The 71606-nt window shown below is 46.9% G+C and overlaps 1 protein-coding gene across 2 annotated transcripts; it reads left to right on the top strand.

The window, feature by feature from the left end:
- Positions 1–20776: 20776 nt before the first annotated feature.
- On the top strand, positions 20777–25863 carry SIX3 (SIX homeobox 3). 2 transcript variants are annotated; one of them, XM_042789920.1, is made up of 3 exons: positions 20777–21878; positions 24314–24473; positions 24918–25863. In XM_042789920.1, the coding sequence occupies exons 1-3, from the start codon at positions 21118–21120 to the stop codon at positions 25017–25019; spliced, it is 1023 nt and encodes a 340-aa protein (XP_042645854.1). In that variant the 5' UTR covers positions 20777–21117; the 3' UTR covers positions 25020–25863. The 2 variants fall into 2 exon arrangements, with proteins under 2 accessions (XP_042645854.1, XP_042645855.1); XM_042789921.1 differs by lacking the exon at positions 24918–25863 and having other exon boundaries at positions 20781–21878; positions 24314–24695.
- Positions 25864–71606: the final 45743 nt, after the last annotated feature.

Consider the following 71606-nt stretch of genomic DNA (forward strand, 5'->3'; position numbering starts at 1 on the left):
TTTGGTACATGATCTAAAAGAGGGTAGTAACGCTATTTCCTCTCACCCATGCATTTTCAGTTAGTGTTCATTTTACTCACAGACGATATCAGAGACTCTTTCTTAATGTGTATTATTACGACTTTGGCCAGCATGGAGGGTTTCCCTTGGCACCTCCAGATGTAGGAGTAGTATAAATGTATTCAGTGCTACAGTGATAAGCAAAGTCTTTAAAATAACGTAGCTCTCAGGATGCATGCATATTCATACGTAAACAGTAAGGCACATCCAGCATTAGCCTAAACAGAGGAAATCAGGTAACACAGAAAGCAAGTATAAAAGTCTTGATCAAACAGTTTCTACTTCATTTATTTTTGTCCTACTCTGACTGGTGTAACTTATAATTAGTCTATGCCTGCAGTGGTGTGGTTCCAAAGAATGGTGGATTAAGGAGAAACTCTAGAATTTTTCTGTAGCTTGACAAGTTATAACCTGAAAAGCTACACTTAGTCCATTAAAGATTTTTCACAGTGACATTTTATTGCAGCTAGGGAAATACGCCACTTTGCCATTTATCATTTTCAGGGCATGGACAGTGAAAAGGAGGTTGCTATGAAGAACAAAATAAAATAGATTACACGTATAGAAGCGAGGTGAAGAATACTGATAAATATACACTACTGAATGTCAGCAAATGTCACTTGAGAAGCCATTTGCAGCTACCAGAACAGCCTTGCAAACCAACAAAAGTAGCAAAACCAGGCAAAACAAGTTGGGTGTACTCACTTCCACATGAATAAGCAATAAACCTCTCTGAAGTTAGACCAGAAAGTTGTTAAACTTGATAGATGAATCTTTTCCAAATTGCTCTGTCACATACTGTATATGCCTACAAAGGACTATGGATGGTTTAAAGTGAAAAAGAGAAAGCATTGTTGAGAATGCAACAATTTAAGCATTTTTGTTCAAACACTTGTATTCTGCTTTGTATTAAAGGGACAGTTTGAACAAAGGAGTAATTCACCATACCGCTTTTTCTTCCACAGGGCTGCTCTTTTTTATCTGAACTTCGTTGTCAGAGCTATAGCATTATTACCATTTCTCCTTTAAATATATTTGCCGCTCTTGCAACAGGGCTTAGAGTTAAATCAATTTGGGTTTGGTAGGCAGAAACGTTGCAAATGAAAGCTTTTCTGCTGGAAACCTTCTAATGGTAGCTATCTAGCATGCCATCTAAGTGTAAGTGGAAGACCTGCAAGATGTCTCCTATTTTTCCAACAGCATCTGATTTGTAGATCTATGGATCAGCTCCATTTTAGTTTATAGACACGGTGACCTGGAAAAAGCTCTCCTTGTGAAAGTTACAGTACTTGAGAGACAACATCAAGATTCCTTCAGGCTTATTTTAATCTGGGCTGTCTATTTGCAGCCTCTTGAACTACTCTTCAATGATAATAAACAGAAGTGAAGATCTTTGACTCAGAAAATATCTCCAAGGAAAAGTAGGAGTTCTTAAAATTTCAGAAACTCTGACTGCTTTTATAGTTAATTTTCCATGAGATTCTTCCTCCCAAATTCTAATTTATCTTAGCAAAATCAGAGACAGCCTGCATCATTTTGATTTCATGAGACTGTTATCCCCAGACACCACTCTCATGCAAATTTCAGATTAGTTTTGTTTTCATTAGTGAAAAGCAGCAACATGGATCACATAAATGGGGTCATACAGGAACTCCTTTATTCAAAATATTTCATACATGTTAAGATACGCTGACTGTAGAACCATTTCAGTCAAACTTCTCACCGTATGTTCATGTAAAAGCCATAAACAACTATCCCTACAGTGGCATCCTAAAGTCGGGGAGTTTAAAAGTTTGAAGAGAACAAATCTCTTCTACTTACAGATCCTGCAGATGGAGTAAGGGAGAACCTTCCTTTCTTGGGCAGGATGTTTATACAGTGAATTTTCTTTGTACGAGTCTTCACTCTGTTCTTGCAGAATCAAAATCAAATGTGATCCTCATTAGTCAAACTGAACCCTTTATTAAATTAAATCTAAAGCCTGTTTTAGAGATGAACAATGAAAATCAGAAAACAAAGATTAAACCAATGGGTTGAACTTTCCTGAACTGCTCCCCGCCCCCCTCCCCCCGATTCTTTGAAAACTGAAGCAATCTTTGAGGCAGAACAGGCATTTGACAGCATCCGTCATACAGAAGCTCTGTAGCAGTTGTGCTGCTTCTTTGGTCTTGTTTTGAATTTCTCTGTCAATTTGAATAGACACAACAGAGTCTCAAGGAGGGATGCTCACAAGCTGAGAAGGCAAGGACCGTGTCGGATGCAACAAAGGGGATAAGATCTATCAGTTTGTTACCTCACAAATATCAGCATCATCAAAAGCTTGTCTTTTTACGTAAAAGTGTGCAGTTCAGTGAAAAACACAAGAAGGCTTATTTACCTTTTATATGTGACATTTGATATGTTACATAATAATATGCTTAACGTTTTTAGAAACTCTGAAATGTGTTACATATGCACACACTTGTCTTTGAAAGAGACAAAAATACAGTTTCTTAAAGGGTATTTGAAAAGTAGAAATGCTTGGCCAAGGGGTTTTGAAGGAGTTCTTGAACAAGCAGGCATCATATTAATAAATATGTTGATTTTGCTACAAGCACTGAAAAGAAACTTCTGGTGAGCAGCCTGCCTAGCCTAATGAATGGTTTAGTCCTTCCTTCCTCCATCCTAAGCATGAAAGTCACTATCCACACCCCAGACTCGATCTGAACTACTGAATGCAACAGGGAAGCGCCTACTGAGGTTGGCTCAGGCCCGGCAGGCTCCAGGCGTGACTCCACAGGCCTGCACCAGCCCGACGCCAACCTACGCTTCCCACCAGCCAAAGTCCCCCCAATGCAGCTGGTAAGGTATGTGGGAAAATATCTGAAGCTCTTAATCGGACAGATCTCGTCCTTTGGAAAAAGCAGAAATTTTGCCTGAAAAAAAAAAAGCAGTACAGGGCTTGGTTAGGTACAGCCAGTAATAAAGAAGAATCATAGTTTCTGTTATCTGGGGGGTTTGATACATTTGTCTTTCTCAGTAAAAATAACATATAGTTCTAAGTGGGGCAGGGGTCATTTTTTTGTCCTTTTTTATTTTAATGGCTAAACATTGTAATGCTAGCTAAATAGAAATTCTTGTCTGTTAATAGGTTCCTTTAGTTTGTAATAAATAGGAATGCTAATGACTAAAATTTGGTATTTGGTATGCATTAGCTTTTGTAAGTCTTTTCTTTACAGGCTTCATTGACATTCAATATGGCAACCTTCCTTTGAAACATATTTATAAAATAACTACAGTATAATTAAACCAACAAAGCCATCTTTTAAGTAAGCTTAATAGCTCAGTTTTTCACTCAGTAAATTTTTTATTTTAAGGAGGAAAAAGAGTTATGCTTCAATTTTACTGTATATTTCATTTTGCATCTAATATTTTCTTTCCATTTGCAATCTGTGCATATCTAATTCTTGACAGCTGTGATTATTAATAAGTGTGCATGAAAAACATGCTTCGTAGAATCTTCCACAAGAATATTTTTGTTAATGAGAACTGAAAAGTATCTTGTCAAATACAATATATGTAATATATATATGTGTGTATATATGCATAATAGCTAATGGTGGTGTAGTTAATACATGAAAATGGATTAATAGATATGGCAGGTAATAATGGAAGGGGATGCTGTTTAATAAATGTAACTAAAAATATTTTAATGATATAAAAGCAATCGGTAAATAAAAGCAATTACATTTAATTTTGCTTTCAGCCTATGAACGTTTTCTGTGAGCTTTAATAAAGGGGAGAGCTTGTGCACAAGGCTAATGGTAGAGTCAATGTTAGCGTTATTCATTAGGGTTTCTAAGTAGTACTTATTCCGAGGTATTTCTCTGGAAGACTAAAATGTTCTTGGTAAGGGTACTTGGATCCTGATAACCCTAATTCATAATAATATCCCCCTCATTCAGAAAATTAAAGTTTACAGAGTCCTCCGCAGTTTGAAAATCTTTATACTATTTAGTACCGTGATCATGTTTACTAAGGACAAGTTAAAAAGTGATAGCTCGCATTATAATAAGTATAGCGGAGCCTCCTAACTGTTTCTTAAACTCTGTCCTCTACAGGCATAATAATATTGAGACCCCATTTACGGTATGGTGAATAAAAACAGTTGACATCATTGTTATAATCTTTATTTAAAACTGTTACCAAGGTTACAAATTACCATCACTGTGTGCAACAGGTCCCTCTGAAGCAGTATCATTACAGATTAGCTGTAATGTGTAGGATTATAATAAAAGGCATAAGGGATTATGCACAAGCAAAAATGCTAGAAATAACACAAATGCATCGACATTATACGGTGCATCGCGTTGCAAACCCTCTGCTTTCAACGCTGAAATACACATGTGGCTTTTTGTTTCATTCGGGCATTTAGAGAGATGTTAACTGTATCCTGAAGTGGCTTTACAAATGTCAGGGAGTGGAGGGGGTCGGGTTTTTTCTCGACCTACAAAACCGCTGCCGCTGGCAGCGTTCTCACCCCGTCTCCGCTCTTAGAGGGGCACCTCGCCGGCAGGAGTGCTCGCCTCCCTTGCGCGGAGCGGGGCGGTGGGCCGAGGGGAGGGAGCGGGGGACCGCGGACCCTCCGCAGCGCGGCCGCGGCCGCCCCCGCCGTCCAGGCGCGCCCGAGCGGGCGGCAGAGCCCGGCCCGGCCCCGCCGCGCAGCCACGGCCACGGGGGCGGAGACTTCGGCCTCCCCCGCACCCACGGGGGGGAGAAGGGTCTCGCCCGCAACGACAGGGTGGCTGAGGGGAGACCGGAGCGGCAGGTGACCCTCCGCTGGCCCAGGCGGCTGCCCACCCCCCCCCCGCCCCAAATCTTCCCCCTCCCCGGGCAGCACCTCCCTCCCCCGCTAAGTCACTCTACCCCGCCCTCAATTTAGTGACACAAATCCGGGCTCTTAAAGTCTTTGCGACTGATCGTACGCGCTCATTTATAAATAATGATCTCCGTATAGATGCGTAACAACAACATACCAGGAGTGTTTCGGGAGAAATCCGATTAAAGCCTATAGCCTTTCCCCCCCCTCTCTCTCCCGGAGCAGAAGTCTCGCCGCAGGTCAGCGGCCGCGGCTGGCCCAGGCTGCGGGGTTAAAGGGAAGAAAAGGCTCCGGGGGAGCGGCTCCCCCCGGGCGGGGGGGATGAGGGGGGGCTGCCGCCCAGCAGCTCGCCCGCCGAGGTGCGCCCGGACGGCCTGAGGGGTGCGGCGGGAATTTGGGGGGGGGAGGGAGGCGCTGCGCTGCTCGGAGCCTGAACTCGGCGGCCGGGACCCCCGGGCCGGGGCGTGGGGCCACCCCGCTCCGCCGCGACCGGCCCGGCCCGGGGTGGCAGTGACGCAGAAACGCGCTTTCCTGTCCTCTTTCGGGCGATTTAGGGGAACTAGAAAAATAAACATCGGGCTGTTTCATGGAACCGGTGGAGAAAGCTCCGAAGGGGAAGAGAGCGGGGCACATCCTTTTAGAGGAAGGACAAGGGTTCTCTGAGGAGGGAGAACAAAAGATGACAGTGGTGGCTGTAACCCCACCATGAACCAGGGACCTCCTGGCCACGCTCGGAGAGCTAACCTCCCCGGACTTCCCATTACCTCTCCATGACACTTCACTAATGCTCACACAATGGCCAACTGAGCAGTTTAAGTAAAGATATTTTAACCTGAACTAAACATTGTCTCCAGACAATAGGATGCAAAGCAACATCTGGTACCACACATAAACAACGCTGCACAACGGCATATGCTCGACGTCTGGAAGTTTATGTCAACACTGAGCAGTCGAGGAGGCTGTCGCTGCTCGGCATGAAATCTTAATAAACGGCTGCTTGCTGCGCTTCCGAGGTGAGAGCATCCAGGATCCTTCCTCCCGCGGCATCCTCTTCAGCCTGAGATCCTCCGGCAAGGCAGCTTCGGACCTCACCCCCGCCTCCTCCCTCCCGCCCTCGCAGCAAACCACCAGTGAGAAACGCCACGGAGAGAACCCGTGGTTCGGCCTAGGGACGGCACCGCGTTACCCCTCCGCCGCGGCGGCTCCGGCGGGCACGGCTCGGCCGCCGGCGCCGGTGGAAGCGACCGGCGCTGAACGGGCAACTTGAGGAAAGCGCTTCTTAAGAAAGCGGGCTCTAGGCTGGTGAAACAACGGGAGGTGACCGTTGCAAACAGCTGTTCCTCATACATATTTCATTATACCGTCAGATAATGCGTCTTACCACTTTCTCAATTATTCACAGATAAACATTTTCAAGACGTTTTGACATCTGTCGTAGGGCCTGCTATTAATTTAGTAATCACCGTGGTTAAAAATGTGTGGGGACCGCACCTCACAAAAACTTCGATTTCACTTACGAGGACACCTTCCGTAACAGCTCACCCTAAGCAGCACATCAGGCCAAAGCAGAGCCCCAAGATGAGGACACACACACACACTATCTTCACCCTGCAGCCCTCGGACTGCCGCCCCAGGGGGGCTGTGCAGCGCCGGGCACCTCCCGGAGCTCCCGGCCGGGGTGGGGAGCGGCACCTGCCCTCCCTGGCGAGCCAGAAAAGCGCCCAGAAACTGGCGTCCGTCCCCTCGGTCGGGCTCCTGGCGCAAGCGCTCCCGCTCCTCTCCGCAGGCAAAGGGCGCTCACCGTCGCCTCGGGCCGCCCCGGAGGGAGGCCAGCCCCCTAGCCGGAGCTGCTGGACGCCTGCTCCCCCCGCACCCACTCGTGCTTCGCCAGCCCTCCACGCAGTGTCCCGGCCGGCCGCCCAGCGAGGGGTGGCGGGGGCCGCCCGGCCGGGGCCAGCGGGGAGCCGGTGGCGGCTGCTGCGGCGTCGATCCGCGCCGGAGCAAAATCCGCGGGTCCCCGGCCGGACCCGCTCGTCCCTCCTGAGCGTCAGGAAACTTCTGACAGAAAGTTTGTTTCGCTGCTGCTGAGGCTGGCTGTAAAACTGCGAGGCTTTGGGGAGTCGCAGCGTCTTACAGCTGCCTCTTTTGTGTCTCTGCCTTGGCAATAATCCCCTCTCTTAAAATAAGGAGCATACCACCCCCCGAAACACACACGCACAACTACCAGATGTTACGCATGAACATTAAAAAGTGAGTTCAACGAGCAAAGGGGAGAAACAAATCGCGACAACCCTTTCAGACACTTTATTGATTAAACTAATCAACTCAGCGCCCCTCTCCTCCCTCCCCTTCCCCAGGCTACCTCTTTTAACCACAAAATTCACAAGCAAGCAATAACCGGCCCTCTCCACGACCCTCCCCAGCCCATGCCCAGGTAAGTGGATGGAAACTCGTGCGTGTTTTCCTGTCCTGCTAGAAAAGATCTTGATGACGACTAGTTTCTAGAGCTGCCGTCTCGCCACTGACACGGGGCTTCTGCTTTGCAGAAGGCGCAGGACCCACGTGTAAGACAGCAAAACGAGGGAGAAGTGGTGCTTTCAACCTGGCCCCGCTCCTCTCCTCTTGCCACGGGGGCTTGGCCGCCCCCACGCCGCCCCTGCGCGGGGACCGCCGCTGCCCGCGGAGGTCCCACACAGCGGGGGAATGGCGGGGGACAGGTACCCCAGCTACCAGAAGGCTGGCCGGCTCCTCTCGGCGCATCCCGGCGGGTCCCCGGCGTGCCGGTGTGTTTGCTCCAAAGCCTCAACCGGAGTCCCGGTCCTGAATTTTATTTTAATCGCACCGCCAAGAAAAGTGCCGGCGCCCAGGACGGCTGGGGAGTGTGAAAGCCTTCCTGCCTCTCAGGTGGCAGAAGGCAGAGGAGGATTTGGGGTCGGACGGAAAAGAGGATGGTCTGTGAAATGGAAACAAGAATTTCTAGGGCTCCCTCAAAGTATTACCCACAGCTGAAGACCTTGCCCTCCCTTGAATGCTCTGTAAACAAGAGGTCGGGTCTACCCGGAATCCAGGATTTTTAAAGTCAGAAATAAGGGAAATCGGGCTGTGAGCTTGTGGAGGGGAGACCTTTCCACCTCCGCAGCGTTCACCGCGTTTTAAAGTGAAGTCTCGGAAGCCCTAGAATAAACCCAGCGCTGGAAGCTTTCTGCCAGCCGCCCTTGAATGAGTCCTCCACTCAGTCAGAGCTGGTCTGTGCCTACCTGGCTCTTCACTTCAGCTCTCTGAAATCCTTGTACAGTTTCCACACTGTACTTGCAACTGTGTTCCTGCAGAGCCGTCCCGTCACCGTCCCCACCCCAGCCTCAAGACGCCCTTCGCCCTATTGATTTGTGCTATAGCCGAACAGGGAGAAAAGACGAGAATTGTATTCGACAGATGCTGCTCACTCGTGAATAACAGGTTCAGCGCATACGGTATCTCTCGCCATTATCCTGTAAGTTAATATTGAGTAGCAATAGCTGTCTAAATATCAAAATCTATTTATAGGGGATGCAGAGCCATGACCTCTCCATCTGACCTTCAAGAACTGCAGGCTGGAAAACAGGGCAAATGGAGAAGAAAAAAAAAAAAAAAGAAAAAAAAAAAAAAAAAGAGGAAAAGCCCGGGATTACAATGGACATTTGTGCCTGGTGGAGCTGGGCTGGTTGCTTTTGTTCCCAAATCCTGAGGGGGACTTGAACCTTTAGGATGGCACCGGCCCTGCGGCCCCGGGAAGGAGCGGCTCTGTCCGACTTCTCTGTGTCCCCGTCGCGATCGCGGTGTTGCCTCGCCCACTTCTGCCCATCTGCAAAAGTTCGGGGTTTTTTTCACATTACCAAAAAAAAAAAAAAAAAAAAAAAAGAGGAAAAAGACAAAACAGCGCCATTGACTAGACAGCAGGTCTCTGCGAGTTGGGGGAGCAGAGAGCTCAGCAGAGCACAGACCCACAGCTTGGGAAATCATTTTGCAAGGGGGGGAGATGGGGGGGTATTTTCTTATTTTGCTGCTCGCATCCTTCCCAGCACAAACGAGGTGTGAGCGGAGGGAAGAGGGGCTTGGGCAATCTTCCCACCCCCCGCCTCGGCAAGCGGCAGGTTGGGGGAAGCCGGGCGGCCTCAGGCGCTGCCCGGGGGGTGTCTGGACCCCCCGGCAAGGCGAGTGTCGGGGCCCTGGGCCGGGACCCCGTGGCATCCCGCGCTCTCGGGGATCGCCCCCCGCCCACCCCCTTCCCCACCCGACGGGGAGGGGGAGGATGCTCCGTAGAGTCCCAGAGCAGGGATCAATATTACAAAGAGCATCCCCTCAGGGGGAGTGGAAATGAGGCGGGGGGGGGGGGGGGGGGGGAAAGGGCGGACGGAGGGAGAGAGAAAGAATCCCCAAGAACTTTTTTGTTTTTACGGAGCCGTCGAGAGGTCGTCCAGTCTGAATTAACAACTGAGTAAAACTAGACCAACTGCAAAACCGCCCTCCCCCCGCCCCAGCCCCAAGCTCCCTGCATTAATATGGCGCCTGCGAGCGGGAGAAACACTTTTCTCGATGTTTAGCAGCTGAAATGTGCTCCCTGAAGGTCACACCAAGCGACGTGCCCGTTGGCTGCCGCGCAGGGCGAGGGCGCGAGCCGGGCCGGAGGCAGCGCCCGGAGCCCCCCGAGCCCCCTAAATCCCCGGAGCCCCCGGCAGCGCCGCGCCCGCCCCGGCCGCCATCCCGCCGCCGGGGACAACAGAGCGGCCGGGAGAGCGAGGCGGTCTCCCACAGCCAGATGTGGCCCGGCTCAGCTTTTTCCCCCCCTTTATTTTTCTGTGTGTATAAGGGAATTGTACCCAGCTTCCCTTACTCTCTTATTAGGAAAATAAAACTAAACTAAATTAAATTAAATTAAAAAAAAAAAATACTAAACAGCAAACAACCCGGGGCTCCGAGGGAGTCATTCCCTGTGTCTGGAAATTAAAAGGCTCAAATGTCCTACGTGACCCTGTTAAGACGCGGGAGCACTGTTCGCAGCTACTTTAAAGCGCCAGTCTCAGTTGGTTTGGAGGTCGGAGCTACTGTTCCTCAGAAAGAGAAGTGTCGTTCAGGAGGCAAACTCTGTCCCGAGGGTTGTGTGCAGTCTCCCTTTCCGCCGGCTAAGTGCACCTACCAAGGGAAGAGAGAGTGGCAGGGCTGCTAACCGCGCTGCTTAAATGTTCTCTGCTTTCTCCTACCGGGGGCTAAGCAAGGAACAAGCTTTTCTAGCTGCCCGAATAAAATGAGAAAGGTGATTTTTTTTTTTTTTTTTTTTTTTTTTTTTTTTTTTTTTTTTTTACCTATTCTTGGCATTTGCGTCCCACTTGAGGAAAGTGTCTGGAAAAAAATCCCCCCAAACCCGACCCAACACACTTGACAATAATCTCCCTCTAAATCTTGGGTCTTGCTACTACATTAGGCTCCGTGATATTGCATTCCAAAGAAAATAGACTGGGTATTAGAAGAGGAATCTCTTCTTCCTAATGAATATTTACCCTGAGGTCATTACATCCGTAATGGTCCTCGCTTAACTTACCTTGCTCCCCTCTTTCTCTGCCAGAGACTGGGATTTCAATCACAATGCCCTCGATTTTAAAGTGCCGTGTACCATTTAATGGCGGGGTGCAGGCAAGGTTAGAATATTATTGACTTCATGCAATATATAAGATGGATACATTTAAGACTTTTAACTTTTTGTTGCAATGACACGCTGTATTTTTATGAGATACCTATTATGCAGACAGAACCATTGTGCTGTAGCTGCCTCACAGTTGCTGGATCGTTTCTATCAGATGAAAGATTTTGAATAGTTTTCTTTCAACAATGCATCCTTTTGGTCTAGATACAAAGAATGTGGGCATGGTATACACTTAAACAGCTCTGTCACAGAGCAAGATTAAATAGAGTATGTATCGAATCCTGTCTGCAGTGTAATACGCGCAGGGAGCAGAATGGAGCTCCCTCCGCCGCTGAAGGAGCCCATTAAGGTCTGATGTCCTGGGAGCATCTTCCAGATTTCCCTTATCTGTGATATTCGCTAAGCTGTTAAAAATCTTTACAGTCGGGTTTTGAAACCGGCTGCTTCTCACGGAAAGACGGAGCTCGATGGCGGGGTCTTCCAACAAACTCTACTGCTGGCTCTCGGGCGAGGGGGCGAGCGGGGCTCCGCCTCGGCGGCCGCCTGGCCGCGGGCGCGCCGGGGCAGCCCCTCGGGAGCCGGGCGGCTTTTCCCCGCGCTCCCGGGGCGGCAAGAGGGGCCCCCGGTTAGCGCGGCCCCCGGTTCCCCCCCCCTCCCCGCCGGCGGCGGCAGCCCCGGGCCGGGCGGGGCCGGGGGCGCAGCCGCGGGGAGGCTCCGCGCCGCTCCGCGCCGCTCCGCTCCCGCCGCTCCCCCTCCAGTGCTCACTCAAGCGACTTGACCAAAGTGCACGTGCTGAGCCCAACTTTCCTCTCCCCCTTTCCCCAGCTTTGTGCTCTCCGCTGATTGAGTCCCCATATTAAGCTCGAGATCCTTTCTAAGCAACTGCTAAGAAGTCAAGAGCATCCTTGCTTGCTTTCTCTCCGTGGCCTTTCATGCCCTCAATTTGTTATTCTACTGACACTTTTCTTAAAGTTAGCGCCCAGCATTGAAACATTAGGGACAAAAGCCCTGGAAAATCTCTCCCTCCTCACCGCCAAATCCTCTAATGGGGTAGTGCGTGTCGAATTTTTATTTGATTTCCAATAATCTCCAGCACTTCCATATTAAACCTCTCTCAGCCCAGCGCCTCACCTATGGGATATTTTTCAGCTTCACTTCGGAAAGTAGAGACGCTCAGATTTCCTTCCACGTGCACCCACTAATTTATAAATGAGTGTATACAGCTGTCTTCGTGTATATCTATGTCTCTATATCTGCCGTAACGCTTTCATTTTGTGTCAAAATAACATATCCTGTCACTCCACGCCAAAAGTATATTTATCGAATGAAATAGCACCGCAAGCTGCATCTTCTTTATCAAACCTTCATTTCTGTTTTACCCGATTGTTAAATATCTTTTCATTTCTTTTCCTATTTTAAAATACGTATTACGGTAATTGTTACTTGGAGGTCTTTTGTGTATCTATAGCTCCTTTGATTCATATCTTTTCCTTTCTTTTAACCTTGTTATGCGAAATTATATACATATTTCTCGGGAAATCCAAGGAGTATAACTTTATTAAATAAAAACGTCCTATTACTGGAGTTTTGCAGCAAATACCAGGGTTTTTTAAGTACACGTTCCTAACCCATGTTTTTTGAATGAAGATCCCTAAGTCCTCTTCACTTTATTACGCGGATTTTGTGAAATGATTCTTCGCCTCGCGGATTTAAATAAGTTTTAGTGTGAACCAAGAATGAACATTATCCTCTAACCTGAGGTCAAGTGAAGGCTGATTTCCATGACAAAGAATAATGCCCATTTTGTCCAATATGAAACAACTTCACTTTCGGCATCATTAAGAAGAATTTAGCACTTTCAGGGCTTTGGGGGCTGGGTTTTTTTGGTAAATAGTTGGCTATGTATAGCGCAATTTCCCTTTTAGAAATCACAATACAAAGGCCAACTTCTTGTGCTCTTGAATTTCGGCATTATTTTTATAGCCTTAAGTAGAGTGAATTTGCACCTGCTGGTATTTAAACTTTAACATATTAGCTGGGGAGGACTTATCAGCCCCGCGCACTGCCTCGAAGCAAATTAACAATCTTCATTAAAGTAAAGGGAGGGAGGGCGGGCGGGGAAGTGACCGTTTAAGTTGCTGTCCCGGATCTCCCCGATCTATGCAGGTTCCGAGTGGATTATTTGGGGTCCTTCTGGCAGCAGAGTTACCGCTTTACTCCCCCTCCCCCCAACACGCACACTCGCTTCCAAATTTCTGCTTCTCTCCGGGCGCTTTAACCCTCTCGATACCTCCCTCCCGCTCTGCCCGGAGCGGTGACCCCGGGGGAAGGCTGCGCAGAGCCAGGGGCGCCTCCGCTGCGCTCCTGGGGCTCAGCCCCGAGGCCGCTCCCACAGCACCCCCCTTTTAGAGAGCTTCCCAAAAAATCAGGTCGTGCTCTCGGGAGTTTCTTCTCTCTCTTTGATGGCCATTTTCGGCTGAGCTCGCTCCCTCCCTCCCCCTCCTCCTCTCTGTCTCTCTCTCTCTCACACACACACACACACACACTACAAGAGCCAGTGAGGAAGTGATGTTAATCCAAATATCAAACTTACCGTCCGGAGGATCCTGCCTTGACAAAGTTCATCTCTGCTGGGTCTCAGAGTTACAGAAACGACCGTCATCTCTCACTAAGAGCTCGGGGCTGGGGAGAGGGGCTGCAGCCGGAGGGCCACCGGCGGGGAGCTCAGCCCCTCGGCTCTGCCCTCCCCGCTTTACTGGCTCTGCGCCCCGAGGGGAGCGGGGCACAGAGACCCCCCCCTTCCCTGCAGCCGGCTCCGGCGCTCCCGGGACGGGGGCGCACAGGGCACCGGCCCTACGATTTCCCCTGCGGACCGGGCGTGCGCACCCAGACGTGCCTCCGCGGGGGGATCCGCGGGCTCCCCTCGGCGGGAGGGGGCCCCGGGGCAGCCCCCCGGCTCTGCTGGGCCGCCTGCTTCTTGGGGAGGGAGAGGGGGTGAATGGGGAGGAAGGTGGGGGAGTGGGAGTCGTGTGCTTGTTCACAGCTACACCGGGAAAGTGGAAGCATTTCGTGTTTACAACCGGCTCCGGCTTGTAATGGTGAGATGTAGTTCAAGCAGCGCTCCTGTGTGTCGCGGGCTCTTAACTGGAGCTTTGCTCAGTCGTTGAGAGCAATAGAAAGTATATGGAAATCAATATATAGACAGTGTGGAGGGCAGATAATGGATTCGAGTCAGTGAGTGTTATAATCTGCATTATGGGCTTCCTATTGTTTAGACTGAGCACAAATTTCCAAAGGGTGAAGTGTTGTTGTTGTGGTTTTTTTTTTTTGTTTTGTTTTTGTTTTGTTTTTTTCCTTCCCCCCCCCCCCCCCCCCCCGTCTCTTTCCTCTCTCTCTCTCGTTCTCTCTTCTTTTTGGAGGGCTTTGTGTGTATAGGGAGAGGGGGTGTGTGTTAAATCCTCCTGCCACAATTATCAGAGTACCCCCCTCTTCCCGCCCGCCCCATCTGATTTTAAAGGTAGTGCTTTCACGGCGAAGCTAATGACTTTCATTTAATTGAACATGCCCTGATGTAGCGGATTGTTCTCGCAGCCCTGCGCCTTTGTTGCTTTTGGGGGGAAATAAAGCTAATCAAACCTTTTGTCACGGCCAAATTCTCCCTCAGGGTCTCCCAAACATTTGTTTGAATAATTCACCTCAAGAATTGAAAATACTAATTGATTTTAAAATGCTAGCCCGGAGGGACAGGGAGGTGGGGGGTTGGGGCGGGGGGGAGCCTGGAAATTAGAGGCGAAGAGCAAACGTCTACCTGCCAGCGGCGAAGCCTCCGCAGACGCTGCCCTCGCCGGGAGCGGGAGCCGGGTCCGGGCTGTCCTCCCCCCCCGCCTCACCGTCCGTCCCCTCCCTCGGCCCGTTCTCCCCCCTCAACACCCCCCCCCCCACTCCCCAGCGGCCAAACTGCGCCCGGTCACCTCGGTCTCGGACGCTCCGCTAAAGTGCCGGCGGTGGCAGGGGTGGGCTCCGCCGGGCGGGGAGGGGAGCCCGGTCCGGGCGCCTCGGCCCCATTCAGGGAAGAATTTTGATGCGATTCATTAGAAGTAACGAGTTGACATAAGGTAAATCTACATCGAGGGGGCCTTTCTTTGAGTGCATGGGGAAGCTTCATTAACCATCGCTAACAAGGCGTGCAAATGCTCTGATTGGGCAGCTTTCTTGTAACGCCAGGGCCTTAGCAGGATGCCCACCTAATGAGGGTCACTACAAGAGACTGATAAAATATTCAAATTTTCCGTCGCACCAGGAACTTTGTACTAAAGGAGAAAGTTGAGGCAACTGTGTGCTTGTTTACCTTGGGAAGGCACACTCGGGGGAGAAGGCATCTAGCTCTGACATCTCCATCTCCCAGAGAAGCCCCGAGCTGGATGGTCACTGCTTTTTGGACGTTTATTTGTTAAATTCGCCGACAGATTTCCCCCCGCCTTCCCTCGTTTTCCCTCGGTCTAATTATGTTTCTCCCGAGTTTAATGCACTGATAAATAAATAACTTGTCTGTGAGGTTCCACGCTTTCTTTATTTTCTTTCTTTTTTTTTTTTCTTTTTCCCCTTCCCTTGAAGAAGAATTATTAAAATCAGCCTGATGGCTTTAATGATACGTCAATCATTTCAAAGTTGCTGCTTGTTGCTAATATGTCAGCCTCTGTACACATCACTGCTACTTTCCTCGCTGCCGCGTTTAAAGGCTGTCCCCTCCCCCCCCCCCCCCCCCGCAATTTGTTCCTTCAAGTTTTCATTGCTAGGTTACGATTTCTAATTAGAGCTAAGTATTTCACTTAATATTTAATTTAGACGCCCAGCACATATATCATACCTAGATCAGTCAATCAAGTGTCCCTTGTTGATAATGCTACATCATTAAGAGTTGTGTTTAATTCAGGAGCAGGCGGCTGCAGGGCTGCTGCTGCTGCTGGTGCTGCAGAGCAGGTAACTTGCTGCTGGCGGGAGCTGCAGGCAGCTCCGGGGGATGGGGGGAGGCGGCTGCGGCTCCGTCCACTCCTCGGGAAAGTTTACAGCTTCCCAAGCCGGCACCTCGCCGCGGAGGCGAGCTGCACTCCTTTTCGCCCTCCTTGCAAAAAAAAAAAAAAAAAAAAAAAAAAAAAAAGAAAGAAAGGAAAAAAAAGGTATCTCACGTTTTCCTCCTTCAGTCTCTGTGTTTACACAAAATTAAGTGTGTGGGGGGCACTCCCCAAAAGTTTAACTTGGAAGCTGGAGTACTGTTTTGGACCAGTAATAAAATAACCCCTTCGCCTTCTTAAACCAATCCACACCGTTAAAAAAAAAAAAAAAAAAAAACACAAACAAACAAACAAACACACTTGCCCACTTGTTTCTTAGCACGGCCGGTACATCACACATCGCCTCAACAGGGGCTGTATTACGGGAGCCGGATGGGCCACATCTTACACACCCATCAAATGCGCATTCATTTATCTCGGGAGTCGGGACTAAAAAGAGAGGGAGAGGAAGAGAGAGAAAGGAAGAAGAAGGAGGATAGACGTGTTTGCAAAGACAACATCGGTGAAAAATCGTCAGCGCTTGCCACTGAAGACTGACAAGAAAAATCACTTAAATCGTAATAATAATAACAAAAAGCCTAACAAGACCAACGCGATGGGTTCTCCTTCACCTGCCCCGGGCTGTCCCTCTCTCCCCCCATCGCCTTCCCTCTCGCCGCAGCCGCGGTGCTGCATTTTCCTCTCGCCGGTGCCGTGACCGCTACACCCCAGCCCCGTCTGAACCCCTGCCTCCCCCGATAAAAAAAAAATAATCAGCCCTTGCAAGCCTCGACTGAGTCACTCCCGAGTCAGGATTAAGGGGCACTAACTAAGCAGCAGAAAATCGCAGCCTCCTGGGAGAGACCATCAAAACAAGCAGTGAAATAAAGGAGCTTCCCTCTCCGATTCCCTTCCTCTCCCTGTAAAAGTCCTCCAGGTTGGCAGCCCGACACACAGACACACACACACCCGCACACACTCACACACATACACACACACACACCACCCCTCAACTTCGCAGGGCTCCCTCCAGAAGAGAGCACAGGCTTCTCCTGGTTTATTTAGGGGGAGTTTTTTTGGGGGGGAGGGGGGAGACCTGCTCCCCTGCACTGCAGAGCCACATGTCATTCTAGCAGCTAAAACAATGAATCATATGGGATCAAGTAAGATTGACTGGAAACGGGCGGCAGGTTCCCCAGCCCGGAGAAGATGGCCATCGGTGGCGGGGGGGGGGGACCTCGCCTGCCACCGCCCCGGACCCCCGAACCCCAGCGCGGGAGAGTAGAAGGGCTGGGGGGGGGCGGGGGGGAGGAGAGGAGGGGGACACCCGAGGCAGCGCACCCCCGGGGGGCTCCCCGGCGGGACCTCCGCCCGTCCGTAACAAACTTACAGGATCCGGAAAGGATTTTCCCAGCCGAGAGGGCAGCCGCTGCCCAGCCCCGTCCGCCGCCGTGCTCCCGCTCCCGCTGCCGCCGGCTCCGCGCCCCGCTGTGCGCGCCGCTCCGCGGCACTGCGCGGGGGCCGGCGGCTGCGCCCGGCGGGTCCGGGCTCGGCATTAGCCGATCCCATTGACAGTTTGCAGCCAGCAGCTGCAGTCATTAAAAGCCATTTACACCCTGGCCTCCTCACACAAAGCTAGCGCGCCAACAATTACCCGCTTGCACATTTCAGGACAGGATAGTGTGTCCCTAACAGGCTTAGGGGAGCGCTGTAGCCGCGGCCGGGCTGCGCAAGCACCGGATCCGCTCCCCGAGCTCTGGCTTACGACCACCGCGCCGCGGTGACCCGCGTCGGCGAGCCGCGGGAACAGGCGCAAACATTTTAGGATGCTGACGCCGTCCTTGCAAGAGCTTCTGGCTGGCAGAGCTCCTGTGCTGGGCGTCCGCGGGCGCGGAGAGGAGAGCGGGCTTCAGTAAGACCTTGCTATTATCTGGCAGGCACATCAGGGTGGTGGGTTTGCTCGGCTTTAAACACACAGATACACACGCGCACACAGAGTAGGCATGCATGGAAATGCCCTGCAGGATAATTTGGAAGGTTTTCACCAGAAATAGAGTTGCTATATGTTTCATATGTCTGGGAAAGGGAAAAAAAAAAAAAAAAAAAAAAGAAAAGAAAGAGCGAGAGAGTGAAAGAAGGGACAAAGAGAAAGAGAGAGGAGGCAAGAAGAAAGAAAGAAAGAAAGAAAGAAAGAAAGAAAGAAAGAAAGAAAGAAAGAAAGAAAGAAAGAAAGAAAGAAAGAAAGAAAGAAAGAAAGAAAGAAAGAAAGAAAGAAAGAAAGAAAGAAAGAAAGAAAGAAAGAAAGAAAGAAAGAAAGAAAGAAAGAAAGAAAGAAAGAAAGAAAGAAAGAAAGAAAGAAAGAAAGAAAGAAAAGAAAAGAAAAGAAAAGAAAAGAAAAGAAAAGAAAAGAAAAGAAAAGAAAAGAAAAGAAAAGAAAAGAAAAGAAAAGAAAAGAAAAGAAAAGAAAAGAAAAGAAAAGAAAAGAAAAGAAAAGAAAAGAAAAGAAAAGAAAAGAAAAGAAAAGAAAAGAAAAGAAAAGAAAAGAAAAGAAAAAGGATATGTATATTGAAGCTTTGAAAGGTTCATCAGGCATCCTAATAGAGGGATGTAACCTATAGGCAAACAACTAGTATGTGATTGTCTGGGAGATTAAAAAAAAAAAAAAAAGCCAGTTTGGATTTTATTCTGGAAATGTTAAGGTAGTTTAATTTGCAGCTTGAAGAAAAATGGAATCAAATATTAAGAAACTCCTGCAGGAATTCCCCCCACCCTCCCCTCTGTAATCCTTTACATAAAAGGAAAGGATTACAAAGAAAAAGATTTTGTGTATGTGTGTATTAAAATCTTTGGCTAAACATATTGTTGTTCAATTAATACCTCCAAGTCGTTTTGTAGAGGGGCTGAGAAGTCTTTTTCCCTCCTTAGTTGTACCACTGGAAGCGGGAGCCAGGGCGGTAGGGAGGGGTGGAAAAAGTTTTCCCCCGGTCTGTTAATAGAGGTGTTTAAGCAGATCACTAAAAATTAAGAGGCGAGTTATTTCCATTAGGACTATGAAGCCATGTAGCTCACCGATGACAGTTTAGTGGAAATCAGATGAATGTGTAATACAGCGAGCTTCTTCCAGTCCAGCAGCTCTTCCAACTGGACCTATTCATCTGCCACTTGGAATTATTTCACGAGGAGTGCGCTGTGAAAGGATCACAACCAGTTTGGAGCCCAGCTAAAGAACTTCTACCACCCATAGCAGTATTATTATTATCCTTCGGATAGGGCAAGTCACGCTATGTTTTCACATTTTAATTGTAATATCTCTCTTCCCCCCCCTCCTTCCCTCCATTGATGTCTGAAAGTAGTTTGGGCTCCAAGCCTCACCCCTCGATCTCCATCGGAATGCAGAAAAGATCTTTAAAAAAGTTTTGAATTCCTCAATGATTTTTCTTCTAGAAAGGCGGCTTAGGATAATTATTTCAGCTTTATTGAGGGCAGATTAGTTGAAGTCTGGATGCTGCGTTTCAATACTCGTTGTACATGCCTTTACAATGTCGGTATTGTTTGCTACTGTGTGTGAACCTATTCAAAATATACACTTTTTAACACCAAGCAAAGTCCTGTCTAAATATACACAGTAAGTCTGGAAAGATGTCCATGACCCGTACAAATCTCTGTAAATCACACTTCCATAGCTACAGAAACTAAACAAAAGAGTTACCAGCTCAAGATGCTGATTAAATCTTCTTAAAAGCAACATACCTAATAATAAATATAGTTGCATGGTAGCAAGGTCTGGCGACCCAGATAGGTCTTACTGAGGGATGGACTCAAACCACCACACAGATCTTCATTGCTCTCGATTTAAAAAAAAAAAAAAAAAAAAAAAGGGAAAGGGAGAAAGAAAATAAATCTGGGTTCAAACCCGCTTTTGCTCGCCTCCCTTTCCTTCTCCCCGCACAGAAGCCCTTCAAGTTCGAGGCAGAAAGAAACCGCGGGGAAAAGGAGAGTGTGGTGTAAAGCCCCAGCGAGTTTGGGGGTGAGGACCAGCCTCGCAAGGTCGCCGGGCTCCGGAGAAAGGAAAGGGGCGAGAGGAGGTGAGGCGAGTGGGAGGGGGAAAGCCGGAATGAAATAAAAACAAAGTGGAGAGAGGGAAGAGAAAGGACAGGGAAAGGGAAGGCGAGAAGGAGCGGGAGGGCGGGCGAAGCCAGGCGTGGGACGGGGGAGGCAGCGAGCGGGGCGCCGCCGGAGCCGGGGCGCGGAGCCGGGCGCGGAGCCGGGCGCGGAGCCGGGCGCGGAGCCGGGGCGCGGAGCCGGGGCGCGGAGCCGGGCGCGGAGCCGGGGAGCGGAGCCGGGCGCGGAGCCGGGGAGCGGAGCCGGGGAGTGGAGCCTGGGCGAGCGCAGAGGGTTCGGGCTGGGCGCCTTGCGCGGCTCTCGGCGGAACTCCGCGGGCAGCGGATCCCTCCTTCCGCGGAGAGGGGCCGGGAGCGGGAGAGGGGAGGAGAGGAGAGAGACTCCTCGGGGAAGCAGGGCTAAACCCTGCCTGTACTGTATGTGCCTGCTTCTGGGAGGGTCACCGGCGTGAGGATGGGTCTAATGATCTCATCTTTCTTTTCTTCCCCGGCACTATTAGTGCTCAGATAGGCAGAATGAAGTGAAACTACGTGCAAATCATGTGTAAATTGTCTCAGTTAGGAGCCCTTTATCCGAACGTGTATCCCAGCCTGGCCCATTTACTTTCCCCCCATATCTCCTTTAGCTTTAACGAGGCTCGTTAAGATCACAATAATATTCCACCCTCTAATTGCTCATCCCATTCAACAAATATGTGCACACTGCTTTTCGCATTATTTGATCCCTTATTTAGGAGGGGTGTGGAGAGGGAGGGGGGAGAGACGGGGAGAAGGGGAAGTGCCGAGATTAGGAGTTGCAAAGATTAAGAAAAAAAAAAAAGAAAAAAAAAAAAAACCAACAAAAAACAACCAGGCTTTTCCACCAACCGCCCTGCTTCCCTCCCCCCCCGTGCATTTGGGCGAAGTGGTAAAAACCTTCCTTACGTACTCCGTAATGATTGGCAGGGCTGACAGTGATTGGCAGGGGCTGCCATGGCAACGCCACAACGACACTCAGAAGACCAATAGAAAAGCGAAACAAAATGTTTCAGCGCTGCACTCACTGTGGATTTAGGGGAGATATTATGAGGCTGTTGTCATTAGGGCGATTGCTGTTGAATCACTGAATCCTGACTCGGCGGCGGCGCGGGGCCGGGTGTGTGTGAGTGCGTGTGCCCGTGTGCGTGTGCGTGAGCGCGTGTGCGTGTGTCCGCGTGTGCGTGTGAGTGTGTGTGTGCCCCCGTGCCTCTATGTGGCTGTGTGTGCGTGTGCGGGTGTGGATGCGTGCGCGGTGCGTGTGCCCTTTCCTCCCTTCTTCCTCCCTTTCTTTCTTTTCTCCTTGACTTATCTCCCCCTCTCCCCGGTCATCCCATGGTGTTCAGGTCCCCGCTAGAGCTTTATCCCACCCATTTCTTCTTGCCAAACTTCGCCGCCGACCCGCACCACCGCTCCCTCCTTCTCGCCAGCGGCGGCGGCGGCAGCGGCAGCGGCTCGGGCTGCAGCCCCGGGGCCGGCAGCGGTGGAGGCGGCAGCTCCCGGGCACCCCACGAAGAGTTGTCAATGTTTCAGCTGCCCACACTCAACTTCTCCCCGGAGCAAGTGGCCAGCGTCTGCGAGACGCTGGAGGAGACTGGAGACATAGAGAGGCTGGGGAGGTTCCTCTGGTCGCTGCCGGTGGCGCCGGGGGCATGCGAGGCCATCAACAAGCACGAGTCCATCCTCCGCGCCCGGGCGGTGGTGGCCTTCCACACGGGCAACTTCCGAGACCTCTACCACATCCTGGAGAACCACAAATTCACCAAGGAGTCCCACGGCAAGTTGCAGGCCATGTGGCTCGAAGCGCACTACCAGGAGGCCGAGAAGCTAAGGGGTCGCCCGCTGGGGCCGGTTGATAAATACAGGGTGAGGAAGAAGTTTCCGCTGCCCAGGACCATTTGGGATGGCGAGCAGAAGACGCACTGCTTCAAGGAGAGGACTCGCAGCCTCCTGAGGGAGTGGTACCTGCAGGACCCTTACCCCAACCCCAGCAAGAAAAGGGAACTGGCTCAGGCCACGGGGCTCACCCCCACGCAAGTAGGCAACTGGTTCAAAAACCGAAGGCAAAGAGACAGAGCAGCGGCGGCTAAAAACAGGTCAGTGGGGCTGCGGGGCCCCGCTCGGGGCCGGGGAGCGAGGCGGGCGGCGGGGCCCCGCGGGCGGCCGCGCTCCGCTCCGCGCCGCGGCTCGGCTCGGCTCGGCTCGGCTCGGCTCGGCGGCCGGCAGCGCGCCTCTGCCTCTGCTTTCCTCCTCCTCCTCCCCCTTCTCCTCCTCCATCACCGCCACCGGGAGAAACCGGTCCCCTCGCCGGGCGGGTAGGTCTCCCCCCGGCAGCCGCAGGGGTGCGACGGGGGGCAGGAGCGGCTTAAAGTTGCCTGGCGCTCCCCGATCCCTGCCCGGGCTCCCCACGGGCTCCCGGGGTGCGGGCAGGGCTGGAGTTCACCCGCGGGCGTGGGCAGCTCCGGGCGGGCGCGGGGCGTAGGGGCCGTGGCGGGGGCAGCGCCCGGCTCTCCCTGCCTCCCTCCCCGCCGCGGCTGCCGCTTTCCGCGTGGGAAAGCTCACGGCCCCGGGTCGGCGGGCTCGGGTTTACTTTCGGCTGGCCGGGCTCTGCGCCTGGCCGGGCTGCGGCGCGGCTCCCCGCCGAAGGGCCGAGGCGGGCGGCGGGAGCCCACGCGGGTTTCTGCAGGGCGGGCGGCTCCGCTCCGATTGTTCGTGCTCCTCTGCGGGCGCGGCGGGACCTGCACACGCACACGCACACCCGGTGCCCTTTGGATCGGGCAGGAAAAGGGAGAAAAGCCTTTCGGAGGTCGGGAAACCTCTTTTTATCCCCATCCCCATTTCTCTGTTTACACCACATGGCGATCTGGTCGTGTGTTTACTGTGCATTTACTCTTGTATTTATTTGCGTGTCTCTCGGTGTCTTTTTTTTTTTTTTTTTTTAATATATATATATATTATTTTTAATTTCTGCTTTGCCATTATAAAAGCGAGGCACTCTTTTTTTTTTTTTTTTTTTTTTTTTTTTTTCTCTCGTTACCCTCCGTAAAAGTTATTTTGCAAAAGAAAATGGACCCTTAATCCAGTTTGACAAACTGTTTTAATTTTAATTTAAGTTTGGCTACCGCTGTAAGCGTGTAAACAAAACTTCTTGTTCTTGTAAATGCTGTCTCTTAAATTCCTCCTAATTATAGCACTGGTGCTATTGATTCAAGATTCTGTAGGAGAAATGCAACCTAAAAGTGCCTAGCCATTTAATTTCCATTAAATGGAAAACAGATCAGTTTAGGATTGTAAATAAACAGAAGTTGCCTACGGATGCTTTTGTTGACTCAACGCTGTTGACAGCAGATGAATGCACCAGGAATTGTAAATGGGAGAAAAATCAAAGACGCTGAAATTAGACAACTTAAAATAACGAGAAATGTAGAATAAGCGGGCTACATTTTTCTGTTCTTTGCAGGCAGTTAAATAGAAGATACCCTGGTGAGAAGCAGTTGAGCGAAGTATGTATTTTGTTTCACACTGGCAGTGTTAGGCGCTAGAGGTTGTGGCTGTCTGCTTAGCCCAAGACTTTTAGCCCTTATCGTCGAGTCAGGCTTTCTTTGGGTTGCGAGCAGAATAAACGAGCGCATAGAAATATTCATAACACTCTAGGGAACCTGAAAAACATTGATTGCTTCTTACAAAAAAAAAAAAAAAGTCGAACGTCAATGTACCCTTAAGTGTTGACGGAGAAAGGACCAGCACTTTAAAGATAATTTTGGCTTTCAGATGGAGCAGGGACTTAAATTTCGAGCCGAGAGAATCGCTGTGTTCCACCATCGCCTTTTTTTTTTTTTTTTTCTATTTTACTGGTAGCGCTGCGTCCCCGGGACAGGACTTTCCTCCAGTCCTGCCGCAGAGCCCAGAGTATTTATCTGTCCGCTGGAGAATTTGTAGACAGATATTATCTGGAGCACAAACTGGGGATCCTGTACGATCCTTTCCCGCTGCAGACGGGCCCTTGCAGCTTTTCTCGGCGGCCAAGTGCCTGAGCAGCTCACACGGACACGGGTTTCTCCTAGGCCCGCGGTGCTGCGGGGATGAACGGCTGTCCGGGCAGAGCGAAGCCGCCGCTCCCGGTCTTCAAACCACGGGGCAGGGAACCTCTTCCCACCCCCACCCCCCCCCACCCCCCCCAACACACACCCCCGCCGCCTCCCCGTCCCCTTTCAAACCGCGTCCCGGCGGGTGCCCTGCCCCCCGAGGCGGCCGGCCCCGGCGGCGTGGGGAAGCCCCGGGGGCGCACGGCTTGGCCCTACCGCTGCCGGGCTCCGCGGGGCTCCGCGGGAAGGCGGCGGGGCCGGGCCAGGCCTGGCGCGGGAGGGGTCCGCTCCGCACCGCTCCGCACCGCTCCGCACCGCTCCGCACCGGGCCGGGGCCGCGGCCGTCGCCGGGCGGGCTCGGGGTGGGGCGGGCGCCGTCCCCTCGGCGGCGGCGGCCGGTGTCTCAGAGCGGCTGTGCTGTTGTTTTGTCTCCCGGCGCGCTGCAGGCTCCAGCACCAGGCGATAGGACAGAGCGGCATGCGGTCGCTGGCAGAGCCCGGCTGCCCGACACACAGCTCGGCCGAGTCTCCGTCCACGGCGGCCAGCCCGACCACCAGCGTCTCCAGTTTGACAGAAAGAGCCGAGACGGGCACCTCCATCCTCTCGGTAACCTCCAGCGACTCGGAATGTGATGTATGATATCGGAAAACAAACAAACAAACAAATAATAAATAATAATAAAAAAAAAAATAAAACCCAAATCCAAACAGCCAAGCACCCTCTCCCCGACCCGAGCAAAACAAACCGAGGCAACCTAGAATCAGGACACACACACGCATGCACGCACACACACAGCCAGGAGGAAAGAAAAGGCCAAACCCGACCCAAACATAGTAGCAAACAAACAGACAGGGATCAGAGAATCCACCACCACCACCGTCAGCCAACACCACCACCAAGAGATGGAGCTAAAACTTCAACAGTCACAAACGCTGGTGCTGCAGCGGGGGGGGGTGGGGGGGGCGGGAAATAATAATTATTATATATATAAAAAGAAAAAAAAAGAAAAAAAAAAAAACAAAGCAAAAGTGACAATTGTATTCTTTTTAGGACAAGCACGATTTCTCCTTTGCGCTTTTCCATGGACGCATTTCACCCACTTGCATGATGATGATGATTAAATTTGTATCTGGGAAAAAATATTCTCTATAGTAAAGGAAAACAAACAGAAACCAGACAAACAAACGCAAACTCCGATCGAATTTGTACAAAACTCAAAAATAAAAAAAAAATATTAAAAAGGAACTCCTTGAAGAGGGAAATAACAAATGTTTATCGCCTTTTTGTTGGTCCTATTTCTCTCTATATATCCCTCTCCCTTTCTCTCTGTTTTTTGTTTTGTTTTGTTTTGTTTTGTTTTGTTTTTCTTTAAGTCCAAGTGATGGTCCAGCCAAGATGCAATTTTCTGTTTTTTTGTTCAGCAGACAATCATTTTATTCGTAAGCACCTTTTTTTCTACACTTCTGTCACTGCCTGTGTGGGTACTGGTTATAAATGTGGAAAAAGAATAGTTATGACTGTAACAGATTTTTATTTTTATTTCAAAATTTTATATGAATTATGTATATCTTAATGATGCGGTCATTTTCCCAGTTTGTAATATATGTGTAGAAATGCTTGTATATGATATTTGCTCTACTCTTTCTTTCTTCCTCCCCCCTCTCTGTCTATCTCCCTCCCACCCTCTCTCTCTCCTTTTTATTTTCCTTGACTCGGTGTTCCTTGCACAAACTTAGCTGTCAAGATCTGACGTGCTAGGTTTTCAAAAGGGACCTCAGCGATAGAAAAAAAAAAAAAAAAGAAAAAGGAAAAAAAAAAGCTTAGGGTGCAACTGTAGTTATCTTATGCAAAAGCTATTTTGAGTATTTCATAGCAGCTTTGGGGGTTCTCTTCTTAAACTCCACGTAGGACGCTTAAACTATTGTTTCCTTAACTGCGTGTTTATCTATATGTACAAACTTTCTAAATGAAATACAGTATTCCATTTTCTTATCTATCCAGCGATGTTGGTGTTTGTGTCCGCCACGGAAAAACACGCTCTCCCCGTGGGCGTCTCGCCCTGCGCCCTGCCCCGCCGCGGCTCCGCGGGGCGCTCAGCGCTGCGCTGCCCCCGCCGGCCCCCGCCTTCCTCCCCCGGCTCGGCGGGACACCCCGGAGGGATTTGGGGGGGACGAGGCGGCCCTGCGAGGAAGGCTGCGGCCGGCGGCGGGGACACCGGGCCGTGGGTCACGGCCGCGTCCCCCCGGGGCTCCTCCGCCACCGCGGGCTCCAGCGTTTCCCCCCCTTCCCGGTCCTTTTTTTGTGCACTCTGAGCTGAAAAGCTTCCCCGGGCTGCCTGTCTGCAGGGCCGGGTGTCTCCGGAGAGCGGTTAAGGCATTTCGGGATTTGTTTTGTAGCTTTAAATGAAAACAAAAACATAAACTCCTCGCCCTAAGCGGGCTGCAGCTCCTCCCCTAGAATCCGGAGTATATTGTAATGTGCTGAAAGAAGTCTTTATTTGCATGACTAACAGTATTTCAGCATCTTTTTTTTTTTTTTTTCCTCTCTCTCTCCTTTTTCTTTCTTCCTTCTTTTTTTTTTTTTTTTTTTTTTTTTTTACTTTTTCATTAAAGTTTTGCTTTGCCCTGGGCAGATTATTCAGCCGTGAATTAACGAGAGGTAAATTCTAAACTTGTTTTTACTTGAAAATACAATTTTGAAACTTACCAGGGATTTAGAGAGAAATGTGCCTGGAATTTCTTGACCATTTCCAAACTAATTTGGACTTCCGATCTACCTCTGTGCTGCCCGAGTCCTGTCTCCCTCTTCCCTCCTCCCCTGTTTTGGGGAAGTCCGCGCTGGGTTTACAGAAAGCCTTAGGAAGCGCCTGGGGCTTCCCCTGGCATCCCCCCGCCCCAAGAGGCTCCCTGGGGAACTCGGAGAACCCCCTAGGGTGTGAGATCTTAGAGCAAGCCACTAGTGGGTAATTTTAAGGAATAAGCTGATGTGCCAATACGTTCATACACCTTTGATGCCCCTGAGGAAAAGCCGTGCATGTGTGCGCAGCGAGCATGTAGAGGACGCGTGTGTGTGTGTGTCCCCCCCGCCGTGAGACCTCCCTGGCCCAGGCAGGAAAGGGTTTCCGCGCTGGGCCGCTGATCTCCCGCGAACCGTGGAGACCCGCGTAGTGGTGTGCATGGGAGGATTTTTTTTCTCCATTTCCCCGTGGGAGCCACGGTGGGGAAGGACACGGACGGCCTGAGTCAGCGCCCGCCCCGTCGGGGTTCGCCTCCCCTGCCCCAGGGGCTTCGCTCAACTCGCGGATCCGCGGCGGGGTCTGCCCACGGGCAGCTCCGGCGGCGTCACTGCCCCGGCGCCAACACGAGTGGGGAGTTAAAAGAAAATAAGGCCCGGTTGTACGAAACCGGAAAGGATGGGAAATGCCTGGGGCAGGGGAGGGGGAAATACACACACTAGGGCTCCCGTGTTCTGCGTGGGTCGTGTGATGGACCTAGTTCTTCCCTTCCCCCATGCGGGAGAATATTTCTCACCCAGAGGGGAGAATATTTCTCACCCAGGAGGGGATAACAGGCTCCTCAGTGGCCGGCACCCTCGCAGGGGTCTCATGCTTGAGCTCGGGCTGCTCTTTCTCCCCCCTCGCCGCCCCCCCCCCTCCCCCCCCCCGGCAGTGAGGCAGCCGAGAGGCCTTTATAGGGAAAAATCTCGGCCCTTCCACTCACCCCCGGGTTTGGGGAGGAAGGAGGTCTTCGATGTCGGTACGTTGTTTTTAAGTGAACTATTTCTGCTTCTCTCTGGTAGCCGTTCTCATGCTGCTTTATTTTTAACGGGATTTAATACATGAAAGGATTCAGAGGCGTGAAAGTTTGGGATTTCTGTGGGTTTTTTTGTCTTCCTTTCTTTTCCTTAATTTTCACGTCTCGAAGCTGCAGCTAGAAGGCGTCAAGCCGGTAGCAATAATCTACCTCAGCTGAGCCTTGCAGTGATAGGTTCGGATTTTGATTCCTTCTGATTAAGACTCTGGAGGATCGCCCCGTCGTGCCGTGGCAGTGAGGGGAGGTCATGGATCGCCTTCAGCCTCACTCCACTCGTACCTGGCCTTGGGCTCCAGCCTCCCTCCCCTGCAGCCTCCCAGGCAGAGCCCTTGCTCCTACACCGTTTGCCACCCCCCCCATCCACGAAAAGTTACCCCAAGCTGTCCCGGCCCCACGGGGGGTGCGCACCTCTCGACGGAGCCCACGGGCCTTTGTGCAGGGCGGCCGGGGGGGTGGACACAAGATGCATCCAGGGGGGCGCAGGTGCCTGCGCGGTTTTGGGGTGCCAAGGGTGCAGCTAATGATATGCCGTTTCAAAGCCGGGCTCCGTAATGGATAAATGATGTTGTTTTAGGATTTGCATTAAAAACCTGAATGGCTGATTGAGGTGTAAATCTATGAAAAGCTGCGTTTAAGCCTTCTCACCCACTAAGTCCATCTGCCCGGGGAAGATAGGGCCTATCGAGCCCCGCCAAACTGGGGGGCTGCCTCCTCCCTGCCCCTGGCCGAGCATTATCGACAGCTTCTCTCCAGCATTAGTTTATTATCCGCGCCGAGCTCGGCCGTTGATTAAGATGAAATTACTCGGAAGCTGGAGTGCGTTTGATCAATACTGAAGCGAAAGCCGGCGGCCGGGAGCCAGCTGGCCGGAGCCCGGCGGCACACCGGGCTGCCTCCCGGGGAGCCGGCCCCGCCGCCCCGGCCCTCACCGCCGCCTCCCGCCGGCGGCTGCGGGGGCTCGGCCCGGCCCCGCCCCGCCCGTCGGAAGTCGGGTCGAGACCAGCCAGTTCCGGGAGCAATTTGGAGACGATCGTTACCCACCCAGCCCCCCCCTCCGCCCCCCGCTGCCCATCCCCTCGCCCTGGGGGCTGTACCCTCTGCCTTCATCCCCAACCAGCTCCGGGTTGCGGCTCCACCGGTGTGCGTGCACCCCGGCGTGGGGGTCTGGAGACCACCGAAGTCACCTGCCTGCCTCCTTCCCCCCTCCTTGTCGCTGCCCGAGGGCCGGCCCGAGCCCTTTAGCGTGGCCGGGTGTCCTTTGTGTGCGGGCAGGGCCGCGGCGGCTGCCTGCCCCTCCGCGGTCAGGCGTGGGGCTTCGATCGTCCCCGGCTCCCTCTGCCCGATCGATTACAGCCGCCTTTTGGGGGACCTGAATCTCTTTGCCCGTTGCCCTTAATTTTTAGGATACCCAGATGAGGTTAGTGCCCCGGCCCGAAGTGAAAAGAAATGTGGACGTTGGTGCCCTGGTATTGCTCTGATTTCTTCGGTTAGCTGAGCACAACTTTCTATTCGTGTCTATTCATGCAGTTTCTTATTGAGCTCCACATCGCACTGGCCTGGATTCCGCGTGTAGGAAGAGGATAGACAAACATTGACTTTTTCTAGAGCACACAGGCACACGCACACGGGTGTGCAGACCGACACACGCGCACGCACGCATACACGCTTGAGGCCAAATTGCAGAGGGCACCCGTGGCCTGTAGCCACATCACCACCCTGCAGAGAGCCCTGATACACAGAAGTTTGCAAATGGTGTATAAAAAAGGGGGAAATTAACCAAACCGTCCAGTTGCAAATGACCAAGGGATGAAGGCAGGGAAGCGGAGGAACGGGGGGAAAAGGGGAAGAAAAAGAGTTGGGAAGAAAAAACACTAAGGATATGACCGACGACCGAGCTAAATATTCTCTTCTGGCACGGTAATGACAAAAAGCAGGGGCTGTCGGGATATAGCTATGATTAAATGATACTAAAGGGATTTGTGTGGCTGTGTCTGGGGGAGGAATGGCTGCGAGGTTTTGTTTTCGGCACTGTTCTTTTTTATTTTGGAAGCAAGGTGTTTTCAGACCAGGAGGTTTCAAAGCGGCTCAGCTCCTCGGGATCTGCGAGAGAAGAAATATGCAAAAGAGTAATGAATAGAGAAAGGGTAGATGTAAATATCTGGAAGCGTGTGGTTAGAATCACCTCCCTGTAAGCAAGATGAAGTGGCAGGATCGGCTCTCCCTGCGGCATGCAGGTCCTTTGCCGAACAGGTCGAAAAAGAAAGAAGAAAACTACACTGGAAGTCAAGATTTACAGTATCTAAAGACGGACTGCGACTGACTTTAATTCCAGTCCTAGTTATTAGAGAGAGATTTAGCTCTACTGCAAATATTTACTTTTTTTTTTGTCCCCATAGAAACATCATTAAGGGAAGTTCATTTAATAATAAGGTCAATTAAAGAATATTTTTCAATGAGTGGAGGAAAAATTGCTTTCCTACTGGAATAACCTAGCAATATCTGACAACAACAAAGTAGTGCTGTGGTTTACCAGAACACACTGATTTCTACATGGGCCCGGAGGAGTGCGTGTGTTTGCGTGGGGGTGTGTACATGGGTGAGCACACATGTCCACGCAGCGTGGCTGTGGGCACTCGCTGATGGGATGGAGTTGATGTATATAATGTCCACACACACTCGCATATATATGTGGACACACATATATGTAGACATATGCATGTTTTCAGATTAAAGTAGCTCTTGTAATATCTTGTAGAACACTAAATATTCCCCTTTAATATCTAAATAGGTCAGTAATACAGTTCAATAACATCGGAGGTGTCTGTATATTCTCTCTCTTCAGTCTGTGATAAAACATTCTTTAAGACTATTGGGATTTTACACTGTAATTCTATTAAATAGTAATTGAAGGGTCGCGAGAGGCTATGATACAGGATCAGCAGTGTGTAAGCCATCCGTTTGAACTTTAATTTGGAATCATAGGCAGATGGGATCACGGCCTCTTTGTGGTGCTTGCAGATTTAAAACTAGCCGGCACATGGAAAGGAGAAAAAAAACAAAACAAAACAAAACAAAACAAAAAAAAAAAAACAACAACCCAACCCTGCAATGCAGATTCATTCATTAAACATGAAAGGTTACTGCTAGAGAGGATAAACGTTTAGACGTCTAGGTAAATACAGAAATATACTTCCCTCCCCTCACTTCCCTCCTACCATAACCCCCAACTATCTCAGTTACTGATTTTCTATTGTTATTACAAATAACTTTCCTTTATATCCCCAGTGGGGGTAAGCGTACCTGAATGACTTATTTAGACTTGCATCACAGTGTATCTGAGAAACTTTTATCCAACTTGCAGTCAGGGGGTGAAGCCAGATTTATTTATTTATTTACTCTTTTGCTGCCCCTTCCTTGCGCCTCCTTGGACTCTTTTAAAAACTCTCTTGGAAGGACTGCCGGAGCCAAGCCCCGCTGTACAGCTGGGGGCACGGCAGAGAAGGAGCGAGGTGTTTCGAGCTTAGAACGGGAAGGGAAAAAAAAAAAAAAAAAAAAAAAGAAAAAAGAGAAAGAGTGTGGCAGGAATTGATCTGCCTGAGCCGGGAGGCGAGCGATAAGAGCCACATTCTGCAGGAGGAGCCGTGGGTGCTGCGGCTGCGTGTGGCGGGAGGCTGCTGGGGGCGGCCGAGGTGGCGGGCGCGCGTGGGAGTGGGTGCGTGCCTGTGGATGCGTGTCCGTGGGGGTGTGTTGGTGAAGCCTTAGGCCCGAGGACGTCGTAGTTCCACCTTATCTGAAAACAAAAGACTTTCCAACTGCGAGAGCCAAATCCTCCCCCCCCGCCCCTGCCCCCCCCTTCCCCGGCTGTATCGTATTAAAAAGGAGCTTTCATTGTTTATTTCTAAATATTTGTGGAGCAGACAGTGTATGGGTTAACCTAATTAACACATCCATACTGTATATTCGTGGACCAAACGGTACGGCGAATTTCTAATGCGATGGTTGAATGTGATAGTCATTTCTGTGTTACAGGAGATTACAGCAACACTGGAGCATTTCCAGATTGTAGATGGTTTTAGATGTTGAATTTCCAGATGAGTATTTACCATCATAACTAATTTAAGACCATTATTAAATAGAAATTCTCAGCAGGGCTCTTTAATGATGGAACACGTTACTAATTACAGAGTTTACGCTCTGTTTTGGCTAAGCAGTCTAGAGGGATGGGATTGTGCTCTGCATGCAAAGCCAATATTACTAACGAGGAGGCATCATACCTCTAACATTTCAATCATATTATTAAAGAAGGCCACTTCTTGCCTTATCTGCGCGAGGAGATAGCAGGAGTATTTTGTTTACCGGGCTCCCGAGCTCTGGAAATAACTGGAATGGGGAGCGGGATCCCCCCCCATGCCTCCCCCTGCTCCCATCGCCCGGGCCCCGGCAGCCGGGGCTGTCCCCGCTCCCCGCACCCCGCAATCCACACCCCTCTCCCCACTCCCCGCTTCCCGTACCCCTCACCCTTCTCCCCGCACCCCGCTCTCCGCACCCTACACCCTGCACCCCGCAGCAGCGAGGGCTTAAGCAGAGAGAGTGGCTGGGGAGCCCTGCCCCCCCCCCCCCAAAAAAAAGTCACGGGCACCGGGCAGCCGCACAGTACCGGGGTGTGCGGGTAGATACCTACAAGCATCCCCATGAGCAAAGGGCAAGTCGAAAGAGTTTTGGTGTCCCCTCTCGCCCTCAACCCGGTGTCCCACCCCCTCACCCCCCCCCACCCATGGAGACCACGTCTCGGTGGGTACGTTTCCCCCGGAGGACCGCGGCGCTCCCGTCGAAGCCCTCGGGAGAGGGGTCTGAGCCACGAGCTGTGTCACCGCGTGGGCCGAGGCCGTGCCGTGCTGCGGGCCCCTGCCCCGGTGGGAGTGGGGGAAGGGGGACCCCGGGGCGGCCCCGGCCGGCGCCCGGCTGAGACCCCGCTCCCGCGCCTCTGTCCCCCGGGTCATCCCGCACGCGCAGGGCGGGCACTCGCCTGCCCTCGCCGTTTCTTTGGGAATACAATAGCCCCGGAGACAGAAGGAGGCAGAGAGGATCCGTGGCTTATTTACTCATCTCAGATGTGGGACACCTAAAATTACATTTAGCTTTCCTGACAATGGCAATTTTCCTCTTACCCACCCACTTCCCGGCCCACCTCCTCCCTCCTTCCAGGTTACGGTGCATGCAGTCGTCTTCAAGACCCGATGTCAGGACCGCGTTTTTGTTTTTGCTGCCCTTGAAGGGACGACAGGCAGTTCTCGGCCTATTTTCATTCTCGCTATCCATTAATGTACTTGATCGGGACGATTAATAAGTACCGAAGACAGGTTTGCAATAACCTGCTATTAGGTTCATTGGAGATTTTGCCCGAGTAAAGACTTTTTGGATTGGCTTGTTCTGCCTGTCTTAAAAAGGTGTAGCATCTCTAGTCTTTCCACAGATAGACAAATGCATGCAGCTATATGTGTACATCTGTATATATATATAGAGAGAGAAATACAGAAACACATATCCTCTTTATACACATGCACATATTTGCAAGCGTAGTTGCATTTTTTACGTTTTACCCCCCAACTTGGCCTTACAGAACACGAAAATCGAGGAGGCACTAGAATGCAGGCTCGAAAGGTTTCCCCCTCTCCTCTTTTAAAGAACCCTTTCATGCCATCTAAACAACAGTCTGAACATAAAAATCTTCGGATGAATTTAAAGCAAATTAAATTGTCTCCCCCCACTGCGTGCTTGTGGGCGAGTCAGACTGTGTTAACTGTTCTAAATGGATTCTCTCGGTTTGTCTACTTATGTGTTTTACTGCGGAGTGTCTTGTTCAATAACGCGGGATGTGGCACTCGGTGCAAATCTGGTCGCTCTTCTCGGGGCCTCGCCGCTCCCCGGTGTCACGGAACTGCATCTCAGAGGCCGGGCCCCCCCCGCGTCCCCCGGCCGCGGCCCCGGGACGGGGACCCGCTCCCCGCGGCTTCGGGGCGCTCCGCACAGCCCGCTTTCTGCCGGGGCTGGCACTCGCCCACCCTCCCCACTCTCCCCCGGGCAAAGACAAGCGGAAGGCAGGCCCCGGAGGTGGACGTGCATCCCCTCGGGCGCACGGGCGGGGACCCTCTCTTGCAACTGCCCCCCCCTCCCGCCGCGGCACGGCCAGCCATCGCGGGGGGGGGGGGGGAGGATGCCCACCCGCGGCTGCCGTGCCGTTTGCCCTCGGCCGGGCAGCGCGGGAGCTGCGTGGGACCGGACTGGGCACGGGGGGACCCGCCCCGCTCTGACCGTCCCCCGGGAGCCGGGCCGAGACAAGCCGAGCCGAGCTGAACCCAGCCGAGCCGGTCCTAGCCGAGCCGAGATAAACCGAGCCGGGCTAAACCGAGCCGGGCTAAACCGAGCCGGTCCGGGGCGCTGCCGGCCGGTGCTCCCTCCCCGGCGGATCCTTCCCGCCCCGCGGTGTCCCCGGTGCCGTGTCCCCGCCGCGCCGCGCTCCCGCCGCCACCGACGGCGCCTCAGCCCGTTTGGAAACTGACTCATTCTGTAAATAATCTTTGACGTCCCCACAAAGCCGCCCTTCGAGAGGAGTTTATTAGCACGGAGCCATTAAAACAGATGTCATGTTAGCTTCCCCGTGACATTTGGGTGACACATCTCTCCCGATGAATTGCTAATTGTCTTCCCGCCCGCAGTAAACATCCCGCTCCCATTGTCTGCGCTCAAGAGAGTTTCTGCCGCAAAATACGGTCTTGCTCGGCGGAGAGACCTCGCCGTGCGCCGCCCCGGCCCCTGCCCCGGCCCCCTCGGCCGCACGGCTCCCCCTCTCCCGCCCCTCAGCCCCCTCCTGCCGCAGCTGCGCCCCCCGCCTGGAGCTGCGGCCCCTTCCCCGCACCCGGCGCTGCGGCAAGCCCGGCCCGCCAGCCCCCGGCGCCGCTCCCCGGGCTGGGCGCGCCCCGCTCCCGCCGCGGCGGGGGCCCTCGCCCTGGGGCGGCCCTGCCCGGCCCCGGCCCCGGCCCCGGCCCCGGCCCGCCGGGCTCCCGGAGCGCAGCCCCGTCCGCGGGGCTGGGAGTGGGGTGGGGGGTGGGGGGAGTGAGGGGAGCGCGGCCCTCCCGCTGTCTCTCCCCTTCTGGCACAACAGCCTTCCCCAGCTCCTCCGAAGTGTTTATTTTGCCTGGAACAAAAGGGGTGTGCGGCGGGGTGGGGGGAGGCTGCCAGTTCCCAGCAAAGTCCAGGCACGGCGGTGACATATGTCATTTTCGGATGTGAAAAGCAGGGGTGTGCAGCGCCGAGCCTTCTCCTCCTTGTCCCCCGGTGGAGGCACTCGGAGGAAACTGCCTGAGGGCTTTGTGGGGGTAAGACAGAGCAGTCCTGAAGAAGAGCTTTGCAGCTGAGTGGCTGACTGAATCCCTCTTACCCTTGTACGTAGGGTTTCATATTCATAGCCGTTGTCTGTACGTTGATACATAATCTCTCGCCCTTGTTAATTCTCAATAGATGCAGAGATAACTAATCCTCCCAGCTAGATAGACACGGGCAGATTACTTGAATGCAATCTATCTACCTATCTGTCTGTATATCCGCACGCACATATATATGCACGCCTCGGCAGACGCAAGGCGATTTCACAGGGTTTTCCTCCACAGGAGTACACAGAGGTGGGCAGACGCAGAGCCCGACGCCTTGCCTACCAGGTGTAGAAATATTCGGTGAAAATAAACATACACGTATCACTCACATATTTGAGGCTACCTGATGTTACAGCTTTTATGTACTGCACCCACTTTCCCTCTCCTCCGCAGTGTGCTCGAGTTTTATACAGACACGTACAAGCCTTTCTTAGAGAGGAAAAATATGGGAAGAGGGAGAGGGAGGCGAAAGATTAGGTAGATCCGAAGTATTAAAAAAAAAAAAAAAAAAAGAACAAAAAAAACCAAACACCAAACAAACCAACAAACCAAAACACTATCAAAACAGCACTTGAAATGATTTAGCTGCTAGATAAAGAGACCTATCTGGCATCAACTGGGACGTTATTTTGATTACCCCAAAGCGCACCCGTCCTTAACACCAGCCAGCATTTGCAGAGAGAGTTACCTGGGCTCTGCTCTGTTCTGATTTCTACCATGGATGTTTTATGGATGGCAATCTCAAAACAGAGTGGTCTTGGGATGCTTGCTAAATCTCGCCCCGAGTGTGCCTAGCCCCTGCTCGGCCCCAGCCCGGGGATGCTCAGTTCCCCCCCGCCAGCGAAGCCGGGGGCGATGACACCGGTGGGGCAGCGCCCGTCCCCGCCGACCGCTCTAACAGCGTGGCCTGAAGTCGGTTGAGTTTGTAAATGTCGCTTAATACCTGTCCGCGCCCGCGGATGGGGCCGCTTTGCAGCCGCCCGGGGAGAGGCCCGGCGGGAGCGGCCCCGCGGCCGCTGCCGGCGCTCGGCCCCCCCAGCCCCCCCGGCTCCCCCAGCCCCCCCGGCTCCCCCGGCCCCCCCGGCCCCCCCGGCCCCCCCGGTCCCCCCGCCCCCCCCGGCTCCCCCGGCCCCCCCGGCCCGGCCCGGTGACCCCGCAGGGAACGGCCGCACCGCAGCCTGGCAGCCGCAGCTCTCTGCAAATGGGAACCCTGCCCCCGGCGCGGTGGGGGGGTGTTTTCAAATGCCACCTCACTGCTCCTCGGTGAATATTAAACATCATTGTCTTACAAATGAGGAGAAACCGCTACCGTCAGAATAATAAAGTACTTCTTGAAACCCCAAGTCTCACATAGCGGTTCGTTAGAGGCGACGAAGCACTTAATTCTAAAATCGTATTCCTCCCACCTGCGACTTCCCCGTGTCCTGATGTCCTGAAACTGTCCGTTCTGTTTGTAATTTTTGTTCTGCTATTAGCGATACAATACACATTGAACCCCACAGGAATGATGCCGGACGAATTACTCCTGCAAGGACTCTTTCCCGAAAAAAGAGTGCCTTTGCTCCGCTCCTGCCCTTCCGATGACCAAGTTTTCTCCGTGATTGGGAACTGTAATCTTCGGGGGGGGGGGGGGGGGGGGACAGGACACACGGGACTTTGTCACTGAATCTGGGTCAGAAGAGGAAGGTAGCCCATGTTCCCTTGCCAAGATTTTTCCCTTCGGCTAATGACTTTGTTCTGTGTCAGTGAAGTCGCCAAGACTTATTTTTATCTGCAGGTCCAGGGATAATGTTGAAGAATCCTTGAATTTTACATCTCTCTGCCGCAGCTGTGAATGAGTCAGTCGCTCACTCGAGAATTACCATGTATCAGAGGGGAAACAGCTCACTGCAGACAAATAGGGATCGTGTATTAGGAAGCAGCTTCCCGAGCTGCATTGTTCAGGCTGATGCTTATTTCTCTCATTACAAAAATCAAGATCCCCTTCGGTCTCATGCAACATCCTAGCGTTACATCTCCAGAAGGGAGAGAAAAGTTCGAAGCAGTGAAGGTGACAGGTTGGAAAATGCAGGCAGGAAACAAGCCACATCACCCTTGCGAAATAAAAACCTTCTTACTGAAATAAAGCACCAAATAAACTACAAATCTATACGTAATCAATTACTGATCTGGAACCAATCTGTTCCTTCCCGGCTGTGTGCAGATCCCAGGGCTGCAAGTGCTTGTGATTACAGAGAGTAGGAGGGTCATTTTCTAACAAGGGTGCTCAGTGTATCTGAGCTCCAAATTATCCAGAGAGGACAGATGGCCCTTCTGATCTTATAATGAGAGCAGGGAGTGATTATCAGTCTGAACCAAAAAATGATGCTCTGCTGACATATTTTCACAGTTCTGAAATCTGTGCTTGCACTTATGCCTCGCTTCATATCCCTCTTCGTTTAATTTAGGCATCGTTTGGGATTTAGAAGGGCTGTGTGAAATCCATTCCTTTATCTCTGTCTGTGCGTCTCTGCCTCTCTCCCCATGTATCTATCTAGGACATGTGTACAGACACAAAACAAAGGAAAGCAAAAGGTCACTTCACAGGAACTCTTAAGCCAAATCACGCTTGGCAAAATATTTATATATAAATATATTTGCCAATAATTAAGAAGCCCAGCTGCCTCCCGGATGTCTAGATTTTATGTTTGCTTCTTGGCAGTTTTCTGGAGCTGTTGCATTCCATCTTTGCAATTACTGCGATATGCAGTGAGTCAGCCCAGACCCGAGCTCCCTTTGAAAAAAAAAAAAAATCGTATTTGTGTTTGTACATATTTGGGGTTTCTATTCATGCTTTAACTATTTATTTTCAGAGAGGTCTGAAGCAGAGAGTAGAATCCCCTATGGAGGATAAATACAGTCATGATGGCCGGGTTGATGTAAGGGGAGATATTCCTTTCATTTGCAGATTGCTGCGAGTTTTCATCCTAAAAGCAGTGTTAGTTCCCCTCTATCCAGCACAGAAAGCGTTACAGAGCAGGAGGACCAGGGAGGTTTCCAAAATATCTCCCGTGTCTGGCAGGAGGCAGGTCCCCATCCCCCTGTTCAAGTTCCTCAGAGGTGAACTTGCAATTGCAGAGAAGTTTGGTCAGTCCAAACAAATTAAATCGGGGAACTGTGCAGTGGTTACACAGTCATTCCACCCTCTTATTTGCACTGTAATATTGCATTACCTTCTAATTGTCACATATACTTTTCACTCGCCAAATATGAAAGACAAATATTGAATCCATCTGAAGTTGTACCACTTTCCAGGCTGACCGGCCGGGGAGGGAAAGCATTTTCAGCGTGTTCTTGCTGCCATCTACTGGTCCCACAGCTCTGGGCGAGCCCTTTCTCCCGGAAACTTCCCTCTTTTCACAGCCGAGAAGAAAAAGCACCATGGCAAACAGTGGGAAAGGCAGCTAAATAAGAAAAGCCGTGATAATGTTGCCAGTGGCACTGGGAGGTCTCCACGCCATTCGTTTTAAGCATAGGGAGTAACTCCTCTTTCCTTCGCTGGAGCTGTACTCACTACTAGGAGCTAAGCACATGTATGTTATCTTTACAGACTCCAGCTCTAGATGTAAGGTGATTTTATACAAGGAAGGCAGTTATTTCATACTTTTGGTGCTAAGAGATTCCAATAATATGTCCTTTGAAGAACAACAATTTGTTTTGAAGAAAAAAAAAATGGTGTAGATATCCTTTATCATTACCATCATCATATTTAAAGGCAGCTATTGCCAAAGTTTTCCTCACTCCCTTTTGCCTCCAGTACCTATCTGAATTCCACTCCCAAATCGTGCCATGCTACATAAGTAACAGCAGTGTGGCTTCATCTGCATTTTGTCAACACTTTCTCTAGAAAGTACTTTGTTTTCATAGCAGAAGCATTTTCCCTGTGATATCATCTCATGTTATTGTCTGTTTATTTCCAAATGACTGCTGATTTGAAATAATGACACCATCTAGTAATTTTATCCCATGAAGCACACGCCATATACGTAAGCAACTTCTTAAAGGAATGTGTGATTAGGAGAAATGGATAGAGTAATACTTACCATTTCCACCTGTAGATTTCCCAGGCCAGATCCACTGAGGGCTTGACTATCACTTAACTACAAAGGCTTGAGCTAAGTCTCCCAGGTCCCTATGACTCTTCCAGTAAAGCCTCCACAACGGCCACATTGCAGATACACAGCGTGTATTGACTGTCTGTGTTCTGAGGGCATCAAGGTTGATCACCCCTTTCCAGAGTGCATCTGCAGGACCTCACTCAGGGGGCACTGGTTTATCCTCTTAAAAATACTGCCACCTCTCACTTTTTTGGGATGTGAGAAACTTGGGTGTTGATTCTTACTCCAAACCAGGCAGGGTAAAACCACAGTTAACCATAGAAAACCCTTCTTCTTCTTCCATGTGACAGAAGTCCAACTTAAGGAACTTAAGGAAAGGATTTCTGACTAAGAGCATTGGCTGGATGGGCCACATGCCTCTAGAGCAGTGACTTAGGTAAGTCCTAATTCCTTTAATGCCTTAGGTTTTATCTTTTGGAGATAGGTTTCTGAGCTAACTTTTCCGAGTTGCCTTACCTTCTCTATTCATAATTCTGCTCGAGTAGTTTAGCCATCCCTTGGATCCATGTCACAGCTTATGGGGCACCTGCCGCTTGGTACCAGGGATATCTACATCACTGAGTTTAAGAACTCAAAGTCTGAAACTCCACTTGGCAGGAGACCACTAACAGTGCACGTGATGCAATGCTGAGATCTTAAGCGACCTGTGCCGTATTCTGAAAAGCCAAAGTTAAACAGCATGGTCTCCATGCAAGGAAGCCGAGACTCAGAGAGGAAACACCACACTTACCATCATACAGCTAATCAAGGAATAAAGCCCCAGCCTACAGATTCCTATCTGTCACTGACTTCTTCACTGTCGGACAAAGTATACAGGTCTTTTCAAAGATATGCAAACAATTACAATGTGTATTTTGAAATTGTAGCTTTTTAAAGTAAGACCAAAGACTTTTACAATATGTCATGAAATATGCACACCCTGGTGATCCCCTCCCTTTCCCCTGCACATTCTGCCTATTTTGACAAACAGCTTCAATAAGATCTGAGTAGAGGAGTGGTCTGGTGTGAGGTATCTGAGGCACTGATCAACAGAACAAGGCCCTCACAACTGGCAGAGGGGTGTACCAATCTCTGAGATCTCTGAGTGTCACTCCATCTTTAAGTGCTGCTTGTTTCTAGTTAAGCAATATGGTGCTAGTCATACCTGTAGGAAGCAGACATGACAGCTTTTGCCTCCTAAGTGACTAACTAGCCAGCCCAGGAATTTACCTGATATCTGCTTTCCTTCTACTGCTGTTAGTCTGAGTTTGAATGTCCATAGAGATTCTGTTGCAACATATGTGAACCACATCACTGTATTAAACAGAACATTCTATTTAAAAATATTTAGCAGGACTGCTGAAAAACAGCGGGACATATTTGTTGTACATTCTGCTTTGCCAATGTGACATCCAAACGACAGCTGTGGTCCGTGATCACTCATATTTTAATCTGATAGCCGCTTTCAATTACACTTGCAAAATGCACTAATGCACTGCGATATCGTGCTGTAACAGAGTACATACTAGCTGCACGCATTTAACCTGTGTGCTGCTCTAAAATACCTGTGCCTCCTAGGTTGAACAGATGGTCACAGAAGATATTACATGATATCTCTGGTTAAATGACTCTCTACGCATGAGAAAGCTATTTTAGGGCAGTATAGCATATGATCATATGGGTCCTCTGTGACTGAGATGCAAGCATGCAGAGAACACAGCTGAGGCATGTTCTCAGCTTGAGTTGTAGTGGATGAGAAAGGTTTGTGTCATTTTGCACATTCTGAATGATTCAGAAATCATGGCAATGGGCTTTGTCCTGAGACTGTTGGCTAGCTTTCATTAAATAAAAGATTATTTTTATTCAGGGGAATGGTCCAGAATCTTGTATAAGTGAAGACATCACAAGGGATTCTGGAAAGCCCAGTGGAAAAAAATATGTTATTGTTGTTTTAAATAATGTTCAGCATATGACACGGTGAGACATACTGAGTTGCCTGAACATCTTGCTGCATCACTAATTCATAGTAATACAATTCTTTTTTTTTGAGATGGTTTGCAGTACTTCTTGTACTAACATGTAAGTGGTACTCTGAAGCCAATCAATGCCTACTGTTCAACATAATTAGCAGAGTCAAAACCTGAGGATTTTATTCTGTGGAAATGTTAACATTTCAAATTTTTTCTTTCAGGACAACAAAAAGGCAAAGTTATGAAATTTTAGATACTCAGGAATATCTACATGAGCCACCAAAATCTTCTATTTCAGCAAGGCTGGAACACTCCATGCTGCTATGAATTTCTTTTTACTTAATAATTTTAATTTTTCTACTTTATTATTTTAAATTATAAAACCAAAGGGAAACACTTAAACAACCTAGAAATCAAATGTTCCAGTATTCTTTGCAAAAAATATTCAGAGAATTTTCAGCAACTGGTATTGGATTTGACAAATTAGAACATTTTTAACCAGCTCTAATTATCAGATAATAAAGTGGCTAGATGGACAGGAGACTGACTGCTCTGCAAAATAATCATTTATACTGAAACTGATCACTCTTATTATTATGATTTATGTATAAAATGTGTATGAATTATGAAACAAGGGAACTTGCATTTAATTTAAACAGTATTCAGAGCAGAACTATTGAGATATTAATACCTTAAGAATGCTTTAAGCATTACCCTAAGCTGAGATTCCTACAATCAGACAAAGCACAATGGGATGAATAGGATTTGTTTTTCTTGCTTTGTTTTGAGAAAAGGAAGACGATATCCTGTTTAAGGTCTAACAATGCTCTTTGGTCTTTAAAACTACCATGAGGTTAGGTGAAGAGGAAAAACCGCCATGCTTCTTCACACATAAATTGCAAACCTTATTCCTAGTACTGAACATCCATTTGGGAATGACTCAGGCTTCCCATGTGGATCTGGTCTATTCAGCGGTTGTCTGAGAGCCTTGTTCCAGAGATGATGTGGTTAAACAGTACATTCTAAAGAATCACCTGTTTCAGAGTTGAGTTCCTAAATCCCTTGCAGGATTTTGAGCAAATGGTTGCTCGAGTGCTTAAAAATTTTTATTTTTCCACCAAATTACAGTTAGAGAATTTTAAACACATTTCAGTCCGTTCACCTGAACTATATCTGGTGAAGTACCTTCCTCTTTGATTTTTTCATGCTTGTGCCAATGGGAAGCATAAAATGAAGCCTTGTTTTCATTGGGGACCAAAGCATCTCTGTGCTAAATTTGATGCTGCAGATTGGATAGATGAACTCTGAATGAATGCCAGTCTTACCCCTGCGATATGCACTTTCAGAAAATGCTCCATGGTCCATCTTCCCTTCGAATATATTGAAGTGACATCTTTTCTGGCCTCTGCTGTCTTCTGGTTGGACTAATTTGGTCTTAGCAATTGTAAGTGGTGTAGGAAATATTGTGCATTTTAGAATTGAAGCTTTGACATGATACAAGCTAGACCTTGTTGAGTAATCTGGATAATCATGTGTTTTATGGCTTTCAGATGTTCTTGTTGCAGCATAAAAGTCCATAAATATTTAGAACAGGGAGTCTATGGTTCATTTATGCCTATTTTATGTAACACTGTTTTTCTTTATTGAAGTTTACTGTTTCATCTATGACAGCATCATTGTAGTTTACAAATAGGACTTTTTTTTTTTTTTTTCCTACAGTTTGTTGTAACACAGAAGCACTGAGGTGATCAGAAGATGAATTCTGTTTTAACACCCACAAACTGGAACATATCAACAAAGATTAGCTGGAGAAAAAGAAAGATATAATCTATGACAGTGTTGAGAATGATTCCCAGAATGCTAAATACTTGTTAAAGGCTTTGCTGTATTTCACTTCAATAAACATCATGCTCCAGTTACTACTTGAAACCATAGGGGCATTATCCTGTGCAGCACTTATCAATATTTTAACATGTGAAAGTCAAATGATGTTGAAACATTGAACTATATTTCCATCTGTGCAAGCTAAAATGATACAAACGCATTATGTGTAATGGAATACTACATCCCCAGTTACTTTCTTACAAGTGATACCCGATTCCTCTATATTTTCTGTGGTTGTTTCCATTGCTCTGATGGTGTCCAAAGGAAGACTGTCTTTTAGAATTAAAGTTTATAGAATTTAAGGAGATTTAACCCAACTTTCTTTAAATCCAGAGGAAATAAATGCTTGGAATATGCTATTAAAATTGGTAACTACTTTTCAGTTGCCCTTGCCTTGGTGGTAAATCTCTCTATGCATGTTCATTTTGCTTGGAAATGGGTATTGGTACCAAAACAAAGACTGAGAGTGGCTGGAGCAGAAGTGTGCTGCTCCTGTAGGAGATTCTGGGAGCTTGTACTCAGTGAAAAAAATGTTAGCATTGTCCACATACTGCTTAGTGGGCAACAACAGGAGAAGATTGCATGTCCCATCACATGACAGGAAGGAGCGAAACAAGAGAAGGAAGTTGCTGCCAAAGATCAAAGATTGCAGTGGTGTTTCTCCGAAGCCTCTGGGAAGCCAGTCTCAGCCACAGATCCACAACGTGGCTTCCATACACCATGACCCCAGAGCCCCCTGCGTCAGGCACAGCTGGGTGGCCTGCCATATATTAGACCAATTACCTGTTTTTGCCCCATAGGGTCATGAACCAGAAGAAGGATCACTGCACTGCAAATGGGTGCGACACACGTGTGATGGCCTGAGACTGTGAGACCCATGTCAAATGTCAATGGTATTACACAGTATATCACTCAAGGGTCTGTACCCCAGCAAGACGTTCTTTTACCAGCAACCCATTACAGATTAATATGATTGATACCCCTTCCCTGAACTGGTCTCCTATTGCTTACATTATTGCTGACATTGGGGACCCTCCTTCCATCTGGTCACTGCATTCCTTTTCTTGGCTTACATCACATCATTTTTTTCTATTGTACATTCTTCTAGTTTCTTCTGACTTTCCTACCTGAGGCCTTGGCTTATACCATGTCAACCAGTAATTTACTTCCTTATTTCTTGGACCTATCTGCAGCTTTATCTCTCTGTGGTCACGTGTCTAAGTTTCTTGTGTGATCTCCTTCCTAATGAACCTTGGACTGCTGCCTTTTGTTATTGCTTTATAAAAGGATTTGAAGGCTATCAAATCTGCTTAATTGTGGGGCTGCTTCAAGCACTTCTCTTCAGTATTTTAGGGGATGATCATTTAGTTATTGTGTTTCTCTGTCTAGTCATAGTACTACTAGGCTATAGCATCAAGCAAAGCAGACTTTTGGTACTCCTGCCCATTTTTTCTGTGCTAATGGGGGGGTGAATTGTTACATTGCATCATTGCAGGACTGTGCTGTCTTCCCACCTGATCTGGTGTCTTTCTCTAGGTGTTCAGGTAGACCAGTGAGTCAAACAGAGAGCCAAGGTAAACAGAAAAGAGGCAGCTGTAGTTACTTGGCCATGTTCCTTCATGTGGTAATTGCTCCTTTCAGTTTCACCTGTGAGAGGAACAGGTACATAGGCTACACGAGGCATGATGATTCTCTCTTTGCACATTGGTACAGTGTCTTACGGCGATCAGCTTTGTGCTTTGCAGTGCCAGCTGACCAGTGATTTGCTGACCAGCAATGGCCAGGACTCCAGAGTGCCAGTTATGCATGTGTCCAGTGAGAAAGCTTCTCTCATTTCACGGGTTTCCCAGCTTCTCACACTTCTCATGGCCCATCATTGGATATTTTTTTTCCCAGGGCTTTGCTGACTATATATTTTTTATTCTCCTTGTGAGACAGACTGTACGAACAGTCTATTACTGTTGCTTAGCAGTGTTTCTGGGAATGGATTTCAGAGGGCTTCTTATCCACCCAGAACTGACTTAATCCATTAGCCTTTAGTGGTTGTAAGTGCATCCAGTAGAAGGGGTGCAATATCTTTCTGCTACAGTGTGTGCATCTAGAGTACCTTCAGAGATGGTAAAGTTATACAGCAGATACTGCTGACCTGTCAGAAAACCAGTCCTAGGCTAGATCCCCACTACCATGGAATACTCATAGTGCTAGAATATAACATGAGTCGTTTTGTAATGCTCCACTTTTCCCATAATTGCATGTAGACTGAATATTTTCCCTTCTTGCTTTCCATTGGAGCCTGACATCTGCATTTTCTATTTGTCTGTCTACCCTGCTCCCTGTTTGCCTTAAGTACTTGGACAGCGCTGTTTCCTGGCATTACTGTGACTATTTCCCTGACAGTTCAGCTGCTCTCACTGTTTGGATTAATTGTTTCAGGCTTGAGACTCTTTGTATTCTTTTCTATAAGCTGCAGTAGAGAGTCCCAGGCAACACACTCTTGTGGTGGGAAACCATAGCAGTGACTGGACGCGAGACAACATCTATGAGAACTCTGTAAAGGATCATGAGGTTACTAGGATCCACCAGAGAAAATTGTTCTAAAATCAGTGGTTCAGCAGGCAACTCTGGAGTGGAAAAGCTGGGCACTTTGTGAAAGATTTTGATTTTTCAAACTCTTGCACAGATCACCAGTACACAAATCCTGAAAGACCAGACCAAGCATTTAAACTTCCAAGACGATCAATCAAGATTAAGTGTGGAGATCATAAGGCCTTATGAAAAGGAAGCCTGGCCTAATATTTGTGACGTAGATGATTAGACAACTCTATCTCAACAGTAGAATCAGTCTTTGATCAGCTTTTGATCGTAAATGGTAAATAAATGTTTTAACCGAGACTGGAGTAGAGCTATGGTGCCTGGATATCCACCCCTGGGTGTCTGCAATGAAGCTGGATGCAGAGGTAAATAATGCCAAGTGAGGTGTGTGACACTGATGTCAAATGTTCCAAGTTTGAGGCCCAGGTGACCCTGGCTTCTGTTTGTTATGTGACCCACAATCAATATTGCCTGCAAATGTACATGTGCATGCTAGTTATCATCTCTATTAAGTAAGTAAGTGCTGAAAGAACTTATTAGTCATAATATATCCCAATGGTCACGCAGTATTTTAGATGGGGTTTCACATCGTTGCCTCCCAAAGACACGATAAAAGAAAATCATCACATTCTCATATAATTATCCCTCATGCCTAGCTTGCTATATAAACTCTGTTCCTACTTTCATGCTTTTTCAAAATTTTTGATCTGAAAATCCAGCATCATTAGAAGTGTAAGTCCTCCCATACAGCTGATTTTTTTAGTATATTTGATGTGCTAGGTGTGCTATGTTTGCCTGCTCAGGCCATTTTTCTCCTTGATGTCTTCATAGATTGACAAAGGTCATGCTCTTTAATGTATTACAGGTAAAGCAGTTCTGCCCTGATATAGCAAATGAGTTTCAATGTAAATAAATGTATATGCCTATGAAGAAAAAGTGGTCCATATAAGGTGATAGCCTAAATCTACAACATACCTTTTGCGTGAGTATTGTGTGTCATTCCGAGCCCCTCATCTCTAAAATAATATAACAAATCTGGAAAAGGTTCAGAGAAGAGTGTCAAGGATGGCCAAATGTATGGAATAATATTGTATGAGAAATAAAGGTGGAAGATTCAAAACAAATAGAAGAAAGTATTCCATTACTCAACATGTCTGGAAACTGTAGGAATGCAGTAGAATCTGCTGCAGGATGCTGTGAATGGCAAAAGCTGACTGTGATTCAGGGAGAGACATAGAAAATTAGTAGAAGAGAAGGCCATCCATCAAGGCCCACTAAATACAGATTATTTTGGATCTGGAAGTCCTCGAGCAACAAGCTGTTGGAATGTCATTGTATGAATTTACTCTCTCTTAGAGACAGGTTGCTGGCCTGGATGGATCCTTGCTCTGATTCAGTATGGCCATTCTTAGCATTTATATTAGAAGACACCATATTTCTAAATAAAATGACAGCTGTCTGATGACTAGTCTTCCATTATAGTTTCCTGGCCAAAAGCAGAAAACCACGTTAGAGCCCTTTCCCTTTGAACCTGGCAGCTGGACTAGGCTCTTCCGTTTGTGCCTGAAGTCATGAGCAACAAAACACATATTCAATCTACAGCACAGACTCTGCTCTAAAAGATTTGGGTCTGTGCCAACAAGGAACAAAAACACATTTTGAAAGTTTTAGTACTGTTGAAAGGGAATGATGACTTGAAGTGCAGGGTGTATGATGCCTTCTCCATAAATCTCTCCTGAAAAGGTGTTTTTCCCAAGTTCAGATGGAGGAAAGATCCAAAGCCTTACTATCTTCATTTCCCTCTCTGCTAACAGAAACTACTTTTGAAGAAATAGGTTGCTACTTTTGTCAACCATTCTGGAGGTATTAGGATGGGCTTTGGGACCCAGAATAAAGAAGAAGGTTATGGAGTTTCTATACAATTGGATGTCACTTAGCTTGGCACGATCACCCTGCACCTGGAAAGGTAGGTAATAAAACTGCAACCTGTTTTCTACCTAACATATGGTATATAACCCCACTGGAGGCTTGTGCTTGGCAAGTAAAAATGCTGCAAATTTGATTTCGGCACATACTCAATGGTAGTCATATGGTTTCCACACGCTCTGCTTTGGAGACAGGCCAGTGTGCATGAACAAGGGGATATATAATAACAGTAGTATGGAATTCTCTCCCTCTTTTCAGCTTTCGCTAAAAATTAGGTGTCTTTGTTAGGGAACACAAACCATTCCTTCTGGCAAAACAACCCCCAAAACCCTGGCCTTCCATTAATCTTCCCTGAATGTCTAAACCAAGTTATGAGGTCTAAAGGATCAAAAAGAGGACAGGAGAATACATTCATACGCCGTCATCTTTATTCATGTTTTGTTCTCTTCATTATTCACTTCATTATTTATTTCAATAAATGTTATCTGAAGTTCAGAGGTATGTAGGAATTCTAAAGCAATGGCAGCTGTAAGGAGCTGGTGTCTTTGAAAATAAACTGTGTTGGACATCTGTGTTTGAGTTTTCTGTGCCTCGGTTTACCCACCTAAAAAGAGGAAAGCTATATCTTCCAGCTGACTTGGCTGGCGCATTGTGGGGTTAAATTGGTGATTGGAAAAATGTTTTCAAGTTCCTGTCTGAAAGACAGTGTGTATTTGTGAGGTGTTACAGTGTTTAAACAATGAATGATAACATACAAGTTCACCTTGTTCATTGCACTATGTAAAAGCAGTGCATTAACCTTTTGGATTGAATCACAGTTTCAGCTTGAGATGGATTAGAGATCTCTCTAAATGCATTAATACATGCAAACATCACCAGACTGATGAATCTATTTACTCAAGAGACAAGCTGCCATGGTGTCATTGTCAGCAGGAGCCAGAAAGCAAGGAGACTGCATCAAGGCGTGGGTCAAGACAGCCGTTACAGCTACTGTTAAACAATTCAACATCTCAGCAGTTCCTTTTCCTCCTCCTCTGCTCTCTGAAGGCAAATAATTACCTGAGATAGAAACTGGAGCATTCAGGCAATGTCATATTTCATGCTAATTCATGTGTGCCTTACTGCCAAGAGCTCCAAAAAGTATGTACTTTTCTTCTATCCTTGAGTTTGAAAGTTTCATCCATTTAGTTACTGCACTTGTATCCAGGTGTCTCCATTGGATTGACAAAAGAGCTGTTAATAAGATGGCCAAGTTTGGCCATGAACATTTTGAAGAATAACTGTGAGCTATTTGGACACAAGACAGTTCATGTGAATTCATACACTGAAAATCTTGACTATTTTTGGGATCTGTGATTCTGGACAGACTGAGAAATAATTCACCATTAGTGAAGAAGCTTCAGAGGAGCCCAGCTTTGTGCAGTCCTGTGGCTGCTGAGTGTTCAGGTGGAACAACTGTCCTGGGGTCTGTGGGCTGCAGGAACAGCACCATATCAATGTAAGCATTCACTGACTGAACACTGAACCCAATCCATTTGCTGGCACTGGAGCCTGTCTCAGTTATACCTTGATACTGAGGTTGGATAGAGATGTCAATGTTCAGGAAATTTTGTTCAAATAACAGGTTGATGTGGAGGCTGGCATGAGGCCTCAAGGGACTGAGGATTTGTTTATCTTCTGGTGAGATTTCAGATGTAGACCTGTCACTACCTAAATTGAGTATTTGTTACCGCACCTCCTTAAGGTAATATCCTTCTTGCCACATTGCTGAGGCGGAAGGAAGCACAGGGGTCATAAAGCAAAGTTTTAACTTTGGGATTATGAAGTAAGGTTAATAAAGTTCACTTGGGAATTGATGTTAAACTTGATTTACAAGACAAGCTGGTCACCTGCTGGTCCTGGCATCATCTGACATCATGTGCCCATGCTTTTTATCACAGGTTGGCCCCTATGACAAGAGAAAAGATGAAAAGAAATCCTAAAGAGACTCTGAAATGTATATTCTTTCATGTTTTAACTTGGAAGGAGGGAAGAGGTAGAGGACAGCTCCTTGCACTCAGGAGAGCCTCCCTGTCTGAGAGCACTCAAGCTTAATACTATTCCCAATGTAGTAGTGAGGCTACCACCAACAAACAGGGTAGCTCTGAATATGCCACTGCAGCGTGCCAAGGCAGATGGGTGCTTCCAGACCAGCTGCTGTGTTCTGTTATGTTAACGCACCTGTAAAAGGAACAAGGTGTACAGGTGCTGTGTAAATCCCCAGGGCTCAGGAGGAGACCAGGGAAGAATGATCTGGTTTTCTGATAGAAACTAGCTCCAGGGACTGATGGTGTCTTCCTTGGCTCACATGATAACAGAATTATCCCCAAAAGCCAAATCCATGCCTCTTTTAAGACACATTATGTTGATTCTGGACACTTTACCTATCCTGGAGGTTCTGGGAGGTGGAGGTGAAACTCCTTCCACAGCACTGAAGACTTTCACTCCTTGACACGTTCCTCTCTCAGGTTACTTGCTGTCTAGAAGGTGACAGTACAGGTTCTGTTGGTGAATGAGCATTGATAAATACACTGTACAAGAGTGTACATCTGGAACAAGGTATTTCCCCTGGACAGTTAAGTAGAAGTCAGAGTTGTGCATGTGTGTGTGAAAAACAAAGGCTCATCGTGGCAGCGTGAGACAAGAAAGGGATCTTCCAGTTATACTCGCCAACAAGAATGACACTGACCTTTGGCACTTCTCTGACACCTTTCAGCTGAGTGTATTAGAGAACTGTGCAAGGAAAAAGCCTCTCAGAAAGTTATACTGAGACACTAAAAAATTATCTGGGCAGATGAAAGTCATGCAGACAACCCTCCTTAAGCATTCTTACACCACCTGGGGTGGTGTATCTGTGTATCTGCATCACAGGCTTGGGGGCTTTCTTCTAATGCATTTAACTAAGAACTTTCCAAATGTAAAGTACCCCCACAATATGTTGTTCACTGAATAGAGAAGATCACCCCAAAACACATGCATGTGCAGTCACAGTGGGTAAAATTACAAAAGGTATGAGTGCTGTGGAAGTACAAATCTCCATGATTTTTGCTTTTGAGAAGATTCTCTCATATATTGAGATCTCTCTACTTCAGATATAAATATGGCTACAGATTTTCTACTGGGAGAGAGCAGGTAGCGGCAGAGAACTGGACCAGGGAAACCCCAGCCTGCCTTTGCTGACATATCCCATTGCAGTACACCTCTCCTGGCCATGCAACACAGAGGAAGACGTACAGAGACATCTGGCTGTACAACTTCAGTGTTGAAGAAAGATTTTGCAGTAATTTTTCATCTCCTATGCCTGAGAATTGTGAATACAAGCTGCAAATGACAGCTCTGGTAGTATGTAGTGCACTTTTGTTCAGGTAGGGCTGGGGTGCCGTGTTGCCTCCTAGGGGAGCGAAGGGACTGCCACAAGCTGGCAGTCACCCCACCCACCATGGGACAGATCTCTGCTGAAAGACTTTTGTAAAGAAAATTTCCATTTTATTGTCATCTTGTGCCAGTGTGGCTTCAACACGGTGAATATGCTGAAGGACACTGTTGCCTTTTGAACTTGCATTTATAGAAACTTGGTTTATTCCTGAGAAAATGAATAGCATTATTTCACATATGTAAAGGTTTCATGATGAACAAATGTAAAGAGTTGTTATTATCTTAAAGATCTGAACTGACTTCTCCCCAACCCTTCCCCCGCAAAGATTACTAATGCATGTGAACAAGATTGCAGTTAGCTGTGACGTGAAGAGGCTGAATGCGCATGCAGTGTGTCCTTAAGGCACCACTCACTCAGGTAGCCTCTTTGCCATCTGGGTCAGTCACTTGACATCATACCTGTGCTGAGTCCTCTGCATTTCAGGCTTTTCTTGTCCCTGATAGGGACTGGAGAATGATTTTTGAGGCCTGGTGCAGCATTAGCACCTAAGTGGACTGCCCAGGGCTATTTAGTGAGCCAGAAGATAGACTGTAGGTAGAAACCAGTGGTCCTGATCTACTCACCAAAACCACCTCTTTTGCTCACAATAGCTGTTACCAATTCCTCTTTCAGTACCATCATTATGGTGTTTAAAATAGATTTAAATAGCCTTTCATGATCCTTTCATAGCCTTTCCAGGCAAGTCACCTGGTTTATTACCTTTGTAACTAGATGCTGGGAAACCAAATTTCAGTTCTAGTCCTTCTGCTCATCTACTGCCACTCTTCCTCATAGCAAAAATGTTCTTTATATCCCTTTCTGGAACAGCATTCTCCATAAAAGACTATTTTTTGTCGTGTCCTTCAGGATGCTCCCTTGTGGGCAACACTATTCTTATGCTTATATTCTTAATTTCCTGCTCCATGTGTTCCTATATTCTCTTAGACTGTCCTGGTGTCAACGTTGCTTGACACTTCTAAAACTCAGCTTCAGGTGTTACTGCTTTCTGATAAACCAAGTTCCAAGCACATTCATAAGTATATCCTAGCTGTACATCTGAACTGTGGGATTAATTTTCCCACTGCCTGACAATTCACATTATAAGTACCCTCCTGAAGACTTTAGTTCTCACTTTACTTTTTGGCACTAGCACTGCAGGTGAGTGGCTGTGAGGTGAAATCTATACTGATACAGAGGTGTTGCACAAAGGCAGTATCAGAAGCCTGGAGAACCCTGAGCTTTCCCAGGACCACAGTTTAATCTAGGTGAGTTAAAGGTGCTAGTGCAATGAGGGTCTCAGCCCCGGCATGAATTTTATCCCTGGTGATTATGGAAACCCTATCATTTGGGCTATTTTGGCACATTAGGCACTTTCTAAAGCTAAATGAATCTCTTATCCCCATATAACTCCTCTCTGTGAATCTGCTCTGACCAGCTGCTCATACTTACTGCCATGCAGTCTGTCCTATTTATGCTTCAGTGTGCTCTGCTCTGTGTAGGAGATTATTTCTCTTCCATGTTAAAGAGTTTGTTGCTCTTGAGGTCTCATTAACGTATTGATTCCTCTCTCTCTCTCTCTCACACACACACACACACACACAACCGCAACAAAGAATGCAAACCCAATTTCTTCTATGAAAAGGCCTCAAAATAATATGAAAGCAGTTTTATTTTTATAGGAAAACGTAGAGTGATGTAATATAACAGATTAGATGGTGAAATGTGAGACAAATGGCCTAATTAACAGCTCCTCATTCCAGGGATTGTATCAGCAAACAGTTATTTTTAGTGGCATTTATTAAGAAATTTGCTGGTGGCATCCACAGAAACATCTTTAACAATGAACATTTTACTTTTTAACTGAATTCTCGCACAGAATTTAAAGGCAGATACCGAGTTTCAGAGGAGCGTAAATGCAACCTGGAAAATCTGACCATTTCCTTAAGGACCACAGTATGAAATAGTGCCCTTGATGTGCAAGAACTCTGGAGGAGGGAGTTGCCCACTCTGCCTTTCCCTACCCCAGGAGCTGTGGTCATGTCTAAGTGTTCTTCAGCATGAGAGGGTTTTAGGGCATATTTACTCTATCTGATTCTTGTTAACATCATTGTTTTTCTTCCTGCCTCTGCCCATGGAGAGCAGACTGTGTCTGAGCACTGTCCGGCAAGGGTGAAAGAACAGTCATTTGGGAATGTACAGGGTTCTTATTGAAGAGGGGCTTAATACAGAGTTAACAAGCTTTAACTGGGGTATCCAATAAAGGTCATACCTAGCTCCCATTATATTTTAAGGATAAATGTGTACCAAATTGCATTTAGCCTCCTTTCATAGCACAGCCAAACCTAACAAGGTCTTAGTATATACCATCACAAATAATTCCTATTCCTACTCCTTACAAAGAATAGGATGCAAAGGAATGAGGAGTGATAGAGTTTATTCAGTTTTCTGGATCTTAAAGATGCAGATTCGATTTCTCATGTGAAAATAAAGGCAAATAGGTGCATCAGCATTTTTTGAAATCTTTCTGCGACCCCTATTCTCAAGACCACACTGGTATCTAATTCCATCTAAAATCAATGAGAGTTGAGCATCAGTGTGAAGATCTAAACCTTAGGGGGATTTTCAAAAGCTCCCAAGGTACCAATTTCCTGTTAATACCAAATATAGCCTGGCTGACTTCCACAGAACATCTACTGTCATAAAACATGGGGGTTGATTCATTTGACGCAGTCTATATACATCTCTTAAACCTCTGTTTGCAGGTTGTTCTTCAACTGGTTATCAATGTGCCTAATTCAGTGCTCACAAGTTCTCCCCCTGCAGTTACTGAGTGTATATATCTGTCTGTGAAAGTGCTCATGGAAATGGGAGGGACCTGTCACAAGTTTTTCCAGGTGTTACCATTTCAACTTCAAAAAGCTGGTAGCAATGTCAGTCATGGTGTTATTCAGGATTTTTTTTTTTTTCTTAAAGCACTGGGACCCTAAAGGGCTATAGTCAGCAGTGAACTCAGAAAACCTATTTCTGATATGAATACTAGCATAGAGATATGAAAACCAGTTAAACATCAGCCTTAAATAAAGAAACATGACTAAACAGGAATTGATTCTTATTAGCAACCAGTTGTCTGTCCTACAGAAAGCAGAACATGCTAATATATGTAACTACAAAGACAGACTCCAAAATATTTAAGTTCATGAGCAGAGGTGTTGACAGTTAAATTGAACTTCTGGCAGGCGTTTCCAGCTTGTGAGGGAGCAAACAGCAACTCTTCAGCTTTCAAAACATTTACCAAAGATAATAATTACAAAGCCACATAGTTTCAGAATGACTTTCATTTGTCAGGACAGTTAACAGCAGTGAGGAGCAAAGCCAAGAGAAAAGCCAAATGCTAGAAGGAAAATACTGATAAATCACTTGACGTAAAGTTGAGCCTTGTAGTATGACAGGAGAGCACAGGACCTGTCATCTAGTCCCAGCAGGCCTACGCTGAATCTATTGCAGTCGCCTGGCCTGGGGAGGGACCAGGCTGTGTTGGGGTTGTACCAAGGAGTGTGGTAGAGCCCTGGGGCAGGATTTCCAGTCTGGCAGTGCCTCTTTCCCTCTTCATCTCTTTCCAAGTCTGAGTGGATATGGGTGGGACTGCATCACTGTCCCTGACACAGGCTCAGAGCATGTGCTTCATGGTGCCTGAGAAAAGGGGAGAGAGGAAGGAAGTATCCAGCGGTAGACAACAGGAATAAACACCCCTGTGGGAAGGGAATTTTCTGGGATATTATACTCTTCTGCTTGATGGGAGCAGTAAATGTATCACTCAGTGTGTTTGTTCCACCTCTGCCTTGGCACCCAGCTCCAAACTCCTTCTCCTGCAGCCTTTCCCCCTGCCCTCTCTGGCCACCCCAGGACTAATTTCTTCCATTCTGTAGCAGAAGTGGCTCTTGGCAACCAGCTATCCAGACCCAGAGCACCTCTTAACTGGCATTTTATTTAGTTTCTGCTATAGCTATTAGAGTTTGCTGAATTTAACACAGGCTTAACAAGACATCTCACTCTGCAGGCATGTTTGCAAAAGCTGAACTTATAACACCAGCTCTGGCTATGCAAATTTGGGATGCTGGTTAATTCGTAAATGTTCTACAAAGAGCTATCACTTATCATCCCTATTAATTACTGTGCAAAATAAACATTGTAGTCAAATGAATGAGGGGGTATGTGAACTGATTTGAGTTAAACAACTCCTAGCATCCTAAATTGGTTTCAGATACAATTTAAGTTGCCTGCTGGGTTTTGTTTTTTGGGTTTTTGCTTTTTAACTCAGATAACCCAGAGCAGTGTTGGGGCTCTTCTGTTTTCTGTCTTGGAACAGGTCCAGAAATAGCAAAATACATTGCAGAAGAGGCTGTTCACAGAAGAGGTCTGGGAGTACAGAAGCAGGAGAAAGAGAAATTTTGAGTGAGTCTGTTCTTATTCATTTTCTGTCCTGATTACACAGATTAAGAATGTTTCAATAGGCCTGTATTATTTGCAATGCAGAAAGAAGACGGCCAGGATGCAGACCCCCCTGAGCTCTGTTTATCCACATATAAAACACACAGGCTACCCACAAGATGTTACTCTTGGGAGTATCTCATAGCTATAGCAGCTGCCATCAACTACAGTAGCTGCTCCGGTGGGGAGACTACCATAACATTGACCATTATAATAGCAAAGGATATCATACACTTGTTGCCTAACGTGCAACTCAGAAAAGAGAATGTAAAAATCTAGTCTTGCAGCTAGTTGCTATCTCCAGTGCATCTTAGCAGACACAGCATGAGGACAAAACTGCCAACAGATAGTCTGATCCAGTGCTCCCCATATAGATGAGCTGCAGAGATTTCTGAGCATCAGCAAAGTGTAGCGGCTTGTGTAACATACCACAGGCTGCTCAAGATTTGGCCACAGCAGCAGAAGGATGTTGAGGTATTACCACAGTACTTCCCTTTTCACACTTCAGTAAGTTAAAAGGAATATTAAACCATCCAATCTCCATAGTGTTATTCTTTTCTAATAGTTCTGGAAGTGAATACTACAGATAGATGATACCAGTGTCATGCAGGACTGAGGTAGAAATTCTTCTGAATAACTGCCTGTTCTTAAAAATGAAAAGTTTCAGTTTGCAGAGAATACCTAGCTTCAGAGCAAGTACAAACAAAATTGGAAATTTGGTTCATTGAACAGATGTTAAGAAACATAAGGCAATTACAGCTCCTTTAACTCAGCCTTTTTGTGTAGAAGGCATTGTGGCATCTACAGAATTATTTATTATGGACTTCTGTGGGTGCAATGCAGTATGTGCTGCTGCTGTGAGTCTCCCACGAAATGCAATAAGTGCATGTAGACATCCACACCAACACATCAGGTACGATCAGATCAACTCTCCTAGGGTAGTTCCCAAATCTGAGACATGTTCTAAAATCTTGCCATTGTATTTCTGAAGGGTTTCATAGATCTCATCTTATCTACAGAAGGACAGAATTATGAATGGTCAAACCCATAATATCTTTGGGAAAGAAGAATAAAAAGAGGAAATCCCTTTTCTCCCCTGGTCATGGATCCCTGGACAGGTATGGAGGCCCTTAATGGTTCTGGCACTATTCAAAGGTGATGCTGACAATGTTGACAATTTTCTGGAAAAGCAAACATTCATTTGTTATGAGAAATTGAGGAGGTTACCTGTCCTATCAGACAGATCTTTCCTTTCAGACACATTACATTGTTTGTGGCAGAAGAGTAGGTAACAGTCATCAACTTCCTTCGTCCATATCAGCAAAACGAATATTCTTCTGTAGTCTATCGTTGACAAATGAGATTGGACCAAAGTCCAAAGGGATTGACTGAAAGCTGGAGCACTCTTGGGAGTTTTCTATATTTAAGCATTACTTCTGTTTTACTTTGTGTAGAATTTGTACGAATGGAGGGGAGCATATCTGCACAAAGATAAGGGGATGCAGGCTCTGCACACTAAAAAATCTATGCTTGGCTCAGCATGGAAAGATGAATTTTAGATACTGGATTTGGTCACGTCTTTCACATATTCATATTGTTTCTATCTGTTCCCACAGTGACGACTCCCCCTCCTTAACTAACCTCACCAAGCTCTTGCCTTTGGGGCTAATCCTGATGTCTTCACTCACCCAGATAGTAATAACCCAGCACTGCGTGATCAGCCATCTCCCAGCCTCACTTACAGAGACCTGGTGGCTTTTTCTCCCACATTAGGAAAAAAAGGGGTTTAGGGCAGGCAAGTGGCCATCCAAGCAGCTTCCACTCAGACAGCGTCCAGGGATCCAAGTCCCCTTCTGTACATGCACTGGGACGACCGATGTCAAACACGCTCCACAGGGCACATTTGAGCCACATCTGAGCTTCCTTTCCTTTCACGGTTTTGTTGTCTGCATGACTGAAATGCCTGGTATCAAGGCAGCTTTGGAGCCACCCTTAGCACACAGTGGGGATCCACCCTCTGGGCTTGGAGATCCTTCTCATCTAATTATTTCTAGAGAATTACACAGTTGAAGTGTACAGACATGATTAGACTTACCATGGATTTAAGGGGTATTTATGTGTGGCATGGTACAGAGTAAACTTCAGCTATGGAAAACTACACTCTGCTCAAAATATATGCAGCAATAAAGGATCCTTTCCTTGTAAGGGTCTAAAAATATCCCTTATCACTATAATCTAGTTGTGTAAACTCTCTGTATATGGGATTAGAGGACTGGATATATGGAAGGCTCAGGACTAGGGTTGCCAAGGTCATACGGTGACCAAAACATATGACCAATGAATTCTATTTGTTGTCCCACATCACTGTAACAATGCATTACAAGTGTTTTGTCCCTTCCACTTTTTCCCTTTCACCCTTAATTCTCACATCATCCTGATGTCTCCATACATGCAGGCTGGAATGGGTTTTCTTTTTAACTTCATATCATGTTGACATCGGTATCGGGACTCCACAGGCTTGTACTGAAATAATTGATGCCATTTGCATTTCACATTCTAACAGCTTCATAACAAGATCTCTGTAGACTTGCACTGAAATTGTTTTCCCACTGAAGTCTTACAACACAGCAGAAATATAATGACATTTTAATGGGATCTCTATAGACTTGCCATGAAATTGTCAAGAGAAAATAGTGGTGATGTTAATTGAATTGGGAGCTAACATTGTTAAAATAAAATGTGAAAAGTAGTTGCTCTGTGCTAAGAAACGCACGAATTTAGGAGCTGATCCTGCAAAGATATATGCATGTGAGTAATTTTGCTCATAGAACCAATCCCCTTGAAATCTTCTTCTCTGGGGAACAAAGTTAGGACCTAGAAGAAATCAATTGGTTTTGTCTTCTGCCTTCATATACAAAATGCCTAACCCAAAGGCAATAGTCAAAGACTGTGCTGCAACTGTGACATTGCCTATACATGTCTGTGCAGATGCTAAGCAGAAATTACCTGAAAAGCTTGAAAGCTTGGCACTTGGCATCATACAACCTCTAACTGTACACAAATACAGTAACAGTTGCTTAGCTGGTAAAGCCCTTGGGTAAAACCATATTCACAGTGAAGCTGCTGGGAATTGTGTCACTGACTTTAGTGGAGCTAGCATGCCATTCCCAGTAACATCTTCCTATGGAACCAAGACACAAAGCTCAAACACACACCTGCTTTGGAGGCTAAACCTACAGAGAGGAAAGCTGTTCTTTTTAATTCTTGTGTTTTCTGAGACATAAGAATGTGTTTGAGTGAAGATTTTCTCTTCTGTTTCTGGTGTGATAAGAGAGAGAAAATTGCTTTTAAAATGAACCTTGCAATTCTCATGTCATCATGTGAGTGTCAGACTTTGGAGTCCAGTTATTTCAAATTTCAGGAGACCACTGGAGTGGGCAATGCCACCTGACTGGAAAACAGGGTGAATGTTTTCACCTTATGCCCTTACCTATAGCATTGTGTGTAAGAATTGCACTAACATCTACTGACAGTTTTTTAGTTGGTCAGAAAACAGTCAAAGCACAGCCAAGAATAATCCCACCTGATCAGAAGGACCTAAAACTGTTATGTCCAACATATTGAGTTCTGTCTGGAAATAAAGTAGTTTTTATTGGGGATATTTCTGAGAACACTTACTTGTAAGCAGAGCTGCATGTCAGGAGGAGGTAAGAAGGTCGATATAGAAAACAAACCATTAGCAATGATAAATTATTCCCTTTTTCTCAAGAGGTACCCAGGGTCATTGATCTGTCATGGAATCCATGCAGACCTACTCCTCAGATGAACAAAAGACTGAACAATAATGTCCTCATAGGTGGCCTGATAACTCAGGAGATTAGTGCAGGGCTGCTGTGTGAGCTCTGGGCCAGGAGTTCAACCTGACTTCATGGAAATCAGATCAGAACTTTCACCATCAACTTCAGCAGAAGCAGGAGACATTTTTATGTCAGGTAAAACCAAAACTAGGAACTGACTTATTAGAAAAAGAATACAGACAGAACAAACCAAAAAGCATTATTACGTCTGGGTTTGAATTCATGATTCATCTGCATCTCAAATATAGCATGCATTTCTGACATTTCTTCCTACCAAAAAAGGATGTAGTTTATACAAAAAAAGACAGAGAGATGGTAAAAAGGCTGATGAGAAGTAGGAAATGGCTTCTGTTTAAGGAGAAATTGAAAAGACCCTTAGTCTGAATTAAGGAGTGTAAAATGGTGGAAGTTAGAAAGAAGGTGAAAAGTGTATATGTATTCATTATTTCTAAAAATCACAGGGACATGGAGACACCCAATGAAAATAATTGCCAAATATAAAACCAAGTGAAGGCAGCCATTTTTTCACACAACACATAACTAAACTGTGGAACTCATTGATACAGGATATGGTAGATGGCAAAACCACAAAGAAAGTCTGGAAAATATTATATACCTTCATGGAGGACAGGTCCGCTGGCAAGTTTTAAAAATTATGATCTGGATGAAACACTGAGATCACTAATTCTCTCATCCAGAGGTGAATAGATGTACAAGGGAGAAGAGAAATACATACCCGCCCTAACTCCTAGACTCTTAAGCATTCATTGGAGTTCACTGTCAGGGCACTTAGCTTGATGCACTCTAGATGCTGTGGTGGGACTGAGTGCAGTTGATCCCAAGTCTTAGAGAGTGTTGGGTGAAATGAGTCAGCAGTGTCTCAGTACTGGACAAGTTGTCTCCCTGTCAACCCAGCATTCCAACCAGCACCTCTGCGCCTGTCAGTTCTAGCTGAGTAGTGAGGACTTCAGAAAGCAGAAAGCTTGACTGACATCAGGCTCCCACGTATGGACTCTTCAGATGGTCTGGGAGCACCCTAGTGTGGCAGAGAGATGCTCCCTATGGCATTTGCTTTGTAACCAAAGGGAGCATTTCAAGCAGAAAGTTTTTGAGTCCATTACTCTTTCCCACTCGCTATGTTCCTCACAGACTAGACGTTCAAGCGCGCAGTGCCAGCACTTACCTAATCGATTCTGAATTGTCATTTTAATTTTTAGAAATCATATAGTATTATTTAGGAAAAGTATTTGCCTTTTGGCTTTGCTTTACAGCTAGGAACAAAACCAGACAGAGAAGCCAGCTATGGCTCCCCTCAGACCGCTCCTGAAATGCCTAAAGATGAGCACATCCGACTAGCTCAACTGTGCTGGAACTCCTGGCCAAAGAGACCTATTTATTATAGGGTGTGATTGTCAAGTTACTTATTTCAGTGGCTTCCCTGCTGCAGTGCAGAAATCCTGGGTGGTCCTTGAGTCCATCATGAGTGCTCTGCACCTGGGGCTGCAGAAAGTATTAAGAAGTAAAGCATACACATGGCTGGCTTGGTGGACTGTGACCAGTTGGTCCAAAGTTGTGGGAACCACCGAGCGAGATGCAATCCTTAAGGGGCCAGAGTCCATTTTCATGTATTCAGAGAGACACCCATAATTATTTCAGCTGAAACCAGATCAGGCACCAGAGCTGGACAAGGGACAAAACATTAAGTTGTTTCATTTCATTCTGACCTCTTTTTATGGCAATAACTGCTAAAAGGAAAACAAATGTTCATAGGGATCTGCTTTATTCTGACTTTACATGTGGAGCACACAAGGGGCCTTTTCATGCAGAAAAATGTATAAATCACTCTCTAGTTTTACTTATGGGAATGCAGCATATTCATATTAGAGAAATACAGCCAGTAACGAGATGCACAGACATCCGACAAAAAAGAGTAGGGATTTCAGAAAAAAAAAAAAAAAAAAAAAAAAAAAAGAGACGATTTAGTTATTAGCCAAAATGAAGGAGGAACCTCATGAGGAAAAGTGATTACAGGAATTATGCAGAGAAAGCATTTAATGTACATAGATAGGGCCAGATTCTCAGCAGCTATAAGTAGGTGTAGTTTTACTCACTCACTTTCAGGGGAATATACTACAAGAAGTCAGTTCGGTGATCATCTTGGGATCATTTAATTATTGTCTGCTTCTTTGCCCCTCCTCCTCCTTTTTTGTGCTAGCTTTATTGGTCATGAAAATATACTCAGCAGAAAAGTAATATTTAATTTGTTTTTTACAGGGTCAGTTTCAATTGGAACACTGAACCATCAGATGCACTGGCTGATGCAAGAGCACTAATGCTGATGCAGAGAGGTAGGTGGAACACCTGGAAAGGGTGAGAGAGAAGGTGGAAGCAGCCCACAGCTAAGCCAATAGCATAAGGGCCTTACAATATTCACCAGCTGGAGATACAGTGCTACGGATATAGCAGTTTGAGCAAGAAAACAGTCATAGTAAAACCAAATGATCTTAAGGTACAATCAAAGCATCATGGTAATGTCCCATCATTTCTGTATCACCCCTAACTAGGTGGTTGCTTATAATCAGACATCAGCTATGTCAGACATTGTAGGACTGCAGTGAATGACAGCATAGCAAATCTTCATGTATATGATTTTTATTTCAAATGCATTGAAAGTAGTTTTGTTATAGTTGATCAAAACATAAAACTTATTTTAACAGAAGTAAGCTGTGCTTATTTTAAAGTGGGATTAGATATTTTTTTCAGAATTGGTTAGTAAGATACCAGTATGTTAGAAAGAACTATGTTTTCAATGAGTTTTCAATAACAGTTTTGTTAAAAAAAATATAAAATGTGATTATATAGTGAGAAAGTATATATAATATGAAGCTATATAAAAAATGACTTTAAAACCAGCTAATGTTTCAATAAACAGTTGCTAGAAATGCTAAACTTCCTAGAAATGGTTCCAGCTTCACTAATCAATAAGGATGCTAAAGAATATTTGCTTCTGGTAGACTGCACCCACTATGACTGTTTCACAGCACTCTTTTGTCTACAGCCTGTAATTTTGAGTATTTCTTGTAAATCTTTTGGGAAGGAACTACAGTCTTGTTTCACATTTGTAGCTCATCTGAATGGTTTGGTCCAGATCTATGATAAGGTTGCTTAAAAACTACTGTGCAACAGAACTGCAACCATGCCGTCTTAGCAGAGGATTTATAAATAAGCATGCTACAAAATAATCTTATGTCTTTTGTTCACAGGATGTTGTTATCACTCACTAAGGCTCATGCAGCACATAGGGTATAAAAATAAGAAAGAAGCATTCTCAAAAAAGGATAGCAGATTCATCATACATGATAAACTGCATATAAGAGTCAAATTTTGATATAAACATTTTCATCACAGAAACTGATTGGGAAGTCTTCAGGAGTATTTGTACATGCCTTCGCTCTGAAGAGCTAAGCATCTAGGTCCTGCCTGTTCTACACCTTCCTACTGGTTGATGGCAAGTCTGAGTTGCAATATGTTATGTGTTCATATACTATGCAGTTAAGACTCATGAAATAAGCACATCAGAAAGTCACGGTTTGCCTCTGCCAAAGACCTGAAGTGCTATTTGGATGACTTCCCTTAGGCAGGCTGTAACCCTTATTTCCTCAAGTGGAAGAATCTACTCACTGCGTCTACACTGTAAATATTTTGACTGATCCTTCAGTGCTCTAGATCTTCCAGATGCAGTAAAACATCCCAGATAAAAAATTTTGTGTAGTGTGTACAGATATCCTCTGGGGAAGAGGACAAAGGGAGCTCTCCAGATTTCCCCAGGAGGCTCTGATACAAATGTGTTGAGGGAGCAGAACAGTGTAGACTCATCTCCTGGTAGTTTATTGTGTTGTGCTATGAAAAAAGCCAGTGCATGAAAACACAGATGACAACCTTGCCCATGCCACTGAACCTCTAAATGATCTGTGTAGCTAGAGGGGTGGCGTATGCTCTACACATCAGCTGTGCAGTTCCACAAATATCTTGAAGACCATATTGCTCCCAAGACCTAACTTTATAACTGTATAGTTGCTCTATGGATACAGGTGCCTTTAAATTCTTTCTTCCCCCTAGATAGGTACCTGAGGGGTCTCTTTGGGGAATGCTAGCTTTCTTTGTCTGGTGTCTACCACTTAACATTTCCAAAAGGCCTTGGAGGTGGCCAGACCAATCTCCATTGAGTATGCAGCACCAACCCATGCTGCAAATTAGGCCATACTTAAATATTCCTTAGGGGAGAACAGGCTATTAATTTCAAGAGAAAGGATTTAAGTTTCACATGAGCTGCTCATAAACCCTACCTGCTCCTGAGAATAAACTGTGTAGATGGGCTGCTTATCTGATCAGAAGTCCTGTCTGAACACCACTTGGGAGACGGTGTAAACGTACACAGGGTGCCTGTTGTGAAAGGAGAGGAAAATGAGGAAGAGGGCCATGGTCTGGCCTAATTTTATTAGAAGACCATCGTATGTGACTGCAAAGAATGGACTAGAAATTCTTGTAGCCTGAGTGAGCCCTAAAATAGAACAAGCATATTCCACATGCACAGAGGAGGAGAGTAAAGCACTGGTATATAAAGGATGATTTGCATTCAGAGTCAATCACTATTCCAACCAGGATGTGGCATCCCACCTCATAATGGCAGTCCTGAAGATTTAAAATAAGTTTACCATCAAATAATACACCAAAGCTTTAATGCAAACCTGTATTTGATTCAAATTACTCATGCTGTGGTAGTTTAAACAGGCATCCTTCTTTAAATGGGCTTGATCAAAACTGGCAGGCAAAATACAAAGAGCAGTGTCAATTAAACTCTATGGGTGAAGAGTAATGTATGAAACATAAACAAGAAGTAGCAGTATGTCAGGGATTCTTGCCATCTATTGTTTAGTGATGGTTGATGTGTCGCTCAGATGGACACTTCATCCATGAAGTGATCCTATAATCAGATTCACACAGGAAATGCATCATTTTCAGGCACCACGTGTCTGCTCTCCATCAGGTTAAAGCATGCTAGGAAAGCATAGTTTAAATAATGATGGATGTTACTTGTGTCCTTGGTTTGAGTGGTGGGGTTTTTTTGGTAGCAGGGGAGGGGGCTATAGGGGTGGCCCCCTGTGAGAAGCTTCTCGAAGCTCCTCCAGCTCCAAGTCAGCTCCACCTCTGCACCAAGGCCGAGACAATCAGCTGTACCTCTGCAGTAGAGTATTTAAGAATAGACCTGGTGAGGAGGAGTCATACTTGTGAGGAGGAGTTGCTGCAGCTGCGTGAACACCAATGTCAGTGGAGGAATGGAGGAAGAAAGGAGGGGGGAGCTGTGCTGGAGCAGAGACCCCCCTGTATCCTGTGGTGAGACGGCAGGGCGGCCCCCCCTGCCACCCATGAATATCTGCAGTGGAGCAGACATTGATTTATGGCCTGTGTTTTTCACCTGGTTGATCAAGGTGCTGTGCCTGAAGAAGGCCGGGGTCTTGTGGGAAAAGGTAGCCCCGCTGCTGTAATTCAGCACTGGGAGGTTTGCAGCATGTGGGGGTGTCCCACGCCGGAGCAGCTCGGGAAGGGCTGAAGCCCATGGGAGGGACTCCAGTTGAAGAAAGTTGGTGACCCATGACAGAGCAATGTAAGGAAACGCTAAGGCCTGCGAGAGGGACTCACATCAGAGAAAGTTTGTGGAGGACTGTCTCCTGTGAGAGGGGGACCATGATGGAGCAGGGGGAAGAAGTTCCAGAAGCTCCCCCCACTGAAGGTGGAAAAAGCAGCAGCACTGACTGCACCCCCCATCCCTTGACCCTGTGCTCCTGGAGGAGGAGGTAGAGATATCAGGAGCAAAGCTGAGCCCAGGAAGAAGGGAGGGGTGGGGGGAAGGTGTTCTCAAGATGTGTCAATGCTTCTCACTGTCCTACTCTGTTCAGTGTTATTAGTCTGTAATAAATGTATGTTCTCTTTTCCTTCCCCTAATGAGTCTGCCTTTTGCCTGTGACCATAATGGGTGATTTGCCCCTCCTGGTCCTATCTTGAATCCCAAGCCTGGCTTATTTATCTCTTCTCATGGGTGGGAGGGAAGGGAGGAATGAGCAGCTGTGTGGTGCTCAGTTGCCCTCTGAGCTCAAACTATGACAACTTGCTAAAGCTAAACCTCACTATTTGCAGCCTTCTCCATTCCTTGGAAAGGAAAATCTCTGCAGGTGCCACAGGCAGATATGTCAGTGAGACAACTGCTGTAATTTTAGTGCAATCTACAGGAAAGTTTACTTAACATATTCAAATAGTAGGGAGGTACTTACCCACTGGATTTGGAGACAAATGCCTAGTGCCACAGTTGTAGTAGAGGTAAATCATGTTCTCCAACAGATGTCAGGAGGCTATGACTCTCTAGAGACAGTTGCTCAGGCATCCCATGCAATAAAAAATAGCACCCATGCATTCTCCTGAACAGAGGAGTATGTGCTGAAGACTTCAATACACAGAAAATCTCTGTGCACTAATACATATATTTGTATGTTTATATATATATATGCATACACATATATTTTCCTACTACAAAAACAACCGACTGCCTTAATAAACTGAGAGCATAATCAGTCTTGCATGCATATGTGCACACACACAAAAGGATGGAGACAACTGGATCTCTAAATAGAAACATACATATTCTGGCTGGCTTTGGCTTTGCTTTTCTCTCCAAGCCTCCCAGGCAAATGGCAGCAAGGCTCTGACTCTTTCCAAGCAAGCCTCCTGAGGCTTGTTTGCCTGAGTTCAGGCCTCTCACAGGGAGCACACTGAGCTGAGCTACCTGAAAATCTGCCTTGCATCCTTTCTGGCATCCATGCTGGGTATATGAACAAGATTATGTTACCTCCTTGAGGTAGACTTAAAGAGTTATGTCATGTATTTAAGGGATATCAATAGTGCATGTGAAGTGTGTGCGCTCCTGAAAGCAAAAGGATTGCACTGTGACATGAAAAGTGATAGGAAGCACCAGCCTAGGGTTTCCTCAGCCCCAGTGAGCAGTTTAACAAGGCTTCATGATACATGTCACCTCTCCTGCCATGCCCGTAGGACACACTGTGTGTCTTTACTCCTTGTGCATACTATACCACCTCATCTGTAATTATAAATGTATATTTAGTGTCACTTCAAAGCCTCTCCCTGACAGGGGTGTTCCCTTTTCAAGGATTTTGAATCTCTGACATTCCTTCTTCAGAAACTCCAGAGCAGGGTGTGACAGCCTCCTGCTGACAGCTGTGTTCAAAGGGACTGCCAGAGAAAACCCATTGCGATGCAGAGGGAAAACTGACTTTTGTGTCATGCATTGGCTTCTATAAAAAGAGGCCATTTTCTATGCTTGGCTGTTTTTTTTTACCTGGAAGGTATTTAATGATGGGTACAGAGAAAGGATTTGTAAGACATGAAAAGATTAGTGGTAGTTTAGTCTTTACACCAGGTAAGTCTGATGAACAAAAAACCCTCCTCCTGGATGTGATTGTTCATTGCATATATTTTATACAGTCCAGCTGTGGAAGCTGGAACTTGGCTAACCCAGTTACTCCTTTTGTGGCATTTTCCTGCGAACTGGCCATTTTTTGTAGAAGAATCCATCTGTCAGTTTATTATATTATTATATTACAGTACCATCTAGAGGTCCCAGATGGGATCAGGACTCTGCCTAGTAGGTATAGCATGCGGTTGACTTCTGGGAGATAAAGTGTACAAGCTGAATAGATAAGAAGAATTATTGTCCCTATTTTTAACATTTCATAACTGTCCTCATTTTATAAATTTTGCATGCTGTAAGATGTTTACAGTCAAACAAGGAATACAGAACTGCCAGGTCTGTCTTTTTGGGTAGGACTATCCAAATAGCTTTTTAAAGATATCCCACTGCCCTGCATAGATTCCATCAGGAATCTATTGGATTTCTGGCTATCTGGAAGCTATCAAAAAACTCCCAGACAAAAAGCCTGTTGTGCAGATCAGCACATCCAGTGACTTGCTTTGGACTGGCCAAGAGGTATGGAAATAAGACACAGAGCTGGGACTTGAACAAGATCTGCTGAGTGTTAATCACAATGCTCTCCTGACGCCTTTACTGCTCATTGGTCATAGTCACCTGAAAATGAGAAAAACATTGTCTGACAAACTTTAATATTTTTTGTAAGGGGCTCATATTTCTGAAAGACTTTTTGTCATGTAGGATTTATGAAGATATTTCTGAGAAGGTGAGTTTCCACACCTTTAGCCCTTAACATAGAGAAAGTGTTTTCATAGACTTCCTATGAAAATCCCACAGTGTAATGTCACTGAAGACAGCAGTACTACAAAGCTGAACTCATGGCAAATTTGGGCCATGATTTAGAATTACTAGAGAGAGCTAGAATCCATAAGCAATTTGAAATATCTTTACTCAGACAGGTTGAGCATTATCCTCCAAGCAGGTGGCGAGACAACAGTTGATCCTAACGGAGGTAAACTAATACAGTAGGTTTGTAAAAATAACCAGATCCAAAATCACCTAATTTAGGCACAGCAGCACTTAACTACAAGCCCCTTCAGCTCTAGGAAGATGACCTGATGCGTCTAAATGAGACAGATAGACCAAATGTACAGTTAATAGAGGGAGGTAGGAGTCTCTCAGTGGCAATTCAGAAAGCTGGCGTGTTGGGTGGGAACTGTGAAAGAGCCAAATTACAAAACATGCTGGATGTATGAGGGGGATAATATCTGAAAAACTCTTCTTGCTTCAGGACATCAGATGCTTTCATTTACTTGGGAATTAGAAAGCTTTGCTGGGACTATGGGTGAAGAGGGATGTCAGCACCAAAAAAAAAGGGTGGAGAAAATGTTAGATCTTAATATTAGGGCATGTGCATAGAAAGCAAAACATCCCCAGGACATTACCAATTTGAAGAGGTGTGACTCTACATCCCAGCATCTACCTCCATTCTGTCACATCAATGCCACATTCCTCCCTCCTGTTGGAGCTGGCTTGCTGCATGACTGGGAATGCAAAGTCACAAAGCCAGGAAGGATGGCAAGAGCAAGGGCAGCCCCACACAAAAGACAGAATGCTCAGCTGGGAGGGCAGAACCCTAGCCTGTCCTTTGTTCCTGCATGTCCTATTCTTTCTTGCCCTTTTTCTGCTTTGTTAGTATATACGGAGCCTGACAGGTTGCTTTGATGCACAGCATCGAGCTGCCCTGAAGATCTAGTGGTGCTGAAAAGTGGTCAACCTGGGCTTTCTTATGAAACTTAAATATATCCCTGAGCTAGGTTGTCAGTGTCTAGTTCAAAGAATCTAGACTTACATTTTTTTAAGTAGTCAGAGTAACCAAAGTATTTATAGTACAGTAGGATTTAGTTGTCCTGTGCCTTAGGTTTTCTGAACTCTCTCTTAGCTCCATGTGACTGTCCATAGTGTTGTCATCTGATACCTTCATCTTGGATTTAGATTGCCATTGAGTTACAAAGCTCACCCGGTTTCCTACTCAAATGCTTCACTAATTAATGCATAATGTAATGCAGGCATCAGCTCTAAAGAGACTCATCCTCCTAGCTTTAATGAAGATACCAAACTGTTGGCCACAGGATGGAAGGAGAAACATTGAGTACTGAAAGGGACACAGCAAGTATTTACTTCAATCTGTATCTCTGTTCAGGCTTTGACAGCATGCAGGACAAAACGTGTCTTAGAGACATTAATTCCACAAGAAAACACAGTCTTTCTTTTGCTCTTGTGGCAAGAGAGGTCCAAGATTTCGCAGTCTAGCATCCTGTGTTTGCATCAGCTGGAACCGCAACATTTCTGAGGTTTCACATTGTGACACTTTGTCTTACCCGCTCTTATTTGGATCCAGCAAGAATTGTGAATGTTCCACCCTTCCGCTACCAGGTGCTTACACACCCAACCTCCCTGAACTGTGTCTTGACTAATGGACTGTATTGCCTGGGTTTTTATGTAAATGTGGAGGGGGTTTTGTGACCTGGAATCTATTGCAGTTTCACCTATTACATTTGATGTCATTTTTGTATATCTACTAATAAGGTGTCCAAGACCTCTTACATATTTTTGATCAGCCCCTATTCATCTGTTAAGGGTGCTAAGTCAAACTTTGAGCGCGAAGAGAAAATCTGTTCTTTCTGTTGTGCATATCAGGGTATTTGGGGCCAACTGCTAACACTGAGTATATTGGCATATACTTAAGGAATGTAGCATTGCTATATGACCACTCTTCCCTCTGGACTGGGGTGGGCTCAGAGTGCATGGGGGTGAGGAGGACAGGGAGTGCCATCATGAGAGGCCAGAAAGGACAGTAGATACTCCATGATGTACCCAATTCTGATCCCACAAGATCCATTGAAAGTTTGGCCAAGCTTTGTTGTTAAAAAGTTATTTTTCTAAAAAGAGGTCAGGGGAACTCACCTCTAAAGGTGAGATCTCACAAAACTCCAGCAATTTAAGCTTTAGAAAAGGAACTATAAATGAAGAAAATTAGATGTTATAATTATTTTTTTATAGGAAGTGAGACTGATCTTGAAGTAACTCCTTCAGGTTCCTATGGCCCAACACCACAGATACTATATTTTGAGGTATCTATCTTTAAAGAAAGAAGGATGGTGCTAGACACTCATCACCTTTGTTACTCTGGACCTAAGGTCCTAAGACTTCTGGATAGCTGGGCTATGGGGCACTCAGCTCTATTCAAATTGTCTGTAAGAGCAAACTCCAGCAGCTGGCTTTGTGCCATCATACCTGCCCCAGTGGAGGCTAAATACTGTGTTGTTTGACTGACCTACATATCACTACAGAAGAGAAATGTTCCCTGCTACGGTTTCTGCCAAGTGCTATAGAGCTCTGATTGGACAGATGACTGATGGCAAATGCACTCCTAATAAAGCCAATGCCATTAAGTTAGAAAATGAGGCTGTTGTCATGTATGAGTGGTGGCAGAAGCATTTCTAGCTTAACAAGGTCTGACAAGACCTCCTCAACATGCTCAAATGAAATCAATGTCAACACCTAATCAGTAAAGCAGGTAATGGATTATTTAAAAAAATTTTAACCATAGCTGCATTAGCTCACTTGGAAAGAAGGAACATGTGACTTCTACAGATAATGTAAAATATTTTAACAGTTGTCACATTTGCTAGGTTCAAGGAGAAGCTGCTTTAACCTGAACAGCTGAGATGTGTACTGCAGCATGGTGGCAGAATGTAGGGCACATCACAAATCTACGGACAAAGGAATTTGCAAGCTTTATCAGTCACTGCCTGGCTTTGCATAACAGGTCGGCTCAATAAAATATACATGAACAGCATCTGTTTCTGCTTTTAAGACCACAGTGTGCAATGTGAACCATCACCCACTGGGTAGAAACTGGTTGATAGGATGAGAATCCAGCATTTCAGTGAGCAACAGAGAAAGTATTTGCTGTTGTTGCTGGGAAGCTAGTGAAACAGACTGAAAGGAGTGTGGACAAATGGCCTGAACTCAAGTTTTCTTAGACTCTCATGAGTAAACTAGAGAAGATAGAACCGTAGATAATGGAGTAGAAGAAATCCCTTACCTTGGGGTCTAGTGACTGCCTAACTCGTGGCACTTGCAGGGTGCTAGCACAAGAGGCTTCTTACGCCTCTCACTGCAGCACCTGAGGTGAGTCAAGCCAGCACAGTGGGCTGGGTGGGTGCTTGGTCTTATACAGCGTGCCTGCTCCTGTGTTCCTAAGGAAAAAAGCACCTTAGAAAACAGCTCTCAGAGTCACCATCTAGCTAGGCTGGTGGTGCTGACTCTTCTTACCTGAGAAAACGGGCAGTGTTCTGCACTGGGTTCCTGACTCCCTCTGCCCTCCCTCTCCTAAGGCTGCCCCATGTCTTCCCTCTCCAGCCTCCAGCACCTCGGTGCCCACAGCAGGTCCTTTTCCCCAGCTCTCCCCGGCTCCCTGTGTTATAACAGGCTCATGCCTTGCCACTGGACCAGAAAACCCGTGAGCCCAGCTTTGCTTTCACACTGGTTTAAAAGAGGAGTGGCTCTGCTGAAGTTGATTCAGTCGACAACCACAGAACTGGAGGAGATGGAATGAGAACAGGGGACCTACCTTTTGTCTTTTTTTTTTTTTTTTTTTTTCTTCTCACTGCTGCTGCTGAGACT

This window comes from Tyto alba, unplaced genomic scaffold (genome assembly GCF_018691265.1).
Source record: "Tyto alba isolate M040663 unplaced genomic scaffold, T.alba_DEE_v4.0 Super-Scaffold_16, whole genome shotgun sequence".
NCBI lineage: Eukaryota > Metazoa > Chordata > Aves > Strigiformes > Tytonidae > Tyto > Tyto alba.

Excerpts from the sequence above, each read along its gene's own strand:
- SIX3 (XM_042789920.1), top strand. The coding sequence starts at position 21,118 with ATGGTGTTCAGGTCCCCGCTAGAGCTTTATCCCACCCATTTCTTCTTG. Across the intron at positions 21,879-24,313 it reads GCAGCGGCGGCTAAAAACAG|GCTCCAGCACCAGGCGATAG; the intron begins GTCAGTGGGGCT and ends GGCGCGCTGCAG. Across the intron at positions 24,474-24,917 it reads CGGGCACCTCCATCCTCTCG|GACAAGCACGATTTCTCCTT; the intron begins GTAACCTCCAGC and ends TATTCTTTTTAG.